The 65,500-nt window shown below is 52.2% G+C and overlaps 2 protein-coding genes across 2 annotated transcripts in view; one reads left to right on the top strand and one right to left on the bottom strand.

Annotated features, from left to right (window-relative positions):
• The first annotated feature begins 18,959 nt into the window (after positions 1-18,959).
• Positions 18,960-39,338, top strand: LOC123626223 (immunoglobulin lambda-1 light chain-like). Its single transcript, XM_045535114.1, has 5 exons — positions 18,960-19,020; positions 19,106-19,389; positions 34,698-34,730; positions 37,483-37,528; positions 38,965-39,338. Exons 1-5 carry the CDS (start codon positions 18,975-18,977, stop codon positions 39,282-39,284), a joined length of 729 nt encoding a protein of 242 aa, XP_045391070.1. The 5' UTR covers positions 18,960-18,974; the 3' UTR covers positions 39,285-39,338.
• Positions 39,339-62,400: 23,062 nt separating this feature from the next.
• ZNF70 (zinc finger protein 70) overlaps positions 62,401-65,500 on the bottom strand; it is a 5,292-nt gene continuing 2,192 nt past the window's right edge. The window contains exon 2 of the mRNA XM_045534185.1: positions 62,401-64,811. Within this exon, the coding sequence (XP_045390141.1) occupies positions 63,387-64,811 (1,425 nt within the window). The 3' untranslated portion in view covers positions 62,401-63,386. The remainder of the gene's footprint in view (positions 64,812-65,500) is intronic.

Genomic DNA, 65,500 nt, shown 5'->3' with positions numbered 1-65,500 from the left:
CGAAGGGTCAGGGGTCCCATGACTCTCCATTTTCCCCATCAAAAGGCTTCACACATTTCCCATCCTCCAACTCCCTGACTGCTTCTCGACAGTCACCTGTCAGCCACTGGCAACGCTCACTGTGAAGCCTTTGTTCCCTGCCCCTCACCCCCAGGTAGGGTGGACCCCACCCCACAACCCAGCAACCCGCGACCCCCCCGCCCCCGTGAGTGTCCTGTTGTTTTCACGGCCCTTCTCTGAAATCGGCTTTCTTGTCGGTTTGCTGACTTGTCTGGTGTTCCCTCCCCTACCAAGTTAAGTTCTTGGAAAGCAGAAACTGAACGTTTTGTCTATCTCTGTAGCCCAGCGAAGAGCAAGGCAGGAAGTCAGCCAGCAGCTGTGGAACACACCTCATGCTCGCCTAGTCCCTCCACTAACATGTCAGTGGTCCCATCTCACGATTCAGTGTCTCGAGAAAAAACTCACCCAATTGCCTGTTGTTCAAGGTGGGAACACGGAAGCAAAATGGAAGGGAAATTGGGTGACAGGCCAGACAGACAACGGCTGGGAGAGCTTGTCTTTTAATGCCCAGCATCAGAACAGCACAGTGTAGATTCTCGACCAGTGCCTGCCGACTCCGTGAGTAATCGAGCCCAGCTCCATCCGGAAACAGTGGGCACCCCTAGGGTGTTCGTCGTGGCATTTTCTTGTTTTGATCATTTTCTTTAGGCCACACCACCCATTCAAGGGAATCCACTGCCGCAGCTCTAAGGCCCCCTGCTGTTCCGCTCCCGGTGGGTTGGCTGTGTGTCCCCGCGAGTCAGGCCAGCGAGCTGGAGGTGGCCAACTCCGTGTTGGCCCGCTGGAGCGCCTGCAGCAGCTCCTGCAACCTGGTGTGCACGCGGGTGAGCCCCCCTCTGTCGAGCTTCTCCCACTTGTATTCATCCAGGTACACGGCGCACTCAGCAGGGATAGCGTACTGCACGCGCTTCAGCTCCTTCAGCCCCGTCAGGTGCCCAAGCATGTTCATAATGCCCGACATGGAGATGACGTTGTCACAGAAGATGAGGGAACAGAGGTGGAAGCAGCAGCACAGGGCAGGCAGGAGGGCTCCGAGCTGGGCTTCCTTCAACCCGCAGCTTCTCAAGTTCAGGTGCTGCAGGGTGCCTGAGACCTCACCCAGCAGAACCTCTAGGGGCCCTGGGACCATGTGGGACAGGTTATTGCTACACAGGACCAACTCCTTCAGGCGGGTGGCATGGATGCTCTGGGACAAGTAGGTGATGTCATTCTCAGTGAGCCTACATCCATTGATCACCAGGGTCTCCAGTGGCTTCTGCAGACCACTGTGGACAGAGAGCCAGTTAGTCCTTGGAAGTTGGGATAAAACACTACATACGTTTGGGAAAGGCCAGAAATCTGCCTGGAAAATGTGCACTGCCCCCACCTCAGTCTACATGTAAAGGCTGAGAGTCAGTCTCCTCTACTGGCCAAGAATAGTTGACCAAGAACTTGGAGTCAAATATCTTCCCATTGCCAACAGGACTGCTCCCATGTTTCAGAGAATGGCGTCAGGCATATCGACCTCTCTCATACGTAAGCACAACCATCGCTCATGCTCCACAACTTGTTGTAGGAATTAATGAAATTCTGAAACAGCCTCTGCAGGTGGTAAGGGCCGGGTTTTGACTGGACCCATGCTTCCACCCACCCAATGGCCAGGCCCCAGGAGAGCAGCTCCCTGTGCCAGGGTGTGCCACAGAGATGAGACACAGAAGAGGGAAAGGGGTTGACCAAGCCAACTGGGCTTAGATGTGGTGGAGGTGACCTACCACGCCTAGTCACCCTTCTCTGGAAGCTCCAGGAAGCTGAGACCCTGCTGATTTTTTCAGAGTTTGACCTCCCATTCTCAGCTCTATGCTTTTTGCGGACTAAGTGCCTGAATGAATGAACGAGTGGATGAGATGCCAACAGGACCTCTCCCATATTTCAGAGCATGGTGTCAGGCACACCAGCCTCTCTCAGTCTCAGCTTCCTCAGGGCTCCCATAGCTCTTTCTCCTATAATAGTCAGCAGCCACTGGCTGGCCCAGGACCCCAGCTTTGGAGTCTGTGTCCATCAGTGACTCCGCGGGAACTCAGGGAAGGGAAGCCCAGGCTTGTCTCAGCCCTGATGTGACATCAGAGGAGCATTAGGGGATCCTGGCCTTTGTGTCTTTAGGAACTTCCCACGCACTCACCTGAGCATCTTATGCAGCTGGCCAGAGAGACAGCCGAAGATGAGGTGGAGCTTTTGGAACCCAGCAGGGAGAAGCAGTCGGCAGGGAAGTCCCAGGGTATGTCACTCATGGTGAGGTTGCCCAGGTTGCGCATCTGCCCTACCTGGGTGAAGAACTGGATCAGGTCGGCCAGAAAGCAGAACCTGCTGCGGTGGTGCAGCCGCACCTCCCGGATGGCCTCCAGCTCCAGCATCCCCAAGATCCCCACGAGGCTGCGGAACGGCACCTGGTTAATGACCAGCGCCCGGCAGCGGAGGTGCGGACAGCCGCGGCTCCTCTCGACCCTCTGCAGTATGCAAGCGGGGAAGCCAGCTGGGTGGAAGAAACCAAACAAACTCCCCAAGAAAAGGTCTGTGTGTATTTCCACGGGTTCTCGTTCCCACGGGGGCTGTTCTCTGGCATTGGGCGTCAGCTGGTCCACCTCTGGCTCTTCCAGCACGTGCGTGATGACAAAGGGGGCGGGCGAGGTCTCGGAGCATTCCTCCCAGTTGGTGTGCTCAAAGTCGTGGGTGAAATCCAGGACCCTGAGCTTCGATCTCCTGTGGGGAACGAGGGGCAGATCAGAGATGGGATGTTCGAGACAGTGCTGGTGTGAGACCAGCAGCTGCAGACCCTGGTGCGGGGCCTCCGTGCCAGCCCCGCCGTCCCCATCTGCCATACCTTCCACGTGGCACTCCTGCATCCTCCTTCCTGTTCTTGCATAGTCTTGGGGTGCCACCCAGGCGTTTAAACCACCCTCATTTTTTTTTAGAGGTGGGGTATTGCCCTTACTCAGGCTGGTTTTGAACTCCCGAGCTCAAGGGATCCTCCTGCCTCGGCCTCCCAGAGTGCTAGGATTACAGGCGTGAGCCACCGCGCCCAGCTAGACCACACTCTTAACCCCCGACCTCAGCAGCATAATCAGCTCTGAACTACTCCGGGTTCTTTCTTCTCTGTGCGACTCTGAGAATGGCCTCAAGGCCTCCCAGTGACTGAGGTTGTGCCACCAGCGGATTCCGGCACATCCTTTGGACTCACATCCCTGAGTCCAGCCCTCCACTCTCAACGCGTCCTGCTCCCAGCAGCCGCCCAGCCCCGAGTTAGCTGGGCCCGCAGTGGTCGGGGGACGCACTGCAGCCCGTCCAGCATGGCTTCCAGCAGGTCTTGAGTTACTGACTGATCCCTCAGAGACCCCAGACGGAGGTAGGGGAAGGGCCAGGCCTGCACCATCGCTGTCACCGTCCTCGCGTGGCCCCCGTCGAAAGCAGCGGTGGACAGCGTGGGGAAGAGGCCCTCGGGGAGCTCTCCCAGGGCTCGCAGGGCCGAGTCCTCGTCGCTCAGCAGGCTTCACGCTGCCAGGTCCGAGAGACTGAGGGGGTCTTGTCTGCTCATCGCCGACCTGGTCCCAGGCAAGCAGGACTCCTGAGTGCATTTCACAGCCTCCCACTGTCGGGCCGGGACAAGCCCGGGCTCCACCACCCTTCACAGCGGCGACTCGGGAGTGAGACCCGAGGTCTCCCACACCCCCTTCCATCCTGTAATTTCTCCTTGGTCTCCAGCCCTTTCTCTGCCTGTGTCCGCCGGCACACTGGGCCTGATGCCAACCAGCCACGATGAGAATTCTCGAGGTTTCATCTCTGTCCCTCTGTGGGCCTCAGAGAGTATAAATTGTTCCAAACTTAATTTATTGACTTATCCTCAAAATCATCATCGTCACCTCCAAACAGCCCATCTCTTACCCTAGTCCCGGGGTAAGAGAGCTCTGGGCTGAGGTTTTCTTTGCCTTCTCTGGCCGCAGGGCTTCTAAAAATAGCTAGCAACAGCTTTCCACGTGCCCTCTCTCCCCGGTTCCCACGAGGTGGGCGTGTCCCTACCCACACTCACCAGGCTTCGTTGTAATTCAGAGATGACAAAATAAGTTTCCAAAAAAATCAACAAGATGTAAAAATCCTCTTGTGGGGCCAGTAAAATGTTGACACAAAGAGTCAGAAAAAGACAGGAGAAAGGAAAATTACAGTGGAATTTCATGTATGAAGTCATGAGTTAAATATTACCAAGGGAACCTAGAGTGATGTCTCGTAAAAGCAGGATCTCAAAGGGCGATCCAGGAATGAAAGGAGCACGGCACATTAGAGGGTTTGTCAGTGAACTTCTGATTACGCCCGTGTAACCGGCTCCACAAGCAAGAAAATGTTTTCTCAATAGTGTTTTTAGTTCCCTCATGTTTCAAATGAGTTCACAGTATGGCTGGGGCTGGCTGCTCTAGGCGACTTTGACAGTGACTTTTATCTCAGCCCTCAGAGCTTAGCAGCTGCAGTCTCAGACTAGGCAGAAAATAGACGGAGAGCTCTCAGTGTGATCTGCTAACCAGAACTTTGTAATTTCTGTTGCACTGATGCATTCTCTTTTCAGTTTTTCCCAGAAAGCGCAGAACCTCCATGAAGCCTGGAGATAACTACCAAGTCTCACGTCACCTGTTTGTCTGGAGAAGGCAAGATAAGTGACACTCCACCTCAGATCGTGCCCAAAGACCCACTGAGCCTGTGCACAAGGCTGAAAGAATGACCCGTATTAACCCCTAGGTCATTATAATACTACAATCCCCACCCTGGGAATGACTTACCCACCATTTTTTGATCACGGGATACATGTGTGTTAGCATGATTTCTCACTGCGCTTGCGTGCCCTGCGCGCTACCCAAACACGCAGTGATGCTCGCTCCCCTCCGGCATTATTCATTGCAGCTCCAGAAAAACCCTGACCCTGCTGGTCGGGGAGGTGGATTTTGAGGCAGACCACACCTCCCGCTCCCAGTTGACGCGTCCACAGTAATAAATCCTTTCTTCTTTCACAGTCCTTTTTTTTTTTTTTTTTTTTTTTTTTTTTTTTTTTTTTTTGAGACAGAGTGTCACTTTGTTGCCCGGGCTAGAGTGAGTGCCGTGGCATCAGCCTAGCTCACAGCAACCTCAGACTCCTGGGCTTAAGCGATCCTACTGCCTCAGCCTCCCTAGTAGCTGGGACTACAGGCATGAGCCACCATGCCCGGCTAATTTTTTTGTATATATATTTTTAGTTGGCCAGATAATTTCTTTCTATTTTTAGTAGAGACGGGGTCTCACTCTTGCTCAGGCTGGTCTCGAACTCCTGACCTCGAGCGATCCACCCGCCTCGGCCTCCCAGAGCTAGGATTACAGGCGTGAGCCACCGCGCCCGGCCTCACAGTCCTTTTTGTCTCAGTCATTGGCTTTCTGTGCAGCAAGCAACATTGGACCCCCCTTGTGGGTTCGTTAACACCAGGACAACTCAACACAAATGCTTTGAGCTGCCACCTAAAAGCCCAAATGAACTAAAGGAAGACCAAGAATGAATCAGGCATCTCCCCTGCCTCAGAAAAAGCAATGTTTTGGAATCTGAAAAAAGGTAGATGAGTGGAACTAGTGTGCACAGCACAGAAGCCACAACCTAAGGCCACAGGGGCTGGTGAAGCCAGTAGGAGACCAATTGCAGAACCCACAAAGGCCTCAGGAGTGAGACGCACAGGTGTGGCCTCGGGCCAGGGACCAGAGACCGGGGCAGCACTGGGGCCTTCCCAGAGTCTCCACAAATGTGTACATTCAGCTCTGCCACCAGCGAGCCACGTCGCAGTCCCACCCTTCCCCAAGTCCCACCCGGGCTCTGTCTGGCCGCTCCCCGGTGGGACAGGTGCCCTGGGGCAGGCTTGGTAAATGATCATCGTAACAGGCAACGTGCTAGATTATGACCCGACTGAACCTTCTGTACTGGTGCATTTTCCACGGACGTGAGGCTGAGAATGGGCAGCTGCTGAGAGAGGTCCAGGCCTGGTGGGCAGGCTGCAGGGCGGCAGAGGGAAGCCCAGGCCCTGTCACAATCCTCCAATTGTTCGGAAGGCAGAGTCCCCCTGAAGCCGCGGGAGCCCGTGCTGCAGAGGTGGCTGGGACGGGTACCGACTCCCCACCTCCGCGCTTCTAAAACGTCCCATTTCTCTGAAGAAACCGCCCCTGGGAAGCCACACGACCTCCACTGAAATAACGCGCAGTGGCTGTGGCTAACTCACAGGACGCAGAAAGCGCCTGGGAGTCTCAAGGCCACCTCCACGTTGTCCCTCCCTCTGTGAGAACACAGAGCTTCTCGTCCCTCTCATTTGGCAAAAACAAATCCAACTACCAAAGCATTCGTGAGTGCTGTGCACTTTGCTGATGTCTTCCTGGGGCACAGAGAGAACTCGTGGTGCTTCCCCATGGGACGGTCTCACCTCCTCGCCTTGGCCTGTCTGGCGGACAGGTGGCAGCTCTCCATCCCCCCACCCGGGCAGTCTCCTTCCGGCCAGATGCCTTTCCCTCGAGAAGCCACTCACGCCTGTGCAGCTCCCAGCTGCAGCCCGTGCTTGGCCTCCCGCCTAGCACCTGCGGGTCCTCCCCGACCCCCGACTCTAGCTGAGGGGGGTGTTGTGAGTGGCACACGGCTGAAGCGTCACACTGATTCTCACGGCCCTCTCGTCTGTTCCAATAGTTTTCCCCACTGGGATTTTCAGCCCAAGGCCTTGGGTCTCTGTTGAGCAAGACACAGTGAGCTGGGGCCTCTGGCTCCTGCAGGTGGCCGGCAATTTCAGCCCCTCCTTCCCTTGTCCGTGAGAACCAGGGTTGTCTATTGCTGCCTACGCTGGGCCTGGGCCGGGCTGCTCCTCTGATGAGACCTTCCCAGTTCTGTTCAGAGGCGGGGCCGTGTCTACTGGAGCCTCAATACCAAAGGCTGGGGTGGAGGGAGGACCCCAAGAGAGTGAATTCAGAGGTCTGATTCCTGGGGTGCAAGTCCTGGAACAGAGCCGGTGCATATGAGGCCGGTTTGCTGGGATGAGCCACCTGAGAGCAGGAGTTGATTCATTTCTTCATCCAGTAAGTACTATGCTCCTCTGATGGCCCGGGGACTGTTCTAGGTGTTGGAGATCTAGACCTGAACAAAGCAGAGTACCTGTCCTCAGGAGAGCTGGGGGTGGCCCAGGTGGACTTTTCCAGGAAGCAGGCTCCAGGAGGGAGCTTAGGTCCAGGACATTGACTACGGAGTTTCCTGGGATCGGTCCTGTGGAAGGAAGAGGGAAGAAGCAGGAGTGGACAGAGGAAGAAACGGAGTTATGGAGGTGCAAGGCTCACTGCGGCCTCCAACTCCTGGGCTCAAGCCATCCTCCTGCCTCAGCCTCCCATGTAGCTGGGACTACAGGCATGCGCCACTATGCCCGGCTAATTTTTCTATTTTTGTAGAGACAGGGTCTTGCTGTTGCTCAGGCTGCTCTTGAACTCCTGGCCTCAAGCAATCCCCCTGCCTTGGCTTCCCAGGGTGCTAGGATTACAGGCGTGAGCCACCATGCCCAGCCCAGAAAGCACTTCTTTGTAAGTGTTCTGGAAGGGGCTCCCATGGGCCTCTATTCCTGGGGAAACTCAGAACAGGAAGGCCAGTGAGACGAACGACAGCCTCGGCCACTGCAACTGCTGCTCGTCGTCTTCCTCCGTCATTCATTGCAGATTTCCCTCTTTCCCTCTTTCCCTTTTTTTTTTTTTTTTTTGAGACGGTCTTGCTCTGCTGCCCAGGCTGGAGTGCAGTGGTGAGATCATAGCTCACTGCAACTTCACACTCCTGGCCTCAAGTGATCCTCCTGCCTCAGCCTCCCAAAGTGCTAAGATTACAGGCCTGAGCCACCGCCCCGGCCCCAGATGCCACTCTTTATCAGCTACCACCTCTGCCATCCTCAGCAGCTCACCGGGTGGCTTGCATCGGGCCTTCATCTGAGCCTCCTGTGGCTTTTTGCTGACACAACTGAGCAAAGGAGAACCAAGAAGCCCAGGAGTGGATCCCTCAGGAGGCAGATATATTCCTCCTTCACCCCTGGTTTTAAAGCAGCCCTAGCTCTTGCTGGTGACTTGGGCCAGTTACTCCTGCCAAGGTGGCACCTTTCCTTGCCACATGGGTGCTGGACACGAAGAGGACAAGGCGTTCAGGTGGCAGTCAGAGCTCATAACTCAATGGGATGCTGCTCTCTAACAATGGATGGGTTTGCCACACCTTACCTCGTGACAGGCAGCTGCAGACATGCAGTCACCTGGTGTCCCACGGTCCTCTGCCACTGCAGGAGCGGTTTTACAAAACACATTCGGTTCACACTGCAGACTGCATGGCCTTGCTGCAGACCCCAAGGGGACCGTGCTGTGACTCTCCCGCTGGAGCCCACCACGAGTCCCACCCGGCGGCGGCACCTCCTCCTTCCTCAGCCCTCCAATCCCCTAAATTCTGCCGAGTCCCATGTCCCCGGCAGCAGGGCTGCTTTCACTGCGGCCTGGACTTGCAGCAGAAAGTGGCAGCCTTTTGTATCACCCGGTGCACAGGCCAGAGGTGGAACATGCTATTTCCAAAACCCGAAGAGTTCTACCAGGCATTAAGCATCCTCCTCCATGGTAGGAGGTGCAAGATGCAATGATTCATCTTTTACCTTGGGTGACAGGCCCCAGCAAGCCCTTCACTGCAAGGTGCTCAAAATTGTCCTCATGCGGCGGGTCCCTGAACTTACATATGGATTATGTCCCACCCTTTGCAGGGCAAGTTTCTTCCCAAGGCTTTCAACGTGTTGGCCTCACTAATCTAACTCAGTCAGCACGACATTAACCAAGTAGTGACTCGATGGGATGTTTTGTGGGATGCCCAGGTGGCAGGTGGTCCAGATCTCTTGGGACCATGACAGAGGTTGGAAGAGTATAACCCCCGGGGCACAACGAAATGTGTATTGTTGTCTGTTCCACGTGAATGCAGACAGCATCTCCTAAGGACAAGGAACACATTTGTCAATGTTTGCATACCATATACCCGAGGCTTCATGAATCGGCTCTAGCAGAGAGGGCACGTGTGGCATACCATCTTCAACTGGGGACACTATGTGGTCGAGTTTACGGAAGCCTCAACCATCCTCTCGATGCATCTGGTTTCCGTAGGGGCAGATTGGTAAATGAAATGGACATGACAGGGATCGGCAACCTTGAGTCCTTGACTTCCTTAAGAGTCAAGGCACAATGTCCGCCATCCTTTTTGGGATGTGATATTGTTTTTTATTTACTATCTTGACCTGGGTGAGAATAGTCACAGACATCTCCACTTGGCCTTCCATGTCCCAGTAGTTCTTCTCCCACAGACAAAAGGCTCAATGTGGTGACTGCAGCAACTTCCACACACATGTCCACGCCAAGTGCACCTCTGTGAACTGGGCAGTGACCCGGCACACCAGTGCGAGCCGGATCTCTGCTCAGCCAGGACCATCTTTACTCCCACGTGCCTCACATGCTCCGACTCTGCCAGGGCGGTAGAATGCATCTCCAGATGCCGATGTCAACTGCAAGCTCATACCCAGCAGTCCTCAAATATCCTGTGCATTCCCGTTGCCCCTGGTTTGCAGCTGCCCAGGCGTGGCAGCCAGTCTCCAAGTGGGCCCGTGATTCTAGCCTCCTGGCATCGACGCCGTGTGGAGTTTCCTTCCACACTGAATCATACCGACCTGTGGTACCCAATAGAATATTGCGAAAATGACAGAGCGTGGCTTCCAAAGCTAGGTCATAAAAGACATTGTGACTTCTGCCTGGTTCTCCTGGATCACTTCCTCTCGAGTCGTGCAGGCACTCACGCAGCCTGTGGAGAGGTCCACGTGTCCGCAACCGAGGCCTCCCGTCAAGATCTTGTCACGCGTGCAGGTGAGCTGCTTGGGAGTGGCTGCTCCAGCCCCAGCGGACGTGTTGACGCGTCCTCAAGAGAGACCCGGAGCCAGAACCATCCCGTGAAGCTGCCACCAATTTCCTGACCCTCCTTGAGGAGGTGGGGAGGTTCCCAGCCCTGTTGTCCACTCGGGAACTTTTCAAGGCTGTTTAAACAAATTCAAAAAAACCTTTTATAGGCAGTGGATTTTTTTTTTTTTTTTTTTTTGGAGACAGAATCTTACTTTATTGCCTGGGCTAGAGTGAGTGCCGTGGCGTCAGCCTAGCTCACAGCAACTTCAAACTCCTGGGCTTAAGCAATCCTTCTGCCTCAGCCTCCCCAGTAGCTGGGACTACAGGCATGTGCCACCATGCCCGGCTAATTTTTTCTATATACACACTTTTTGTTGTCCAGATAATTTCTATTTTTAGTAGAGACAGGGTCTTGCTCAGGCTGGTCTCAAACTCCTGACCTCGAGCGATCCACCTGCCTCGGCCTCCCCAGAGTGCTAGGATTACAGGTGTGAGCCACCGCACCCGGCCGGCAGTGGATTTTAATGACAGTCCCTCAGATAGTCTCCCCTTCCTCCCCTCTCCTGGAGTCTCTTTTCCCTGTGGGATGGAAATTGACCAGCTCTGAGGAATGTTAGTGAGGATTTACACCTTCTTTTGTTTGCTCAGCTTCCTTTAATTGTCAGGTCAACATCTCTGTAGGGGAGATGCCCATGTTACCAACCTCAGGGACAGAGTTCATACCGCCCTAAGTGGCTGCCAGTTAGAAATATATTTGCTGTTAGCCTGTTCGCAAGGCCACCCTTTCAGTCTCCCTCAGTCAGAAGCGAGGCCTGAGTCCTGTCCCTACACCATCTCAGCTCAAAGACCCTGATCAACACTTAACTTTGGATTTTGGCTCCCAAAAGGAGCCCCAGCAGAGAGCTGCAGCATGTTCTCCCTGCATAGTGTTTACAGGGTGAGCAGGTTCTTGAACCTTCTCTTCACCCTAAGGGCATCACGTGACCAACAAAAGCAACTGCTAATGAGCACCTGCCCTGTGCCGGACATTAAGTTGGGGCTTTGCCTGCCTTGTTATTTCCTCCCAGTGATTCTGCCCGGGAATCCAGCATGCTCCCTCATTTTCCCCTCTGGTCCACTCCGTGTGCAGAATCCTCTTCCTGGGACACGCTTCCCAGCTGCACTACTTTCACGGAGGATGTCCTTACACATTTCATTCCTACCAAGACCCTGAAGGTAGACTACAGTGGTAGCTTACACTTCTGAGACTAAAAACATATTTGTAGATAGGACTCTGGTGGGCACAAAACATGACAGCACAGAGAACAGGATTTATCTCATAGCAGATAGTTAGGCTTGTGCATTAAATAAAAATCTGAGTCCCAATGCTTTGAGACCTGAGCTAGCAAATGGCAAACAATAGAAGGCACCAGAAAATAGTGGGCATCAGTGTTTTGTTTTTCCCTTTTTTTGAGGGTCTCACTCTGTCACCCAGGCTGGAGTGCAGTGGCCCAATCATCGCTCACTGCAGCCCCAAATTCCTGGCTAACCTGATCCTCCTGCCTCAGCCTCCTGATTAGTTGGGACTACAGGTGCACACTACTGCACCTGCTTAATTTTTTAAATTTTTTGTAGAGACAAGGTCTCACTGTGTTGCCCAGGCTGGTCTGGAACTCCTGTGGCCTCAAGCAATTCTCCTGCCTCAGCCTCCCAGCCTGTTTTTTCCATTTAATTTTAGGTGGTTCTTGAAAGGACAGCATTGCTAATAAACTATCTAATGGAGAAAAATAAACTAACAGAGGGGAAAAAAAGGAAAAAACTCGCAGCACATATTGTCCCTTTGAAGAGAAAGATCACAGCACAAAACTGCCCCTTTGTTTCATTAACCACCTGTGGCTTCTCTAAAAGTTTGTTTTCATAGCACTTGAGAACAACTCAGTGGCCAGAAGGAGTGTGGACCCCCAGTTCCGGCCAGACCACATTCCAAGGACCCCAATAAGCCAGCCTCACAGAGAAGAGGAAAAAAAGGAAAAACAGATGCAGCCACTTCACAGGTGTTTTCTGTTCTCAGTCTGCAACAATAAACTTTTTTCCCCATTGCCCCCAATAAAAACCGGAAGCCCTTACCGTCACAGCCAGCCCTTCTTCCTTTCTCTCCTACCAGACCCTTCCCACCCTTGGGAAGTAAAATCAACTTTCTTTCTTTAAGACTATTCTAATCTTTGTCAAGAATTCCTTCTCAGGCCGCACTGCCACTTCCCATCCTAACAGTTCTCCCAGGTAATTGGAAGATAATTAGGAAGCCAGGAAATTTGCAGAGCTCTGGGAGGTAGAATCCTTGACCTGGGACACCTGCTCTTACGATGATGACTCACAAGTGTACTGATCCAGCCCGTTTCCCTCCAAGAGAGTGAGTAACCTTTGTTTCCCTGGAGTTCCCATTGATGTCCCCACAGTGGTGCTGTAAGAATCCTGTCCCCTCCACCTGAACCTTGCTGCACATCCCTGGGCCACTGTCTGAAACCAGGTCACTCCCCAAAAAAGCCCTTGGGCTTGCATGAGAGAATGCGCCTCTGGTGGTAAGCGACAGAGACACAGTCCAGAGGGCCTAGGCCAAGGAGCGGATTTCCCACGCGGTTTCTGGGAAAGCTCGCAAAACGGAAGCAGAAACCCAGACCCGGAGAGCCGTGAGGCCTGCGGGGCTGCAGCCGGGTTCCCCACCTCTCCATGGCTGCGACAGCTCAGGGCTGACACTCCTGCACCCACTGTCACGAGAGACACACGTGAGAGAGAGGAGGGCAGCTCCCGATGGCTGGGAGCCGGGGTTAAGTTCTCTGGGCTCCCGCCTTTAAGCTCTGCTGCTGCTCCTGAGTCCTGAACACCACTGGGGTCCCAGTGGCCTGGGCCGCGCCCCTCACAACCGTGAGTGTCCCTCTGTCCCACGCACTTCCAGCTGGATGCCAGGTCCACAGCGCCACCTCCTGAGCAGCTCTCAGTGTGCCCCCTCCGCTGCCCCTGTGGCCCGCGAGACCTGACACTGTCTCCTTTGTGTGTCTTCCCCGTCCTTTGTGACCTCAGCCCTGCCAGAGAGCCAGCTGACTCGCAGAGAAGGCTGATGCCGTTGCTTCACCGCTTAAAATTTTCAGGTTTGCAGTCCTCCAGGGGTGTCAGAGTCACAGGTCCGGCAGGGGACAGGGCTCCGGCCTGGCCCCTGCTCTACAGGCTGACACCTCTCCCTTCCTGCCCTCGGCCCGCAGCCATCGTCACCCAGCCCGTCCTCACTCCGCTCTGGAGAGTGGCTCTCAGGCAAGTCCATCTTCCCCCTGAGCTCTGAGGAGACCACTCATATCTTTACGTGCATTTTTTGATTTACTATATTATTTGGTTCTCGGAGATGCTCCCGCTTAAATATAGCCCCTTGGAGATAAGATAGTGGGTCGATCTTGGCAAAACCATAGCCTGGCACAGTGCTCAGTGCCCAGGAGCCAACCCCAGCAAGCGTCTACCGAGAGTGACTTTGGAAGAGGCTAGAGGGAGCCCCATGTGCGACACTGAACCGTGTGTGATATGGCGGCAGGTCTGACTGCACGGCCACCCTAATGCAGATGTGGTGATAAGCGTGCATTTATTTGGAGGTTGGTCTACAACGCCAACATGATCTGAAAACAGCTGTGATTTCTACCGGTGACAAGGGGTTATTGCCATGACTACCGTGGCTCGTTGCTTATATGCATAATTGAAGGAGCCGCCTAGGTAGAAGTTAGTTGTACACAAAGAAATGATATTAATATATGTTTGAGATGATGGATATGCTAATTATCCTGATCACTATACATTATATGTATTGAAACATCATTATGTACCCTATGAATATGTACAATTATTTGTCAATTAAAATTTTGAAAAGAAGTTAGCTGTAATAACGTAAACTTTATCCCACCCAAGTTCATGGACCCAGAGAGCTGTATTCCCTGCCTGGGTTGGAAGCCCCACCCCGGTGCTCTCCCACCTGTGGCCAGCAGAGAGAGCCATGGGGAAGTCTTGGGGGCACCAAGGGACCTTAGCCAACAGGGTCTCTATCTGGGTGAGACCGACTGCAGCAGTGTGCTGCCGCAGGGTCATCAGGGCCAGGCACCCCTCCCCCACATTGAAGTGGCTCCAGGGAGGCCAGCCTCTCCCCCTCCCAGGGAGTCATTACTCTGGCCAGGGCTCTGGGTGGGCAGGGGCCAGTCAGGAAGCAGCTTGTGTGGGTCTCCACCCCATGATGGGCTGGGCAGGGGCCTGGGAGCCCAGCCTCTGCTGTGGGCCCCGGACGCAGAGCTCCTGGTGCCTCCCTGTGGCCTGGACCTGTCTCCTCCTCCTCACCCTCCTCACTGTCTGCCCAGGGCACAAGCTGATGGGGTCTCAGGAAACAGCCCAGTGGGGCACCCAGGCTTCTCTTCTGGCCTCCTCCTGGGCTCAGCATGGGCTGGAGGCTAGGGGGGACCCTTCCTCATGTCTCCTTTCATCCAGGGTCCTGGGCCCAGTCTGTGCTGACCCCGCCAGCCTTGATGTTGGGGACTCTGGGACAGAGTGTCATCATCTCCTTGATAGCACCAGAGCTTGGCACATACTCAGCATCAGGAACCACATCCAGTCAGTCTACGGTGTGTGACTCTGCAGGAGACCAGCCTGGGCCTGTGACCAGTGGACATGGGCAGCCACCTCCATGTTGAGGGTGGCCCTTGGCTCACTCTTGGGTGCTGGGGAGAGGGGCTGGAAGGCAGGGACACAAGACACTGGAGCAGCCCCTCCTCCCTGGGCCCAGCAAGGAGGGAACGGACCTGGGGCAGCCTGGCCGCACTGTGGGGTCAGGGGCTGTGCCCACCGCGGCCCAGACTCCTTTCTGCTCCCCTGACTGCATAGGTAGGGACAGGCCTTGGTGACCCAGGGCAGTCCCCCAGCCTGCTTCAGCCCCTCTCACACTCCCAGTCAGCCTTACTTGGGACCCCACTCGTCATCTGGATGTGTCTGTGGTTCCGGGTTCCGGTCCCAGTCTGTGCTGACTCAGCCGCTCCCCCGCTGTGTCCCTGGGAATGACGGCCACACTCACCTGCACTCTGAGCCATGACATCAACATTGGTGGCAAAAAGGGACTAGTCCCTGCAGAAGCCAGTGCTTCCTCCTGGGAATGCTGTCATCAACATGACGGAGGGGACAGGGAGGTGCAGAGGGAGGCTGGGTGGCCCTAAGGGAGAGGCTGAGGAGGTGTGCTGGAGAAAGCTCAACGCCTGGCTCTCCAGAAACAAAAGCTGAGTTCTAGTGCTTGTCCATTTCCATGGTGTAAACACTCCCACCGTGGCTGATTTCAAGCTGCGCGTGTGGCGCTGCTGGACATGGAGCTGCAGAGACGGGCACAGGGAGGCTCTCACAGGGTGGGATGAGCTGCCTGGAGCCCTCAAACGCCCAGGGAATCTGAAGCCTCGACGTTCCCGCTAGACTGGGGTCCCACCGGTTTTCCTTGACCAAGACAGCTGGCCAAGGCAGTGTTAAGAGGTACCCCCGTGAATCCCCTGAGCTCCCAAGAAAGTCCCCGTCGCTGTTGCTGTGTGAGAGAAACTCCAGCAATCTGGATCGGTCACCCCAGCCAGGGCAATGACGCCTCTCAGCCTATTGGTGAGCAGCATGAGAAGCTCACATTTCTGGGGGACAATCCGGCTTCCAGATTGTTCCTTTAGTCCCACACTTAACTCTTGTTCAGCTTGATCTTAGGTCAGCGGTTCCATGACCCCGTGAGTTTCTGAACTAGCACTCTGGGCGTCCTGGTGTGGTCTCATGCTGCGCAGTGCCCCCAGAAGCCGGTACCCCAGTGTGCCTGACATAGGCCTTCCCGTGGGTCTCTGGGACATTCCCTTTTTGTTGAAAATGAAGCACTTTGGCCTGTGGCTGGTGGCAAGAGCTTTTAGGAGAGCATCAGAGTAAAAGAACTGTCTGTGAGGACAAAAGACTTAAAATGGTGTGGTTACGTATCTCCATTAATTCCTCAAACATTCGTCCCTCTCTGGTTTTTTCTCTCGTTTTATAACTCCTACTGTCTCGCTCCTGCCCCTTTCCTTCCCCCTGGCGTCCCCAGCTCAGGAAATGATTATACTTGTTCTTCAGCTGCTCATTCGAAGACCTGGGGTCACCCTTGGGTCCTCTCTCTTACTCCATAACCCACACCAAGTCTTATCAATGCTTCACACACACATATACACACAGACATTCTCTCTCTCTCTCTCTCTAAATATATATATATATATACACACATAATTATTTTTAAAAATCTCTCTTCTGGAAGACCCAGCTTTCTTCTTAGAGCTCACCACAGTTTGAGTGATTACTTGGAATTTTTAAGTGGCAAAAATTATAACAATCTATTTGGAAATACCCTTAAAATGTTAAAGCAAGTAATAAAAGAGAATTGTGAAATGTATTTGAAATTTTCAGCTCTAAGACGACCCACAGCGAATGAAGGATATCAAAGTAAATATTTTTTAAAAAAGGTTTCATTTGGTTTAAAATACAAGAATGACAAATAGGATCAAAATTCTTTGAAAAGTAACTACGAATATTACAACTGCATACAAGGCAAATATAAAGATGCTAATCTTATGACAGAAAAAACAACAAAATCTGGGTTTTCTTTTTTTATACCAACAAAAGTGAACTTGGAAAAGACCTGGTTGTGGAAGTATGCAAACTCTCTTTAATTCTTTTCATAGCACAGATGAGCAGTGCCTACTAATAGAATCTGCAGTCAGAGTTAACCCACGATGCCTTGTCTGACACTGAGGAGTCATCTAGAATCGTGTGTTCTGAGCAAACCCCCTCGGCTTCAAGAAGCCCACGTACCTATGGCGGTGGGACCTCGTGTCTCAGATTCAGTCCGGTGGCTTTGAACTTTGCAGTCCTCTTTGCAGCTTCTCCCGTCCCTTCTGAGACAGTGTCTTTTCCTTCTGCAGAGGCAGGTGACGCCTGAGGAGAGACACCCGGTGTGGCGTCAGGGATGGAGGTAAGAATTCCTTCTCTTCCCCAATGCCAGGAAAAGCCTCCACTGTTCCTGGTGAGGGTAAGAGCTCTGGCTGAGTTTTCTCTTTCTTCTCCCTCTCCAAAGGGGCCTTGTCAAGCTCTCTGCAAACGGCTGCTTCACAGCTGGGATTCCTTAAAGCCCTCAGTGGGCCTCGCGGGTGACCTGCCTGTCCCCGGCATCGCTGCATCCATAGAGTCTTTCTGCATCCCCGGCTCACGACGGACTTCCGACGGCCGCGTTCCCCATTGGCAGGTTCCACAAATATTCTATAAATATCTCCCGGCGCTCTGATAACCGGGCGCAGAGACCGTCCCAGCCCTCGCCTGGGCAGGCGGAGCCGTTGGCGGGAGAGGCAGCAGGAGGAGGGGTGGGGCTCGTGGAGTTGGCCCAGCTGAGCAGGTGAGGTCGGGGAGGATGGATGTGGAGGGCAGCTCGAGAGCACATGGGGGCTCATCTGAGCCAAAGGGGGGCTTGCTCCTTTGTGTGTTTGTGAGGTAGAGTCCTGGCGCATGCCCAGCTGCTCAAGGCCACCTGGTCCAGCTGGGGTCACTTCAGCCGTAGTCACAGGCCTGGGCAGATCCAAGGGGAGGAGACAGACTCCGACATTTTTGTGGGGGGATGGGCACGTAGAACAAGAGACCTTTTGGAGCCATGTTGGAGTTACTTCTGGCTATGGTTTGAATGTTTGTGTCTCCCCAAAATTCATATGTTAAAATCCTGACCCCACAGTGATGATATTAGGAGCTGGGGCCTTTGGGAGGTGACCAGGTCCCGGGGACAGAGCCCTCGTGTGTGGGATTAGTGCCCTTGCAGAGCAGGCCCCAGAGTGTGCCTTCTACCACGTGAGGTTGTGTGAGCAGACGCCGTCTGTGGGCCAGGAAGTGCCCCATCTCCAGACACCGAATCCGCCAGACCTCGGCTTGGACTTCCCGGCCCCCAGAACTGTGGGAAATAAGTTTCTGTTGTTTATTAGCTGCCTGGTTTGTGCTATTTTGCTACAGCAGCCAGAATGGGCCCAAACACTTCCGTGTTCGATTCCTAGAGCTGCAGTAACGAAGCACCGCAGACCCGGGGGCTTAAACAACAGGAATTTATTTTCTCACAGTCCTGGAGGCCAGAAGTTCCACGTCAAGGTATGGGCGGGGCGGGTCCCCCCTGAGAGCTTGAGGGAGGCCCTGCTGCGGCCCCTCTCCTCGGCGTTAGGTTCCACCTTCCCTGCACGTCCCTTCGTACCCTCCTCCCTCTGTGCGTGTCTGTCTGTGAGTCCAAATGTCCCCTTTTCATGAGGACAGCAGTTGTGTCGGGTCAGGGCCTACCCTTATGACCTCACTTAACCTTAATGTCCTCCCTAAACGTCCCATCTCCAGATACAGTCATATTGGGGGTTCGTGCTTCACCCCATGGATTTGGGGGGCACGATTCAGTCCATCACAAGGCCAAGGTGAGCCGGAAAGAGGGAGGGGAGCCATGCAGGGTCCCCCTGGGGCGTCTTTCTCTCAAGCCCCGGTCACTCCGCCGTGCTCTGGGGAAAGGGGCCGGCGTGGAGGCAGCGCGGGGGTGGCAGGGCAGACCTGCCCACTTCCTCCCCGCACAGAGCAGGTGTTCTCACCGCCCTCAGGATGTGTCCTCTCTTCCCGCTTCACCGGGCATTTAAATCTGGACAAGAAATTGACCTCAGTGGGGCTCGGTTTCCACAGAGGGGAGTGACCTGGCCCGTGAACTTCCAGCAGGTGCTTCCTCCCTGAGCCACGAAGGCTGCCACTGGCTGTTCGGGTAACGGACACTGCGACCCCAAGGAAGTTGGGGACCGTAGTGGCCAGGAAGGGGGCGTGCCAGGGGCCCACCCCTGGAGCAGGGGGGAGGACGCTGGCCCGGCCCAGAGGGCTCCAGGAGCTGCAGCCGCGGGAGGCAGAGCTCGCGGGGCTGCGCCATGTCCGGGACCCCTGTCCTGCTCCTGCTGCTCGCCCACTGCACAGGTGAGGGAAGCCCGGAGCCCGCAGCTCCCCGCCCCGTCCCCAACCTGGCCCAGCCCCGAGGGCCCACATGCCTCTGTGTCCCCAGGCTGTGGACTTCACCTGCTGCTGCATCAGCCGCCGACCGCGTCCGCCTTCCTCGGAACCACAGTCCGCCTCACCTGCACCCTGAGCAGCGACCACAACATCGGCGTTTACAGCGTCTTCTGGTACCAGCAGCGGCCGGGCCACCCTCCGAGGTTCCTGCTGAGATACTTCTCCCACTCAGACAAGAACTGGGGCCCCAAGGTCCCCCCTCGCTTCTCTGGATTCAAAGACGTAGCCAGGAACAGGGGGTACTTGAGCATCTCTGAGCTGCAGCCTGAGGACGAGGCTACATATTTCTGTGCTGTGGGGGCCCAGAGCATGGAGAAGGAGGGGGACAGGGAGGGGGACAGGGAGAGGGACACGGAGGGGGACAGGGAGAGGGGGGACGAAAAGGAGGCTGCTGCACCCCAGGACCCTCATGCCCTGACCTGAAGACAGAGGGGCGGGGTCCTTGCAGAGGCTGGGGTGGAGGAGGAGGGTGGAGCCACCGGCCACACAGCGTCCCGGTCGGGCAGTGTTGCTGTAAGCCCCGATGGAGGCTGGATTTGGGGATTAAAGCTGCTTGTGTCTTGGGAAGTTGTTTTGATGATTTTGGTCTGACTCGTGTGCCGTGTCATAGGAAGCATCTAAGAACCAACCCGGGGGGAAGGTCCCAGGAGATTGGCCGATCGCGGCCTGCTTGGTTGAGGTGTGTGGAGAGCGCTCACCCGCGCCCATAGTCCCCTGCATCCTGGGAGCCAAGGGGCGGGCAAAAGCCCCTGGGTGGGCATCCTTGCCAAGGACTGGACCCCCTATTGGCATCTGCTCATGCTCAGGAGTTACAGGGTAAACAAGCTCAGAAAAACCCTTACTGGGCCTCTCGGAAGGGAAACAGGACCCAGGTGTTAGGTCCAGAGCAGGTTCTCCGTCTTTGCCCCATTGGCATTTGGGGCCAGACAATTCTTGGTTGCGGGGCCGTCCTGTGCACTGAAGGATGTTGAGCAGCCTCCCTGCCCTCTACCCACCAAACCCCTCCCAACCAGGTGCAACAACCAAAAATGTCTGCAGACATTGCCAAGTGTCCCCCAGGGGTGTCTAAATCACCCCAGTTGAGAACCACCGGTCACGGTGAGAGAAATGTATTCACTCTTCTGTGCAGGACAGGCAGAGGCTGACAAATGTTTTCTATAAATGGCCACATAGTAAATATTTTTGGCTTGGTGGGCCATATGGTCTCTGTCACAACTGCTCAGTTCTGTCCTTGGGGCAAGAAAGCAGCCACAGACAATAGGTGGTCAGGCGGGCCTGGCTGTGCTCCTGTCAAACTTTATTTACCAGGAAGATGCGGCTGGGCTGGATACAGCACTCAGGCCGCCGTTTGCTCCCCCTGCTCTAGGGAAACACTCCAGCTCCTACCTCCAGCTCTTAGCCAAGCCACACTTGGTGGGGTGATCGAGGTCCCCCTCGACTCCTCCTGCCTGATGACCCAAGGGATGCTGATCCTCTGGACCCACGGAGAGACCTAGAGGCTCGAGGGCTGGATGTGGTCTCATGGAGCCACACTGGGCTTGTCAGGTGAAGGAGGGATAGGAGGGTTCCCGCAGCCCGGGCCCCACAGCACGGCCCCCTGAGCTCTTGGGGGTGGTGCAGAATGTGCCCTACAGGGAGGGACCCTGCACACGAGGTGTCCACAGTCTGTGTAGGCATGGCTCACACTCAGAGAGGTGCCAGGGAAACCATCTCCCATGTGACCCCAAACTTGGCTGAGAATGTCCCCAAAGGGTCCCCCCCGGAAAGTCAGACATGTGTCAATATCAGCCCTTACACACGTGGCCTGTGATTGTCTCTTTTGTAAAACGATGATCTCAGCTCATGTCATGCTCTGGGGACCCACGGGGCTTCCATGTCCTCAAACACACTGCGTTCTTCCTGCATCAGGCATTTGCCTCCTGGTCCATGTTTTTTGTTATTATCATTATTTTTAGAGACAGGATCTTGCTATGTTGCCCAGGCTGGAGTGCTGTGGCTATTCACAGGCACAATCATAGCTCACTGCAGCCTCAAACCCCTGGGCTTGAGTGATCCTCCTGCCTCAGCCTCCTAAGGAGCTGGGACTACAGGCCTTGGCCACCACACCTGGCCCAGGCCCACATTTCAAGGCCAGCTAGATGATCCTTAAAGAACTCTGTCTTCTGGACATAGCCCGCCCCTCTCTTGTGTTCATCCTTCATGACTCCAGAATTCCATGTCATGGCAAGAGGCCCAGAAAGCAGGAGTCAGGTTGAACTCGTCCATCATCCTAATGCCCCTGCTCCACTGGCTCAATGGAGGATGAGACCCTGGACTTGGGCCTCAGGCCAGACGGAATGTGAGTCTTGAATCTAGTCGGCTTTGGAGGGGTCACTTGAAATCAAGGCCAACATTTCCAATGTTGTGTGTAAAGGGAAAAATAATAGCACTGATTAATTTATATAAAATGCTTAACCTGGGCTTAATTGTCATGGGCACTCAACAAAATAGTATTGTCATTATTTCCTCACCAGTCACTGGTCTGGCCTTCCCTCTCATCAAATCCTTCCCTCTAGTCTGCGTCATTTCTCACCTTGACCATTATCTGGCCTCCTGCCCTCCTGCTACAGCCTGGACCCTCCACCTTTCGTCTTTGTCACTCCTAGATCCAGCCTTGCCTGCACTCCTCCTCTCTGACCCTTAATTGTCTCCCATACTCCAAGGCACATATGCCAGCCACATCTGTAATTTCGTATTTTCTAGTGGCTACATTAAAAAAAAAAGTAAAAGGAAATGGGTGAAATTATTTTTAATAACATTTTATTTAATACAATATATCCAAAATGTTATCAATTCAACCTGTAATCAATATAAAAATTAGTTACTGAATAGCTTAAACTGTTGTTTGTATTCAGTCTTCAAAATCATGTATGTTGTTTACACCTGTGGCTCCTCTGACTTTGGAGCAGCCATGATCCAAGCGGTCCGCGGCGGCATGTAGCTCGTAGGAACACAGCACAGGCTGAGGGGACAAGTTCAGAGTCCTCACCATGACACAGCCTTCCAAGGCCGGCTCAGGCTCTGTCCCAAGTCCCATTTCTAGAATAACCCCTAACTGCCCATTTCTGCCATGTTAAGCCAACTACAACTCATCAAACACCTGATTCTCTTGGTTGCCCCCAAACGAGTGCCCAAACCCTTTACTGACAGGACATCCTGTCCTGTTGCGGGACCCACCAGCTGGCCGCACCAACTCAGGGTTCTACAGTTGTCTCAGATCTCACTGCTTGGACAAGACTTCCCGGATCTCTTTATGCCGTTGTTCCTCCAGTGTGCAAACAACATGTTTTCCTAACTATATTTAGCACCTACCACACAGCTCTAGATTTATTTAGCAAGGCCCCTCCTCCACTAGTCTGCGAGTTCTCAGCGGGCAGGATCTGCTCTACTCATTTGTGTGCCTGATAAACATTCGGTGATAAGAATTGCATGAAGAAATGAACAAGTGCACGACTGAATGAATTCTTGGGGAAGGGACCGTTTGGGAACTTTCTGAACCTGTAACAGAGGAGAGAGAAGCCGGAGAGGGTGGGGTTCCCAGATTGTCAGGATGCACTTGCTGTTACCACAAAGACCCCCCAGGCACCAACAGGACTCCTGAGAGCAGCACAGAACAGTGCGTGCTGATGGCTGTGGTCTGTGCCTAGAAGTCCTTGACTCAGTTTCCAAGTTGGACCAGAAAGCACAGAACTAAACGGGCTTGGACATGTTGCCCGTAGCCAACATGAACTGAAGACCAGAGACCCAAACATTTTGCCCCAAGGAAAACCCTGAGACCCTTGAGGAAGGACATCTGAGGAAGATTCAGGGGTCTTGGGGGGCGGAGCATGCCAGTCAGACTCAGACTGTAATGCAAGGGGTCCCGTGCACACAGAGGCCAGTACGGCTGTGACATGTTACACAAGCTGAGCAGCGGGTGGCCCCATGTAAGGAGGGAGGGTGGAATCTGCACACCGGGGGCCGTTCCGTTTCTGCTCGCTGTCCAGAGCCGGTTGTCCACTACGGAAAGCGAGCTGCATCAGTCTTCCCTCCTGCTTCACTTGGTAGCTAGAAAACTTCCCCTCACCGATGAGGGAGTCTCCTTAAGGGATGATTCGTATAGTAAATATTTGATATTTTTCCCTTTACTTACCAACTATGGAGATAATGAGTCAGTATGCCAGCATCATCCAACTTTAGTTTATTAGCATTGTTACAGACTCACAGGTATAAACATATTTGAGGTGTTTAGATTCATTACAATTATTATAACGTTTTTCTATCTTTGGTCAGTACAAGTCTATTCAAATTGGTCTCTAACCAGGAATGTTTCAATGTGTCAAAAACAGTAAATTTAGCTTTGTTCTTAATATTCTTTAAGAAATTAAGGAAAGGGCTGGGCACGGTGGCTCATGCCTGTAACCCTAGCACTTCGGGAGGCCGAGGCGGGAGGATCACTTGAGCTCAGTCGTTCGAGACCGCATGGTGTTTTGAGGGCACCACACCCCGTTACTGTCCAGTGCCTTGGCCCATCTCCCCAAGGACCACGAGGTCTCTGGGATGCAGCACCTGGCCCTTAGGGGACGCTCAGTGTTTGTGGGACCCTGGGATCCAAGCAGAGTCGCATCGGACCCTGGAGTCTGACCTCATTTGGAATTCAAGGGGTAATGCAAACTTGGGTGTCTGTTTACAGCTGCTGTCCCCAACTCCTGGGCCACAGACCAGGTCGGTGGCCTGTTAGGGACCAGGCTGCAGAGCTCTGCCCACCTCCCCTCTCCCCGATCCCCCCAGTGGAAAAATTGTCTTCCATGAAAACAGTCCCTGGTGCCAAAAAGGTTGGGGACAGCCCATGACCGTGGCTGGCCAGATGCCAAGAGGGTATCTGGGATGGCCTAACTCCAGGAGGGGCCTATGGCATCCATGGAACTGAATTTGGGGCAAACTGGGGACAGCCTCACAGAGCTGGATGAGCCACTGGACAGCACTGCCCTGGGGACACACCAGGCCCATGTGGACTGGGCTGCAGGGGACCTAAAGCAAAGGACAGTTATGGACATGAATAGCAGATCGGCCAACTGTGAAATGCAAGCGTGGATTTGGTAACAAGCTTCAACTCAGACCCACAACTGGGACAGTGTGTCCCACGACGGCATTTTTCAAAAGATTTCCCACCAAAACTCCCAGCAAGAAATAAATCTTCCATCCTTCCCCGGAGCATATCTAGGGATCTAGATAACTAAAGCAAAATCCCACTCACGATCACGTCCCTCGCCTTTCACGGGACGTTCTCCAGCAGGAGTTGGCTCTGGGCTCCCCCTCTTTTGCAAAATGCTAGTTGCACCCATCTTAATTGATTTCACACCCTCTGTGAGTTGCAACGAAAAGTTTGGAAAGTGGTAGCTGGAGCCCAGTACCATCAGAGGTACATTTATTTCATGACGGTTGGTGATTTTTCGCAGACCATGCCAGCTAGGCCAGCCGTTAATAATAATCACATCAGCCCCGTGTGCAGAACTTTCCAGTTTGAAAACCACCTTCAAAGGACAATTAGTGTATGATCCCACTCCTATGAGGCACCGGGGCAGTCGACTTCATACAGATGGAAAGTAGAATGGTGAGTGCCAGGGGCTAGAGATAGGGGATCGGGAAGTTAATGTTTAATGGGGACAGAGTTTCAGTTTCGCAAGGCGAAAAAGTTCTAGAGAAAGGTGGTAGTGACGGTTGCACAACACTGTGAATGTACTTGTTTTTTTTAATTTAATTATTTTTATTATTTATTTATTTATTTATTTTGAGACAGAGTCTTGCTCTGTTGCCTGGGCTAGAGTGAGTGCCGTGGCGTCAGCCTAGCTCACAGCAACCTCAAACTCCTGGGCTCAAGTGACCCTCCTGCCTCAGCCTCCTGAGTAGCTGGGACTACAGGCATGTACCACCACACCAGCTAATTTTTGTAATTTTAGTTGCCCTGATAATTTTTTTTTTTTGTACTTTTAGTAGAGACGGAGTCTCGCTCTTGCTCAGGTTGGTCTCAAATTCCTGAGCTCAAGCGATCCTCCCACCTTGGCCTCCCAAGTGCCAGGATTACAGACGTGAGCCACCACGCCCGGCCCTTTGAATGTACTTAATGCCCTGAACTATGCATTTAAAAATGGTCAAGATGGTAGATATTATGTTATGTATTTTTTAATCACGATTTTTTAAAAAAACTAAAGCAAAAAAAACCCCACTTTCACATTAATTATCTCCCCACAATGACCTCACCGTGGTCCCTGTGAAGAGCAGAGCTAGCAGCACTTCCAGCCTGGCCCGGGGAGGAGGACAGGAGTATGGAGACTCCTGAGTGACCTGAGGCGTCACTCCCGCAGTGACAGTGAAGAGCCAGGCCACCACCATCCCGCACCAGTGCTGAGTCCCTGCTGGCCCCCTGCTGCCCACCCACAGCACAGCACAGGGGCCTGGGAAGAGGGGAGGGGAGCAGGACCCCCAGGGGAGGGAAAGGGCCCAGGGACCCGGCGGAAACCACGGCCCGTTGGGCCAGACTCAGCGCTAGCCATGGAGACTCCACACACTGCTCTCCAGAGCTACTGGCCCTGCGTGCAGTCTACCAGGGTGAGTTCTAGAGAGCTACAGATACAGCAAGGAGACCGCAGTTCCTAATAATGTATCGTATACTTGGAGATTGCTAAGAGCATAGATCTTATATGTTCTCACTGGAAAAAAATACGTGAGGTGATGGAAATGTTAATCAGCTTGATTTAATCATTTCACAATTCATACATATAACAAAACATGTTGTGTACCGCAAACACATACAATTTTTACTTGTCAATTATACCTTTAGAAAGCTGGGGAAGGGGACTCTGAGGGTGTGTGGGGGTGTGTATACGTGGGGGTGTGGGGGGTGCCTGTATGTGTCCGTGTGATAGGAGGTCCGTGAGAAGCCGAACATGGAGCATTAAACACTGTTTTTATTGTTATAGCAGGATTCCTGGACTTGAACAGAGAGCGGCTAAACCTAAATCTCCCTCCCCTCTCACCAACTCCTCCCCCCAGGGCTGGGTTGGGGAGCCCTGAGCTCAAGCCCTTGGGGACTCCTGTTCTGCTGGGAGCTGGGCAGCTCTCCAGACCCCTCCAGCCCCAGGAAGTTGCTCACAGACCGGGGGCGCCCTTGGGGAATTGGGGATGAGGGCAGGTCAGGCGTGCTCCAACCAGGGCCCCAGGGGTGGAGCTAGGCGGGTGTCAGTTGAGCCCTGGATCCCAACCACAGCGGGGCGGTTGGCAGATGTCCCTCTGGGAGAGACCCCCAGGGGTAACAGCCATGGAGCGTGGAAAGGACCGGGCCAGGGGCAGGTACCAGAGTCAGTCCAGGGCGAAGACAGGCCCACACAGACCGGGCACATTGGGACGGCCACTGCCAGCAAGAGGGACCACAGAGGGCCCCCTCTCCGCGGATCCCACGCTGCAAATCCAGCCACAGGTGCCTTCGACCCTGAGGGCAGATGAGGCCTGGGAAGGGCCAGGTGGGCCGTGAGGCTCCTGGGGGACTGGGTCCTGCCCCCAGGCTGCGCTGGCCCCTGCTGCTGCTGCTGGGCTTGGCCCTGGGCACCCGCGGTTTCCTGTCCTCCACGGAGGCACCTCGGAGCAGGACCCCCGGCCCCGGAGTCCGGGCGGGAAGCAGCCAGTACAGCCCGGGGATCCCGTGGAGCAGGTAAGGGACGAGAGCTGCAGGGGGACGCGGGGTCCTGTGGCTGGAGCCGGGAATGGGCGACTCATGGGGAGACCAGCGGGTGGGGGGAGTGAGAAAGCAAGTTAACCCCAGAGGGGGCCTGGGCAGACACTGGCTTTAAAGTGTTGATATTTTGTCCATCATGGATTTGTTCGAATTCATTTTTATTTTTAATATCATATTAAAATACTATTTATATGATTCCTGAGTTTTCTGACCTCCTCCTTAAATTCTGCACCAAGGCTGGCAGCTCACTCTCCTCCTCCTAGTCCTCTGGGTAGGGCAGAAACAGAGACAGGATGTCCTCGTCCTCGCAGCTGGTGGCTGCTGTCCACGCAGGGCGCCCAGGCCTCCCCCTCCCCTTCCCCTGCCCCATGAGCCCCCTCCGTCCCTGACCCTCGCTGGGCAGGGGCCACTCCCCGGAGCACCAGGCGGTGCACTCCAGCTGATGTTGTGAGGGGCCTTCCCTGGGGTCTGCAGGTCCCCAGACCCTTAGCCAAGGACCCTTAGCCAGAGTGGCCTCCTGGGACTGTCCCCTCGGGAGCCCGAGCCCACCCAGGGTGCAGGTGCCTCCAAGGGAAAGCCTCCTCTCTATGTGTGGTGGGAAGTCCCCAGATAAAGCACTGAGCATCTAGATCCATTTGTGACAATCTGTGACACAACAACCCCTTCATCACTTGTACATTTCACACCCCAAGAACACTACTCATTTTAGGGGCAGAACCTCCCCCTCAGGTCCCACTGTTATCCCCATTTTACAGATGGGGATAGAGGTCAGAGAGGTGAGGCCACCTGCACAAGGTCACACAGTTCATGTGCACAGAACTGCAGCTGTCCCCTGTCCTCCAGCTCTAGGCATGATGGCCTCATTTCTAAGCTGTTCAAACTGACACGGCCACCTCTCAGACCTCAGTTTCCCCTCTGCAAAGTGAGGAGTCCTTATGGGGTGAGGGCCTTGCAGCCTGACCCCCCCCCCCACCCCGAGGACGCTGGGGTGGCCAGTGAGGGCCCCAGCGGGATGAGCTGACTCCGTGCTACGCCAGCAGCCGGCCACGGGGACGGGTCCGCACCTACGGGTGCCCTGCAGGGACTGCGGAGCAAGGGGTCCCGTCATCATCAGGCTCTGAGCCCGGGCTGACGTCTAGACTTGCCCCACTCAAGTCCACAGGGAGAGGGTGTCCGGTGAGGTGACAGCCACATGCAGTGTGATGACTGCAAGACTGGGAAGGCCAAAGCAAGCCCCACAGGGGACGGGATCAGGTAGAAGGACATACCTGGGCAAGGGCCTCTCGGGCACAGAGAGCTCAGGAAGCCCCTGATGGTCCCCAGAGCTGGAGCGTGTGGGCCCTGGGGCCAAGGCGGTCTGAGAGGAGGCAGGACAGGCGACTAGGGCCAGCCCCAGGGGACCATCCCTGGAGAAAGACTTCATCCGGGGAGTCCCGGGGGTCATTTGCAGGGAAGTGACAGGACCAGACTTGGATGGGTGGGCGGGGGTGGGAATCCAGAACTAGACAGACCCCAGGGAGGGTGCTGTGGTGACCCAGAATCTGACAGATAAGGAGACAGAGTCAGGAAGTGGAGGGAACGGGAAAGGAGGGAGCGAGGATCACCCCTGGCTTTTTTGATGGGCAGTTAAGAGAACACCGGGACGCATCAGCAGGTCCTGTGTTTCTAACGAAGCGGTCCAAGAGAAGGTGGCCTGCAGGGCGCAGGGCGCAGGGGGCAGGGCGTGGCTTGGGCCCCCCGAGGCGCCCACTCCGGGGCTCGGTCACCGCGTTTGCTGGGGCCAGGCTGGGCTCGCAGATCTGGGGGCGCCGGCTGGTGTCGGGCGCCCGCAAAGGCGGGGCGTGGGGAGCAGGGCGCGAGGCCGGCGGAGTGCGGGTGGGGGAGCTGGCTTTTATCCGCCATCCGGTCCGGGGGAGTCCTGGGCGGACTGAGTAGGGGACCGTCAGAGCTGGCTTGGTGTTTTGGAAAAATTGACTCTCTTGGGTGCATTTGGGCTGGGGAGTTGGGGAGCCTGCGCCCTGGGGTGGCGAGGACGCGCCGCCAGCGCCACCAGGGGCCAAGGGCCCGGTGACAGGGGCGAGTGGAGGTGAAGAGACGGTGCCCGAGGCTGAGCGGGGAGGAAGGGGCGCTCTCGCGGGCTGACGGTGGGAGACTGAATTTCTGAAACATGTATGAACATTCATAAAAATGTGCATTCCTTTTAATGGAGTAATTCCACTTCTAGAAATTTATCTTGAGGAAATAATCAAAACTTCAGCTAAATGTAAGTGTGTTGGTGGGGGAAAAGTGGAAGCAACCTAAATGCCCACAGGGGAAGGTAAAATAAACTGGGGTGCACCCATGGTACGGAGTATTCAAAGGCTATTCAATGTTTTTGAACACTGTAATAATGTAATAACGATTTTTAAAACAGACTGCAATGTCTTACTATTTTTTATATTTTATTTTAATTTATCAGAATAAAAATCACTCTGTGGAGTAGCAAAAAAAGTAGTATAAAAAATTTTTTTTGAAATTATAGAATTGTGTAACCACCACCAGAATCGAGATACAGAATATTTTCATCATCCCCCACAAAATTTCCCTGTGCCCCTTTATTAGTCAAGCCCTTTCTCTGCCCGACCATGGCAACCACTGGTCTCTTTCTGACTCTACTTATGTGCTTTTTCCAGTATAGCATATAAATAAAATCATAAAGTATGTAACCTTTTTTTAAATTAAACTTTTCATTTTGAAATCATTATAGATTCATTCACATGCAATTGTAAGAAGTATTTAGTAATATAGAGGGATCCCATATATGCTTTGAGATCACTGTAGATTCACTCACACACAGTTATAAGAAGTATTATCGAGATCCCTTATATACTTGGCCCAGTTTCCCCTGATGGTGACATACGGTAGTGCGATATCTCAGCCGGGATATTGACACTGATACAGTCTAGGAACAGAAGATTGCTGACACAAAGATCCCTCAGGTTCCCTTTTTATCACACTCCCTTTCCTCTCTCTCACACCACTCCTTAACCCCTGGCAACTGCTAATTTTGTCTCCATTTCTATAATTTTGTCCTTTCAAGAATGTTCTGTAGATAGAATCATACAGTATGTAACCTTAGGGGACTGGCTTTTTTTCACTCAGCATAATTTTCTGGGTGTGCCTCCAGGTGGTTGGTTGTATCATGATTTTTTCCTTTTTATTGCTGAATAGGATTCCATTTATGAATGTATCACAGATCATTTAGCCATTCACCTGAGCCATTCAGCTGAGTGACATTTGGGTTGTTTCCAGTTTTGGGCAATGTTGGATCAAGCCAGTGTACACATTTGCATTCAAGCTTTTGTGTGAACATAAGTTTTCATTCCACTTGGATAAATACCTGGGAGTAGGAATTGCCTGGTGCGCCAAAGCACATGTTTATAAGAAACTGCCAAATGGTTTTTCCAGAATGTCTCTTCATTCCCACAAGCAATGTGTAAGAGTTCCAGTTGTTCTGCATCCCCACTAGCACTTGGTATTGTCACTTTATTTTAAAACTTGACATAAAATCCATATAACATAAAATTCAATGCTGTAACCATTTTAAAGTGTACCACTCAGTAGCATTTAGTGCATCCACAATGCTGTGCAAACATCACTTGGCTTGAACTTAAGTTTTTAACCCACTTGGATAAATACCTAGGAGTAGGATTTGCTTGATATGCATAAGTGTATATTTATTAGAAACGGCCAAATGGTTTCCACAGTGTCTGTGCCTTTTTGCACTCCCACAATCAATGTCTAGCATATTTTAATCACCCCAAAAGGAAACCCAAAAGCAATCACTCTCTACTCGTTCATCTCCCAGCCCCTGGTAACCACTAATCTGGTTTCTGTTTTTACTTAATATAATAGGGTTTGTAATAGTCATATAATAAGGTTTGCCTATTGTGGATATTTTGTATAAATGGAATCATACAATATATGACCTTCTGGGTCTGGCTTAATTATTTGCGTAATATTTTCAAGGTTTATTCATGTTGTAGCATGTGTGAGTGCTTCATTCTTTTTGGGGCCAAATATTATTCCATTGTATTGACATACGACATCCTGTTTATCATTCATTAGTTGACCAACATTAGAATTATTTCCACCTTTTAGTGACTGAGAAGAGTGCTTTTATGAACATTTGTGTTCATATTGGAATGCCTAACAGTGGTATATGCTTGCTTGGGGTACACGCCTAACAGTGGAATTGCTGGGTCCTGTGATTATTCTGTGTTTAACTTTTTGAGGAACTGCCAAACCGATTCTCATGGTGGCTGCAATCCCACCAGCCACGCATAAAGGTTACAATTTCTCCACATCCTTGCAAACGCTCATTATTTTCCTTGTTTTCAGTTGTAGCCATCCTGAAGGCTGCAAAGTGGCATCTCATTGTTTTGGTCTGCATGCACCTAACGAATAATGATGCTGAACATCTTGTCATGTGCTTACTGGCCATTTTTATATCTTCTTTGGAGAAATAATGGGTTTTTTTTTAATTGGGCTGTCTTTTTCTTATTGAATTATGAGATTTCTTTGTACATTCTGGATACCAGACCCTTATCAAATATATGATTTGCAAATCATTCCTCTCATTTGTGAGTTTGTCTTTTAACTACAACTTACTGTCTCGGACTTCCAGTAGGATGTTGAGTAGAAGTGATGAGAGCAGACATCCTTCGTCCCAGTCACAGGGGGAAAACATTCACTCTTTCACTATTAATGCGATATAAGTTGTAGGTTTTTTTGTAGATGCTTTTTATCAGCTTAAAGAAGTTCCCATCTATTCCTAGTTTTCTAAGAGTTTTTATCATGAATAAATGTTGAATTTTGTCAAATGCTATTTCTGCATCTATTAAGATGAGCAAATGATTTCTCTTCTTTAGTCTGTTAGTATGTTGGATAACATGATTGACTTTTGAATGTTGAACTGACCTTGCATTTCCAGAATGAATGCCACACGATTATGTGAATATATATAAAATAGTCTTTTTATATATTGCTGAGTTTGATTTGCTGATTTTTTTGTAGACAACTTTTTAATCTATGTTAATGAAAGACATTGGTCTGAAGTTTTCCTTGCAATGTTTTTGTTGACTTTTGGTATCAGGGTAATGCTTACTTCATAAAATTATTTGGAAGTGTACTCTTCTGGTTTCTAGAAGAGATTGTGTAGAGTTGGTATTATTTCCTTAAATGTTTTAAAAATTCCTTTAACTTCCTTAAATGTTTTTAAGGAAGAATTTAGAACTCCCAAGTGAAGCTATCTGGACCTGAAGCTGTTTGTTCGAAGGCTTTTAACTCTTGAGTTCAATTCCTAAAATAGATACAGATGAGCTTTAGTAGTTTCTGTTTTTCAAGTGATTAGTTCATTTCATCTAAGTGGTAGATTTTTTAGCATAAAGTTGGTTCTAGTATTCTCTATTAGCATTTTTTTTTTTTTTTGAGACAGAGTGTCGATTTGTTGCCCGGGCTAGAGTGAGTGCCGTGGCGTCAGCCTCGCTCACAGCAACCTCAAACTCCTGGGCTTAAGCAATCCTACTGCCTCAGCCTCCCGAGTAGCTGGAACTACAGACATGCACCACCATGCCCGGTTAATTTTTTTCTATATATATATTTTAGTTGGCCAGATAATTTGTTTCTATTTTTAGTAGAGACGGGGTCTCGCTCTTGCTCAGGCTTATCTCGAACTCCTGACCTCGAGTGATCCACCCGCCTCGGCCTCCCAGAGTGCTGGGATTACAGGCGTCAGCCACCACGCCCAGCCTCTATTAGCATTTTAATGACTGTAGTGATGGTTAGAGGTTTATTAATTTTTTTCTATCTTTTCAAGAACCACATGTTTGGTTTAATTTGTTTTCTCTATTGTTTTGCCTGCTCTCAGTTTAATTGATTTCTGCCCTTTATTGTTTTCTCTCTTTAGGTTTGATTTACTTTTCTGATGTCTTAAAGGTGAAAGCTTAGAAAACTGAATTGAATGAAAAGACAATATTAATACAATTCATCAGAAGTTGTGAAGTGCAGCTAAAACAACGCCTAGAAGGAAATGTATAGATTACTATTATAAGAAAAGAAGAAAAATCTCATTAATTTTGTTTTAAAATATAAATATATATGCTTTTTTTTAAGCCTGGAAGAAAACATACCAAAGCTATTAATAATGGTTATCTCTCCATAGTGGACTTATAAATAATTTCAACTTTAACTTTTTTCTTTATGATTTTTAAATTTCCCATTATTTCCTTAAGACCATGTATTCTTTATTTTGTCTTTAAAACAAGATAAATGATTTACAATTACAAAATACATATGCCTTTTTTTTTTCTTTTCGTTTTATACATTTAGGAGGTAAAGTACAGTTTTGCTACATGGATATATTGCATAGTGGTGATGTCTGGGCTTTTTTTTTTTTTTTTGAGACAGAGTCTAGCTTTGTTGTCTGGGCTAGAGTGAGTGCCGTGGCATCAGCCTAGCTCACAGCAACCTCAAACTCCTGGGCTTAAGTGATCCTCCTGCCTCAGCCTCCCGAGTAGCTGGGACTACGGGCCACGCCCCGCTAATTTTTTGTTTCTATTTTTAGTTGACTGGCTATTTTTTTTTTTCTATTTTTAGTAGAGACGGGGGTCTCGCTCTTGCTCAGGCTGGTCTTGAACTCCTGACCTCAAGTGATCCTCCCGCCTCGGCCTCCCAGAATCCTAGGATTACAGGCGTGAGCCACCGCGCCTGGCCTGGGCTTTTAGTGTACCCATCATGCGAATGGTGTAAATTGAACCCAGTACACCCTCCCACCCTCCACCTTTTGGAGTTTCCAGTGTCTGTTATTCCACTCTGTATGTCCGTGTGTGCTCATTGTGTAGCTCCTGCTTATGTGTGAGAATATGGTATTTGACTTTGTGTTTATTTCAGTCTAACTTTTGCCCCTGTTTAATGGGGTCTTGTGCCATACTTAAGGTCTTCTCTACCCCAATAATATAAAAATGTTCTCCTATATTTCCTTTCAGTACCTGCTAGTATTTGTTCTCTATTTAGATATTCAACACATTATGATTTTATTTTTACATAGGGCCTTAGATACAAATCAAACTTCTTTCTTTTTTAAACAATAACCATTTGTCAGCACTACTTTTTGAGCAGTCTGATCTTTTTTCTCTTACCATATATAAATTTGTGATTTTTCTGTTCTATTTGGTTCCATAAAATTATTTATTTATTACATTGGTATCACACTGGTTTAATTCCTATAATTCTAGACTGTGGATTGACATCTGATAGGGAAAACCCGTCCTCATTCTTTTTGTTTTAAAATGAACTTTAAAATCAGTTGATTAAATTATTTTAAAAATTTGAAACATGATTTAAGTGAATTACATTTATTGGCTGATTTTAGAAGTCACTGGCATCTTTACAATATTTGACTTTTCCATCTGGGAGCAGGGCTTGTCTCTCCTTATGTGTATTCTACTAAATTTTCATAGTTTCATTCATGTGGGTTTTTCATATTTCTTATTAAGGTATTCTTATATGTTTTCCTTATTCTGTTGCTACTGAGAATGTGATTTTCGCCCATTACATATTCTAATTGGTTATTGATGATGAGAAGAAAGTTACCAATTTTAAAATATTGATTTCGTTTCTTTTAGCAGTTTTCCAACCCATTCTCTTTATTTTTAATATTTATATCCCTAGTTTTCTTTCTTATCTCATTGCATTGCTTAGAACCTCCAGAATATTATGAATAATAGAAATGCAAAGGATACCCTGCCTTGTTTTCAGACTTTAATGAGAAGGCAGGTAGTATTTCACTGTTAAGAGTGATTATTATTGCTGTAGAATTCTGGTAAATGTCACTTATCAAGTAAACATCTCATCAACTCATAGTTTATTAAGAGTTGTTTTCATTGTTTGTTTTTGAGAAATAGATTTCATTTTTGTTTTACTTTTAATAGGTATTAATAGGCTGAGATTGTTAATTACTTTTATAATGTGCTTTTTTGTTTTTAGAGAGGGGTCTCGCTCTTGCTCAGGCTGGTCCCAAACTCCTGACCTCAAGCGACCCTCCCGCCTTGGCCTCCCAAAGTTCTAGGATTACAGGCATGAGCCACTGTTCCCAACCTACTTTTAACTAGGTTTTGTATTAGTCATAAAATTAATTTCAAACATGTTCTACAAAACGGATGAACCCTGAAGACGTTAAGCTAAGTTAAATAAGCCAGTCACAAAAGGACAAATGTATGATTCCATCTATATGAGCTACCTGGAATAGGCAAATTCCCACAGACAAAAAGTAGATTAGAATGTACACAGCCAAGGGGTGGGGGAAATGGAGAGTTATTGCTTAATGGGTCTAGAGTTCCTGTTTGGGAAGGAGAAAAATGTCTGGAGATGGTCACACAACAGTGCGAATGTACTTAATGCCACTGAACCGTACACTTCAAAATGGTCAAAGTGGAAAATGTTATGCTATGTATGTTTTATCACAATTTAAAACCAGGAAATTGGGCTCTACATAGCAGGAGAGAGATGGAGAGATAGATTTACGCTTTTTATATGCACTTCTATTTCGCTTAATTGTGTTATATGTTATATTCTTACAATTTTAAAAGAATACAGATTTTTTGAAAGTAAGAAAAAAAATTTTATATTTGCATCACAAATCCAACCACCACTTACTGGACCAGCTTCTAAGATGGAAACACTCTGGTCCGACCCCCTGGAGAGATGCCTGCACCAGGAAGCCCCAACTCAAGGCTGCATCCTTGTACGGACTTGAGTTTGAAACTAACATCAACAAAGGCAAGACCTGGGCCTTCTTGCAGTTTTGGAGCCTCAGAGGGTCATTTTGTTGTTTCTTAATTATTCTGAGCCTTGTTTTAACTTTAAAAGGAATGTTTATTTATTTATTTTAAAAAATGTCACTGCTGTGTTTATGGACTTGTATACATTGCACCATCCTTTCATCCCTGGAATAAATCCTACCTGATCATGCGAATGATCTTTGTAATGTGTTGTTGAATTCAGTTTGCTATAATATTTTGTTGATGATTTTTGCATCTGCGTTCATCAGGGATATTGGCCTGTAGTTTCTTTTTGTGTTGTATCCTTGTCTGGTTTTAGTATCAGGGTAATGCTAGCCTTGCACAATGAGTTTGGAAGTACTCCCTCCTCTTCAATTTTTTGGAATAGTTTGAGTAGAACTGGTATTTGTTCTTCTTTAAATTTTTCATAGAATTCAGCAGTGAATCCATTAGGACCGGAGCTTTTCTTTGATGGGAAGCCTTTTATTACAGCTTTTCTCTTGTTACCTGTTACTGGTCTGTTCAGGTCTTCTGTTCTTCATGGTTCAATCTTGGTAGGTTGTACGTGTCCAGGAATTTACCAATGTCCTATAGGTTTTCCAATTCGTTGGCTTATAGTAGCCTCTAGCAATCATTTGTGTTTCTGTGGCATCAGTTGTAATGTTTCCTAAAAGGAATATTTAGATGCAGCATCTAAGGACCCGGTGTGGGAGGCGAGGTGGCCTGACCGGGAGTGACTCCAGGTTTCCGGCTGGGGATCGGGGAGTATCGTGGTCACTGCAGTGAGAAAGCACTGGTTGGAGGAAGGTGGTCAGGCTCGTCTGGACGTGACTCGTTTGGGATTCCTGCCGGGTGACTGGAGAGTCCACAGTCTGGGAAGATGCCAAGAATGGGGCAGGGCGGGGGGCTGGGGGCAGCAGCTGGCATGGGCCGGCGAGAAGGGGGTGCAGGAGAAGAGGAGAGTGGGTGGCCTCAGACTCCAAGGGGAAGAGCATCCTTAGAAAGAGGGGCTGACCCCGTGTTGCATCCCACAGGAGACATCAGACACAACAGGGACTGGGGAGGGACCCTGGACTTGACTGCGAGCAGGGCCTTGTTGGCCTTGGCCTGAGACTTTTCAGGGAGAGATGGAAGTGAGAGCCCAGGGGACACTGCCACGTCCCCGGCACACGAAACAGGGCCAGGTACAGATAGGACGGTGTGCAGATGGATGAATGAGTGAATGATAGCCGGACAGACAGATGGACAAATGGACGCGCAGATGGTTGGGTAAGTAGATGGGAAGAGTGGCCTGAGAGATCAGAGAAGGCGTCATGAATTAGGTGGGACTGATCGTGTCTCTCTGGATAGAAATGAAGGCAGAGGAGTTTCCAAGCGGTGTCCTCGTCCGGGAAGGAAGCCGGCCGGGGCCTGCTGGACCTCAGGGACGTGTGGGAGAGGAAGACTCAGAGGCCCTGACAGTGAGGCCAGGAGCGGTGGCGCAGGCCTGAGCCAGCTCAGCGCTCCCTCGGCCACACGTCACCGGGGATTTGCTGAGCACCTACCGCGCCCGGCGTTGCCATCTGCACCGACAGCCTCACAGGGGGGACACTCACTGGGGTGACTCCAAGGCCGAGGGCAGCACCTGCCTCCGACAGGGGACAGGCACGGGGACTCCCCCGGGGGACTGATCGGGCACCTCCCCTGGGCCTAGTCACAGCCCCGCCCTGTGCTGTCACGCCCAGCAGGTTCCTGCTCCAGCCCAGCCCCCGGAGGGTGGGCGCCAGGTGCTGGCCCCACGGGTTTTGGTCTGAGCCTCAGTCACTGTGGTATGTCTTCGGCGGCGGGACCCAGCTCACCGTCCTAGGTAAGTGGCTCTCACAACCGTTCCCAACCTGCCTCTCCCTCTGCCGTCTCCGGAAAGCCCGTTTTCTCCCTCTGGGGGCTCCTTCCCCTCTGCCGTCCTCAGCCTTAAGGACATCAGTGGGCCCTGGGGAGGCGGGTTGGTCTCGGGGTAGCCAGCAGGAAGGGCCCCAACAGCAGCAGCCGCCACCGTCAGGTTCCAGCAGTTGCCCGCTGTCGCCGGCCGGCTGGGTTGGCCAGGGAGGGGCGCCGTCCCCGCTCCCGGCCCAGCTGCCCGAGTGGGCGGCAGAGGCCAGTTCTGACGAGGGCCACTGCGGCAGTGTTAGAGACAGTCCCCGAGACCCCAGGGTCTGGGCTGGGAGGCCACCAGGGGCCAGGGACACGGGAACAGGGGGTCACGCTGGGAGAGACAAGTGGAGGACGCAGAGGGCCCCTGGGTCTGGGCTGCAGCTCTCTGGCCTCTGCTGGGCCATGAGGACAGGGGGACGCAGAGAGACGGGTCAGCCTGGGCGAGGTGACCAGAGTCCAGCCCTCCCAGCGTGGGCAGCAGAAAGGAGTGGCTCCCTCGGGGCAGAGGCTCGTCTGTGCCCGGAGCCCTTCACCCCTGGGCCTGGAGTCTCACCTGCCCACGGTCGCTCTCCTGCCTTCCTCAAAGGGCACCTTAGACTCAGGAGGTGACAGAAGGGGGGTGAGTGAGGGTACAGAGAACCCCACGGCTGCCAGCAAAGCCAGGAGTCACCGAGGTGCTGAGGGGTCCTGCGGCAGCCGTGCCCTGGGCTCTGGGGAGCGGCCCCGAGAGCATAGCCAGGGCGGAGGGTCCTGTGGTCAGGCTGGCGGGACGGGGAGATGGCGGAGCCTCAGAAGAGCCCCGGGCTGGCCTGGCGGAGCCCACTCCCCCGGGACAGCTGAGTGGGCCGGGCTGGGCCAGAGCCTGGTGCCCGAGGGGACAGGAGGCTCCAGGCCACACCGGGCACTGGGTTCAGTCTCAGAGCTCCCCCACACAGAGCCGGGGCCGTCCTGCGGCTGGGCAGGGACCCCCTGGATCGCAGAAGAGGCTCCGGGCCCTGGAAGGATCGAGTGGGGGATCCTGGGTCCGGGGCTGAGGGATCTGGAGGTCGGGGCCAGATTCCAAACTCAGACCCAGAGACCGGGAGCAGGGAGCACAGCCTGCCCCAGAACACGGGGAAACTGAGGCTGCGGGGGGAGTGGCTGGTCAGGTCACCTGGGAGCGATGACATGGGCATGGCTTCTAGGAGGGTACAGGGCTGTCTGCTCTCCAGGGGGCTCCAGTAGGAAGAGGTGACAGACAGAGGAAAGGACAGTCCCCGGTGCCCCAGACGGCCACAATGTGAATGGTCACAGAGACTTCAGACGTCGGGTACGGGGGACAAACACCCAGACTCTCCCTCAGCTTCTGACACCCCCTCCCCCACCCCACAGGTGGGCCCAAGGCCGCCCCCTCGGTCAGTCTGTTCCCACCCTCCTCTGAGGAGCTCCAAGCCAACAAGGCCACACTGGTGTGTCTGGTCAGCGACTTCTACCCGGGCGCCGTCACCGTGGCCTGGAAGGCAGACGGCAGCCCCGTCACCCAGGGCGTGGAGACCACCGAGGCCTCGAAACAGAGCAACAACAAGTACGCGGCCAGCAGCTACCTGAGCCTGTCAGCCGCCCAGTGGAAAGCTCGCAGCAAGTACAGCTGCCAGGTCACGCACGAAGGCAGCACCGTGGAGAAGTCAGTGTCCCCTGCAGAGTGTGCCTAGGCCCCGGCCCCCACCCCACCCTCGGGGCTGGAGCTGCAGGAGCCCAGGGAGGGGCCTTTCTCACTTAGACACCCCTTTCCCCGAGTCTCGTCTGTCCCCCTGAGCCTCCAGCCCGGCACCAGCTTGGCAGGAGGGTCTCACACCCTCCCCGATGCTCCTTCTCCTCAATAAACTCCGAATCGCGCATCATCCAGCATCGCTCACCTGCCTTTAGTGTTGCTCGTGTCTCTGGGCTGAAGGGTCGCTGCTCAGGGGCAGAGACGGTTCCCAGTGAGATCGCATGTGCCTGTTGTTCCACCCTGAACGGGGCCTGGGAGGGCTCCCTGTGCCCGTGGGAACCATGACCCAGAACAGGAAGTTGTCCCCGCAGAATAGACCCTGGGATGCTGTCCTCACGCCCTTGGGAAGGGAGAGGGGCCCAGTGGGAGCGATGGGGGGAGGAACTGAGAAGGGAATCAGGAGAAATGAGGGGGGTCCCAGGAGCACAGGTGCAGGTCGGAGGCAGAAACAAGGGGGAAGGAGACCCTTGAGCAAAGGCCATTGTCTGAGCAGGAACAGAGGTTGAAAATCTCAGCTCCATAATGAAGGACCCAGTCAGGAGAGCGTTTACCAGGTGAGGGGTCCATGGATTGTCGTTACTGGGAAGTCAGGGAAATCTTTGGAAAATGAACCACACAGGTGTATTTCTCAGACTTTCACAATGCACATTAGCTAAGTAAAAGCACTGACAAGTCCTGCAGTAGGGAAACACTCTGATATGACGAAACCCAGCATTTCCCAAATCATGTTCACCTCTTTCCTGCTTTAAAGCGCCTGATAATACTCTATGAGATACCGGTGCTGCATGAGGCTGAGGCACATGGGGCGGTCAGTTTAAGTTAGAAGGGTTTAGTTTCAGGGACAGAGTCAGGGACAGGTTTGTGGATGGAGCCTGGGGACGGTCAGCCTACATGAGGAGGGGACAAATGATAAAAGGCACTAACCCGGGCACAGAATGGGCATTCGGTGATAGCCCAAGGGAGGCTGTGTCAGAGTCTAATTCAAGACTTGAGTCAAGACCAGGTCAGACCAGGTCAGGGCAGAGTAGTGTGGGCTGAGAGCTAAGTCAAGGTCAGGCTCCACGGGGACTCAGCACCCCCAGACCCTCCTGCTCCCTCATGCCCCACTGCCTCCCTCACTCACTGGGGCTCAGCCTCCTCCACCCCGCATGCACCTGCTGCCTGCTGTCAGAGACACACTCGCCCCAGGGGCCCCGACAGCTGGTGACGTCACCTCCTGGATGTGGAGGCTCCGGCCATCTCTGTCAGTCCTCAGTGCCCGGGGGCTCCCAGGCCACCCTGTCTCTGCCTCCAGCACATCAGGGCTGCTGGGTGTCCGGCCAGGCCCAGGACAGAGCCTAGAAAGACAGAGAGCTGGGTCACGGTGAGGCAGAGAGAAAGAGGTCCACTTGGAGCTTGATCCCAGCCACTTCTGCCCCAAATCACAGCCTCCAAGCTACAAGGAAGCTTAGGGGTCCTCGTGTCCTGCAGGATCTGTCTGACCCAATTTCATGGACGTGAAAACTGAGATCCAGTGGGAGATGGGACACCCAAGTCTCTTTCAGCTCAGTGGCCCTGCTGGGCGCAATGCCAGGGTCCACCCCATCCCCAGCGGCTGCCCAAGACTAACCTGCTCTTTATACTGTACTTTTTTATTACAGAGAACTTTGAACACAAAAATAAAGAACCAGGAATAATAATGACCCCCATGTTCTCATCACCCAGCCCCCAAAATAAGCGATTCACAGACAATGCTGACCCACTGACAACAGAGCAACTCTCCCTTAACATTCAGAAGCAGATTCTGACAACATACCTTTCCACCTATAAATATTCCAGCTCTGTTCTGGAAAAATCAAGATCTAACTACAATATCATTATCACACCTACCCAGAAATTATCAGTAATTCCTTAATATGAAAAAAACAATCTGGGTCTCATCAAATCCATTAGGAATGCCATCGTGTATTTATTTACTGTGTGTTGGTGCTGTTGCTGTTTCGTGAGTTCTCCCTTTGTTATATGCAAAGGTTTGAATCGGCAGCAGGTGTGTGTGTTTTGGGCCTGGTGTAACCGGGGGAATCTCCCAGATCGCTCCAGGGTTCCCGGCAAGGCAGGAGCCGCAGGAGCCCAGAGCTGCTCCTGGGACACTCCCAGGGTCGGGATGCAGCCGTGGCGTCCCCGAACTGGAACCCAGCACCCCTGTCTGCTTCCGCTCTCCCTGCAAAGTGCTTCTGGCATCCAGAGACCTCACGGGGTTCAGGCTGGACATTCGCAAAACTGCTTCCAAGAAGGTCGGCTACTTCTAGCAATGATGACCCATTACCTGAGTTGGATGTTCAGTAACTTCGTCCCTGGATGGGCAGGAACACAGAGGGTCGATGTTCCAGTTCACGTTCTTCTCGTGGGGGCTGTGCCGTGTCCGGGAGGGCCCTGCAGCTGCAGTTTCTCCATCCAGGAGTGTGTTTCATGCTCTGGGGAATAAATAAGAAATGTAGATCAATCCTTTTATTCGCCACGTTGCAAACTGACATTCTGGTGTCCGGCCATCGTCCAGGGCGAACAGTCGAATTTAGCACCACGGTGAACACTCACACGTGGGCGTATCTGACACGTGGGATCCGCTGTTGTTATATTTCAGTGGTGATGACAATGTGGCTGCAAAACATGGCCATTTGCCCACTGGGACCCTCTTCATGTGGCTCCTGGAGTCTCTGACATGACCTCAGAGGAACTCAATGGCCCCTGATTTCTGGGGGGACAACATGTCCCCTTCCTGCCCCAGGCCTGGGAGCAGCCCTGATCCTGCTTTGCTCTAGTGGGAGGTGACATTGGCCCCTACAGTCAGGAACCTGGCTCACGTGTCCCATTGGAATGAGGCAATCACTGTCCCCACACACCTGACCCACCTGACATGAGACTGGATTGAGGGGACAAACAGGATGCTCCCAAGGCCAGCCTGGAGGATGAGGCTGCCATTGCCCACAGGGACCAGCCAGGCCTCACTGGCCAGGCCCATGACAACCAGGACAACCCAGGGAGTGGGGCTGACATCCCTGGAGTCAGGGCTGGTATCATCTGCAAAGTCCCTGTGGCCACACAACACGGCACATCGGTGGGTTCTGAGGTGGGGACGCAGCCATCCTTGGGGACCCTTATTCAGCCGACACAGCTCTGTTTCCAGCTCCCTGGGGATGCAGGAAACCTCTCCTCCTGCTTCTCCGTGCCCTGCCCAGCCGGGTCGGGCCACTCCTGCGGATCTTCCCAGCCCAGGGTCTCCTGTGGCCCCTTCTCCCCCTGGGGTCCCAGGGAAGGGACTGTGACTCTAGCCACAGCTCGGGGGCATTGTCTTCCCGCAGGCCCCCTGAGGCTAAATGCTCTCCACGCCTCACCTCTCCGCCTGCCCTTGGAGCAAGATCCTACTATGACCCTCAGCTGAGAGCCCTTGAGTGACCTGCTCGGGCCACAGCAAGGACTCAAACCTGGGCCCACCCAGCCCAGATCTCAGCCCTGGACCTCAGGTGACCTTGGGCCATTTCCTTACTGTCCCTAAGACTTGTCCCCTCACCAGGCAAGGAGGATGTCAGCACCGGCCCTGCCTGCCTGACAGACTGCTGGGAAGGACACTGGAAGGACATACGTGCATGAAGATGCTTCACAAGCCCCAGGGCGTGTCTCAGGTATGATCTTAGCATTGGAGGGACCTCGGCGGTCACCACGCTGACTCTCCCCAGATATGGATCACCGTTCGTGGTAAGAGCCTGGGCTTGGAGCCCAGACAGACCCAGGTCCAAGTCCTGGCTCCACCACTTGTCTAAGTGTGAGACTGGCCTCTCTGTGTCCTCTTCCATGGCACGGAGGTGATGATGGTGGCAGCTACTGCTCGGGGCTGTGTACGGATTCAGTGGAATAATTGTGGAGCGCTCTCGGCACAGCACTCGGCAGGGCTGCGGTGATGTATCCAAGGTCTGCCCTATGGGGTGACAAAAAAAGCCCACTCTCTCCTCCCGGTGGTACAATACCTTGGAGGACATGGGATTGAAGAAATGTTCTAGGATGTCTAACTCAAGGACTCACAAAACCCCGAAAAGCATCTGTATAAATGTGTATTATGGAGAGAGGTCCCAGGATTCGTGCAGAAAGAGGCCATGACCCATAAAGGGTTAACCACAGTGACCTGATAATCCAGGACCCTAAATGGAAACCAAGATCCTGTAATAATATCAGACAAAGCACACTGTAAGACAAAAGTTATTGCAAGAGACAAGGAAGGACATTATATACTGATAAAAACTAGAAATCAACAACAAAGGAAATTTGGTGAATTCAGAAGTATATGAAAATTAAACAACACACTCCTAAATAAACAATGAGTCAGGCAGGGCACGGTGGCTCACGGCTGTAATCCTAGCACTCTGGGAGGCTGAGGCAGGCGGATTGTTTGAGCTCAGGAGTTCGAGACCAGCCTGAGCAAGAGCGAGACCCCGTCTCTACTAAAAATAGAAAGAAATTATATGGACAGCTAAGAATATATATAGAAAAAATTAGCCGGGCATGGTGGCACATGCCTGTAGTCCCAGCCACTCGGGAGGCTGAGGCAGAAGGATCGCTTGAGTCCAGGCGTTTGAGGTTGCTGTGAGCTAGGATGATGCCACGCCACTCACTCTAGCCCGGGCAACAGAGTGAGACTCTGTCTCAAAAAAAAAACAAAAACAATGAGTCAAAGCAGAAATTAAAAGTGATATTAGGAAATCCTTTGAGATGAACAGAGATGTAAATCCAACATACCAAAACTTATAGGATGCCACAAAACAAGTGCTCAGAGGAAAATTTGTAACTGTAAATGCGTATATTTAAACCAGAAAGGAAGGCTAATGCATTTAATGTAAATACCTATATTTCAAAAAAAGAAAAAAAAAAAAACCCAAATGTGCAGCCTAACTTTAGACCTTAAAGAACTAGTGAAAGGCCGGGCGCGGTGGCTCACGCCTGTAATCCTAGCCCTCTGGGAGGCCGAGGCGGGTAGATCGCTCGAGGTCAGGAGTTCGAGACCAGCCTGAGCGAGACCCTGTCTCTACTAAAAATAGAAAGAAATTATCTGGCCAACTAAAAATATATATAGAAAAAAATTAGCTGGGCATGGTGGCGCATGCCTGTAGTCCCAGCTACTCGGGAGACTGAGGCAGTAGGATCGCTTAAGCCCAGGAGTTTGAGGTTGCTGTGAGCTAGGCTAATGCCACGGCACTCACTCTAGCCTGGACAACAAAGTGAGACTCTGTGTCAAAAAAAAAAAAAAACTAGTGAAAGAAGTGCTAAGCTGAAAGTTAGCAGAAGGAAGAAAGTAACAAAGATTAGAGATAAATAGAGACTAGAAAAATAATACAATCAACAAAACCAAAAATTGATTCTTGGAAATTATCAACAAAATTGACAGACCTTTAGCTAGGCTGAGCAAGAACAAAAGAAAGAAGACTCAAATTATTAAAATCAGATGAAAGTGTGTATATCACTACAGATCTTACAGAAACAAAAAGTATTATAAGAAAATAGTATGAACAATTGTACCAAAACAAATTAGATTACTTAGATGACAAATTCCTAGAAACATACAAACTACCAAAACTGACTCAAGAGGAAATTTAGAAATCTGAATAGATTTATAACAAGTAAAGAGATTGGATCAGTAAACAAAAACCTTCTAAAACTGGATATTCCAACAAAGGAAAGCCCAGGACCAGATGGCTTCACTGGAGAATTCTATCAAACATTTAAAGAAAATTAACACCAATTCTTTCCAAACTCTTCCAGAAAATACAAAAGGAGGGAACACTTGCCAAGTCATTCTATGAGGCTGGCATTACCATGGTAATAAAGCCAGATAAAGCCATCACAAAAGGCCCAGTGCCGTGGCTCACGCCTTTAATCCTAGCACTCTGGGAGGCCGAGGTGGGAGGATCGCTTGAGGTCAGGAGTTTGAGACCAGCCTGAGCAAGAGCAAGACCCCGTCTCTACTAAAAATACAAACAAATGATCTGGACAGCTAAAAATATATATAGAAAAAAAAATTAGCCGAGCATGGTGGCATATGCCTGTAGTCCCAGCTACTCGGGAGGCTGAGGCAGAAGGATTGCTTGAACCCAGGAGTTTGAGGTTGCTGTGAGCTAGGCTGACGCCACAGCACTCTAGTCTGGGCAATAGAGCGAGACTCTGTCTCAAAAAAAAAAAAAAAAAAAAAAGGCCAGGTGCGGTGGCTCACGCCTATAATCCTAGCACTCTGGGAGGCCGAGGCGGGTGGATTGCTCAAGGTCAGGAGTTCGAGACCAGCCTGAGCGAGACCCCATCTCTAGTAAAAATAGAAATAAAAATTATCTGGACAACTAAAAATATATATAGAAAAAATTAGCTGGACATGGTGGCGCATGCCTGTAGTCCCAGCTACCCGGGAGGCTGAGGCAGTAGGATCGCTTAAGCCCAGGAGTTTGAGGTTGCTGTGAGCTAGGCTCATGCCATGGCACTCACTCTAGCCCAGGCAACAAAGTGAGACTCTGTCTCAAAAAAAAAAAAAAAAAAAAAGAAGCCATCACAAGAAAACTATAGACCAATATTCTTTATGAATATAAATGCCAAAATTCTTAACAAAATGCTAGCAAGCCAAACCCAGAAGCGTTTAAAAGGATTATATATCATGACCAAGTGGGATTTATCCCAGGAATACAACGGTAGTTCAATATATGAAAATCAAGTAATAATAAACACATAATCGTCTCAGTTGATGTAGAAAATGTATTTGATAAAATCCAACACCATTTCATGATAAAAAACATCCAAAAAAGTGAGAATAGAAGGAAATTTCCTCAACATTATAAAGGACATTTTTAAAAAATCCATAGCTAACATTAAAATGGTGAAAGACTAAAACTTTTCCCCCTAAGATCTGGAACAAGACAAGAATGCCTGCTTTCACCATTTCTATCCAACATAGTGTTGGAAGTTCTAGCCAGTTTACAGTTTATAGTTACCGAGTAAAAGAAATAAAAGTCACCCAAATTGGAAAGAAAGAAACAAAATTACCTCTGTTCACAGACAACATGATCTTATATGTAGAAAACCCTAAAGATTACATACACACACAACTATTAGAACTAATAAATGAATTCAGCAAAGTTACAGAATATAAAATCAACATGCAAAAACCAGTTGCATTTCTAAATTCTAACAATGAACAATAAAGTTTTTTTAATTTCATTTACAATAGCATCAAAAAGAATAAAATACCTAGGAATAAATATAACCAAAGAGGTGAAAGATTTGTACTCTGAAAACTATAAAATATTGTGAAAAGAATTAAAGAAGAACTGAATAAGTGGAAAGACATCCCATGTTCATGGACTAGAAGATTAATATTGTTAAGATGTCACTTCACACCCATTAGGAGAACTATTATAAAAAAAATAACAGAAAACAAGTGCTGGTGTAGATAGATATTATACATACATACACACGTACATAGATGAATGATAAATAGAGATTTGATACTTGGTCACTTAACACACACAGACACACACACGCAGGTGTGGCTAAACTTGGGTGCACGTGGCATTTGGGAACATTGGGCTCCAACAACACTCGGGCAGCCCCTTCCCGGGTCCCACAGGATAATTAGGCTGCTGGAGTCGTTCACTGTTTGGAGCAGGACGCAGCCAGGGCCCCTCACCTCCATCTCTGTGCGTGGGCCCCACGACTGACTTCAGGTTGACCCTCCCGTCCAGGGTCAAAGATCACACCTGTCTTAGGCTCCGGCAGTGAGCCGCAGACTGACTCCGGACAGGCGAGCGTGCACTGCCCCCGCAGAGCCCAGGCGGCCCCCTGCACCCTAAGGAAGGGCCCGCGAGAGTGTGGACAGAGGCACCCCCGGGCACGGCTCTCCCACCGGGCCCACGGCCCCAGCTCTGCTCTGAGGCTCCTCCCAGCCCCTCAGAGCTTGGCCTGAGCCAGGCCCCAAGCCCCCTCCTCAGGGAGGCCTCGGGGGCTCCCCCATCCTGCACCGAGGCTGCTCCGTGTCTCTCCCGGGCAGCACGAGCCCCCCGGGGGAGGAAAGGGCTCAGGGCTGTGAGCTCGGCCTCTGGCTGCTCTGGGGTCTGGAGGGCTGAGGGGGGGCAAGTCAAGGGGCCAGGGCTGGGGTCTGTGGGGTCTGTGGGGTCTGTATGTGTGGGGCCGGGGGAGCTTGAGAGGCCTTGATGGTGGCCACTGTCCCCACCCTTAGGGCCCAGGAAGGCGACTTGGTCCCCTGCCCCAGATAATACCTGGCCCCTCAGTTTCCGAGGCTGGAGACCCCAGTCTGGCCTTCCTGGGGTGGCTGCCCTTGATGTGCAAGGTTGGGGGGACCTCCAGCCCCAGCACCCCCAGCGTCAGGGCCTGGGCTACCCGGCCCGCCTGGCCCAAGTGTCAGAGCCTGGGTTGTTGGCCTCTTGGGGTCCCTGAAGGAGCCAGAGGGGCCTGGGGCCACCCCAGAGTCGCTGGGGAAACCTGGAAGGGGCTTAGAAAGGGGTCCCCCACTCAGTGACCAAGAGAAAGCCAGGCCCGGAGGAGCAGGGCCTGCCCTGGGTCACACTGTGCGCCTGCCCGCTGGTCTCAAGGCCCAGTGCCCCGCATGGTGCTGTCCCGTGCTGCGACCCTGGTGGGGTCTCCTCTTGGCCCGGCTCCGCCCGTGACCTGCACCCGAGACTGCGAGACTGTGTCGGCCCCTCCGAGCTGAGGAGCGCGGTCTGCGGGGACGCCCCGCACAGCCCCAGCCCCGCCACCTTCCCTCCTCGATGCTGAACCTCCCGGCCCGGGTCACTGACTGTGAGGGACACGCAGGGTCCGAGCGGGACAGCTGTCCCCTCTTGCTGCCCCTCCTGCCGCCCCTCCCTCCAGCCTGGGGAGCAGAGTGACCTCGCTGCGCTGCGCTCACCCTGCCCGGGGGCCTCGGGATCTCGCCTGGGGAGAAGAGCTCGCGCTGTCAGGAGCTGACCCGAGCAGGGCGGCCAGCGGTCGCGAGTCCAGGCGTGCAATCAGGGCTGTCGCCTAAACAGGGACGTCACTGTCCTCGCCGGACCGTGCTCCATGGGCACCACATGGAGGCCTCCTGATACATTCCTGGGGACATTCCCCAGTCTCCATGTACATGTGCCCCCTCCGACACTGACACACAGAATCACACACTCACACACGCACCCACACACACCCACACACTCACACTCACACTCACACACACTCACACACACCCACACAGTCACACTCACACACACCCACACACACACTCACACACTCACACACACCCACACACTCACACTCACACACACACTCACACACACCCACACACACACTCACACTCACACCCACACACTCACACACACTCACACTCACACACACCCACACACTCACACTCACACACTCACACTCACACACACTCACACACACCCACACAGTCACACTCACACACTCACACACACCCACACACACACTCACACACTCACACACACCCACACACTCACACTCACACACACTCACACACACCCACTCACACCCACACACACACACACTCACACTCACACACACCCACACACTCACACTCACACACTCACACTCACACACACACTCACACATACCCACCCACACACACACACTCACACACACACACTCACACTCACACACTCACACACACCTACACACCCACACACTCACACACTCACACTCACACCCACACACTCACACACACTCACACTCACACACACCCACACACTCACACTCACACACTCACACTCACACACACACACTCACACATACCCACACACACACACACACTCACACACACTCACACACACACACTCACACTCACACACTCACACACACCTACACACTCACACACACACACCTACACACACACACTCACACACACACTCACACACTCACACACTCACACTCACACACACACCCACACACTCACACACACGCACCCACCCACACACACACCCACACACTCACACACACTGACACTCACACACACACACTCTCACACTCACACACACACTCACACACACACACTCACTCACACTCACACACACATTCACACTCACACACACACACACGTTCTCACACACATTCATCCACACACCCTCACACATTCACACTCACATGTACACAATCACATTCCCACACACATTCACACTCACTCATCCGTGCACACCCATACACTAAGACTCACAGCAATCATCCTCACACATTCACACTCCCACACTCGCACTCACACGTTCTCACACACTCATCCACACCCACACACCCACACACGCTCGCATCACACACTCACACACTCATCCACATACACACATTCACACCCACACACCCACACACGCTCACCCGCATCACACACTCACACACTCATCCACCCCCCCCCATGCGCACACGGGAGCCAGAGCCGACAGTGCCCTCTTGTGGTCACTGTTGTCCCTTCTCCACAGGGCCTCTGTCACATCAGCGACAACCCCGAGTGCCCATGGAAACCGGGAGGTCGGGGGTGACTCTCTCCTTCCGCAGGAGGAGGTGGAGCCCCCTCCCCTCCCCGCCGCCTGGGCCTCGGATTCCGGCTGATTCCAGCTCCCGCGGCCCTGCCGGAGCCCAGAAGCGGGGCCCTCTCCCTGGGAGGGGCTGGGGCAGAAGAGCCGGGTCCTGCACCCCACGTCCCCCCACAGGGTGCACGGCCCCAGCAGGGAGGAAGGCCGGGGGCGGGGAGGGAGTTCCGGAGCGGAGCGTCCCGGCGCTGGTCTCCCGGTGCCAGGCGGGGCGGGGTGTAGGCGGGGAGGGGACCCAGCTTTACAGAAACACAGAGAGGCCAAGGACATTGACACAAACGCCCGCGCAGAAGTCACAGATGCTCCCTGCTGTCACCATCCGAGGTGCTTCCCTGGCGGAGGGACACGCGGCCGATCAGGGTAGATCCGCGTCCCTCCCGCTCCTTCCCCAGGAGAACCCAGCTCGTCCCACAGCAGCCACTGATTAGCTCCGACGGGGCCCAGGGCCCTGCTTTAGGCCTTGGGGACACGGCAGTGGCCTCCAGGACCAAGCCCTGGAGCAAAGTGCCGGTGGGTGACACAGGCCCGGGACAAACACCACATGATGCTACGATATGTGGTGTGACGCGTTCTTTACAAAACGAAAGGGGCCAAGGGGGACAGGGGGACAACTGCTGGTCCAGCCGGACGGTGGACAAGGGCCTCTCCTGCGTGACTGCGGGGACCAGCGTGGAGGCTCCTGGGGAGGAGCAGCAAGTGCCAAGGCCCGGGGGTGGGACGCGCTGACAAGCTGCAGGAAGGGCAAGGAGGCGGGTGGCCCATCCAGGGAAGGGAGGAGGGTAGGGTCTGGGGGGCCTTGCCCACCGCCCGGGCCCTTTGCGTTTTATTCCCAGTTTTCAAATGCACGCGAAGGACATCACTTGGGACAACCCACGCTCCTTCGAACCTTCTGCATACACGTCTCCGGGACCGGGAGGTCCAACCGCGTTAAACACGGAGAGCTCCGCGGTCCCTGTGAGCCCACAGCGGTCCCGCCCGCCGCGGGGGACAGACACCGGGGCTGCCCCGATTCACCCACGCACGGCCCAGCGAAGCCCCGCGCCCCGGCACGCACCCGCCCGGGAACCGCGGCGACCGGCGTCTGTGCTCAGGTTTGCTATGGGGACCAAGGCACGGCCAGCGAGGGCACCGCGCGTACCCGCGTCCCCTGCCGTGGCTATGGACGCTCACATCTTCCAGCCCTGGTGGGCACAGTCCCAGGCATGAAATGAGAACCCAGGTAACGCCCCAAGGCCAGGCGCCACCCGCGGGTGTCACTCGGAGGTCGCTAAACCCCGCCGCCCTGACCCCACTCGACCCCTGCCTCAATTTCCCCGTGGTGTCACTCGGAGCCCCTCCGCCATCCCAGTCCCCGCTCCCGGTCCCTGCGCCTAGCGAGGGGGCAGCGACCCCTGGTGGCCAAGGAGGGTGCGGCGGGTGCCGGAGCCGGGGCCAGATTGCTGTGAGGGAGCGGGGACCGGGTGGGGTGACCGGACCCCGGAAAGCACAGGGAGCCACGCCGCCTCCCCGGGGTTCCTGCCCTCGGAGCCCTGTCCCCGTGCGCCGGGGCAGGAGCTGGGCCTGGGGTGTGCCCATGGCGGGCGTTGGGGGGTGGGTGGGAAGGCTCCTGGTGGCCCCCTCAGCTGGCCTCTGTGGGCACATGGCCTTCTCCTCTGGTGTCCTCATCTGGCTCTACGGGGAAACCACTTGTCATTGGATTTAGGGCCCACCCAGTAACTGGAGGTAAGGTCACAGTCCCAGGTTCTGGGGATTAGGGCAGAGACACATGTTTGGGGGCCTCTGTTCAATCCACTCCATTGGCAAATCCCTTATCCCAATTCCTCAGGCCCCTGTGTCCCAGCTGGCTTCAAACCGGTGAGGAAGGGAAGGGTGCTAGCAGCTGGCTCCTAAAACCCCGGCATGCTCTAAACCGTCGTTCTTCCTCACACAGGGCTCTGGGAGCGGAAGAAACGCTGCTTCTCCTGGGCTCTGCTGCCATCAAGTACTGTGTGGCGCGAGTAAGTCCCTTGCCCTCTCTGGCCTCGCTTCCTCATCTGTGACAGGAGGACTCAGGAAGGATCGTTCCTTCGTGTCCTTCCAGCATTGGCCATTTGTGACTTATCACGAGTGACCTCAGAGGCAGAGTTCCCCGGCCTCCACACCAGGCACTCAGGGAAGGACAGCCACCTCTTGTGGACATCCACTCTTGTGGATGATTATCCTTCATAGAAGCAGGAAATCCGTGTCTCAGCTCCAAACATGTGTCCTCAAGGAGAGGGGCGAGGAGAGACCGTCCTCTTAGTTTCCTGCAGCTCACACCCCAGGCCCTTCACCTGGACTCAGGAGGTGATACCAGGAAAGACAAAGCTTTGGAAGTGAGAGGTTTCAAGTGGGGAAAGAATTGTGATGTCCTCTGAAAGTAAAGGTAATTCCAGCAGTAGAGAGAAGAAGGTGACATCAGAAATTCAGCCCAACATGGCTTCAACAAGCCACAGAGAAGCTACACGGGGCTGGGGCTAAAAAAGAGGTACTGGGCACGGGTGATCTGGGCCAGGAGGCCAGACGGGGGTGTGCGGCCAGGCCCCTCCTTGGGACACCGCACTGCCTTGACCACACCCTGTTACTTACTCTGGGTGGCTGTGCCCAGGGCCAGCATCGTGGAGGTTACTGTGCTATGTTCAGGTATCTTCACCAAGGAATCAGAATCACAGATGTAAATCAACCACACCTGGAAACGAAAGACCCCCACCCCAACCCAGGCCAAGTGAATAAGAATCTCCAAGTGCACCCCCACGTGCGCCTGGCTGTCTTGATATGGGTGCACAACTGCGGGTGAGAACCGCTGGATTAGACACGTGAGACCTGAAGCTAAGGAGGGGGTCTCACCTGGAAGGTGGATCCCAAGTGTCGGTCCCCTGGGGAAGACTTCAGAATCCCAGAACGGCCGTGGGACAGAGAGGCAGAATTCTGGAAGTCCTGATCATGACCTTGAAGATGCCCAGATGGCCCAGGGTAGGGTGAATGCTCCTCTTCTCCTTTCAAGAGGATCCTGGATTTTCTTTGCCTTTTACATTTTTATTAAAAGTTTAGAAGAATCAGCTTGTCAAATTTTACCAAACAAATTGGAATTTTGGATGTTGTATTGTGTTCACATTGAATTTACAAACCAGTTTGGGAAGCTTTGACATCTTTCCTGCACCGAATCTTTTAATCCATGAACATTTATCTCTCTTCGATTACTTAGATTACTTCCATAATTGATACTTTTAATTTTTTTTTTTTTTTTTAAGAAACAAAGTCTTGCTATGTTGCCCAGGCTGGATTCGAACTCCTGAGCTCAAGCACTCCTCCCAAGTAGCTGGGACTACAGGCACGTGCCACCACACCCAGCTAATCTTATTGTAAATAATACCCTTCTTTTTTTTTTTTTTTTTTTTGAGACAGAGTCTCGCTCTGTTGCCCGGGCTAGAGTGAGTGCCGTGGCGTCAGCCTAGCTCACAGCAACCTCAGACTCCTGGGCTCAAGCAATCCTCCTGCCTCAGCCTCCTGGGTAGCTGGGACTACAGGCATGCACCACCATGCCCGGCTAATTTCTTCTATATATATTTTAGTTGGCCAGATAATTTCTTTCTAATTTTAGTAGAGATGGGGTCTCGCTCTTGCTCAGGCTGGTCTTGAACTCCTGAGCTCAAATGATCCACCCATCTTGGCCTCCCAGAGTGCTAGGATTACAGGCGTGAGCCACCGCGCCTGGCCAATAATATCCTTCTTAAACAATATTTTTGTTCATTTTCTGAAACATAGAAATATGCATTGACACTGTATACAGTAAATGTGCTAAATTTTCTTATTGATTCTATTAGTTTATTGCTCTATTCTTTGGGATTTGCCACGCACATAAATATATCATCCATGAGTAGGGACAGTTTTGTTGCTGTCTTCCCAATTCTCAAATCTTTCATTTCTCTCCCTTGCCATACTCCCCCACTCCAGCTGGTACCCCAATACCACGTGCAGTAGCAGAGGAAGTAGTGGACATCCTTGTCCTGTTACCGGTCACAAAGGGATGTTTTTAAACATTTCACACTTAGACATGATGTCGGCTGTAGGTATCGCTAAAGAGACCCTCATCAGATTAAGACAGTTTTCTTCCGTTCCTTTTTTGCTAATTTTTCTTTTAATTAATCATTCCTTGGATTTTATTCAGTGCTTTTTCTACATGTTTAGATGTGCTTGTATGATCTCTTAATGCTGCACATAACGTAGAGTTTCTGATGTGACGCCAGCCAGACTTATCTGGTGTGTACTGTCATGCAATGCTGCTGGATTCAGTATGACAGGGTATTGTTCAGAACACGTGCATTGATTTTCCTGAGTGGGGTTCAGCCGTAATACTCTTTCTTTGTTGTCATCAGGCTTTGCAATCAAGGCTATGTTAGATTCATAAAATGAGTTCTGGAGGACTCTCTCTTTGTTTATTCCCTGGAAGAGTTTGTGTAAGAATGAAATGGTTTCTTCCTCGAATGTTTAGTCAAACTTTCTAGTGAAACTACATGAGCTGGGAATTATCTTTGTTGGAAGGTTTTTGACTGATGATTTGATGCCTTTAATGGCTTTAGAAAATGTGAGATCTATTTTTTATCGAGTTAAATATATGTGCTCAAATAGATTTTTCTAAAATGTGCTCATTTTACCTCAAGTTACTGGCATAATGATGTTTATAATAGCTTCCCTCCCCCACTCCCCCCCCAAAAGGACTCTGATCTGTACATCACTTCATCCATCTCTGGGTGCTGTTCATCCCTCTCCCAGCTGATTTGCACACACACGTGCACACACACGCATGCCTTTGATATTCAGTAATTTAGTTACCAAAATAGAAGGTTACCCACTATTAACACATCTTGTATGAGATCACAGGGAAATCAGGGGGAGAAAGTGTTGCTATAAATGCAAATACATTCAGATCAAGACAAAAAAGAAATATACCTGTAACTACCACAGTCCTCTTTCCTGACTGTGTACGTGGTCGCAGCGGGTGTTTTTTGCTCCCACCAAACATTCCGTATTCCCTTTGCCCTCTGCAGGCACCTCGACTGGTCAGGGTCGTTTGTCTGGTGGGGTGACCAACCCTTCATTCTGGAGGGTCTGGGCCATTCACGTGCCTGAGTGAGGTGGCTGTAGTTGGCAGGAACTGTCATCACAGGACATGAAAGGGCCCGAGGCTGTCAGTATTCCAGACACACTCTCTCCGCCCCCTCCATGTGGAGGGCAGCACCCCGGTGCCCTGATCACCCCATGTCTGTTGTTCTCTGGCACGAGGAGCCCAGAGTGGCCAGGGGTCAGCCTCTTGTCGTGCCCCGGGCGAAAGCATTCCTGTATTGGGAACTCCACTGCTAAACCAGCAGAGCCCACAGTTGCACGGATGGGAAGCAACGTTTCCTGGCGGATTCCCAGGCTCACGAATCCCGGCCGGGGTGAAGCGGCACCACGTGCTGGTTTTCTGGCTGTGTTTTTCCACTTGATTTCTAGTATCACTGCATTGTTTGCCGAGAACATAATCTGTACTTCGGCCCTTTGATATTTGCTGATACTGTCTTTACAGCCTAGCACATGTGCACACATGTTCCACGTGTGCTTGAAAAGAATACGTGTTCTGCACCTGGAGTTCGCTCTGCTTCGTGGATGGCCATAAGGCTGTTTGTCAACTGTCTTCTTCAAACCTCCTCTCTGTCATGGTCCATTTATTCCATTAATTATAGAGATGTGTAAAAATCTGGCATCACCCATGCATGGATAGGAGTCTCTCTGAGCTTGGCTTCCTGGGGCCCCACAGCTGGAACGGGGCTCCCCGGGCAGGTCTGGGCTTCAGGCCTGCAGAATGGCTGGCACACAGGGCAGAAGGGGACAGTGAGCCTGAGGCAGGGGTGTGGGGTACTGCTCCCCCACAGCTCAGCCTGGCTCCTGATGCTCCCTGGTGGCCTCCCACCCCATGTCACACACCCCTCAGGGACTGCAGGGGGCTTCAGAGGAGGAGGGCAGTGCTCTCCCTCCCCTTTGTCCTGCTAAATCACTCAGGTCCCTTCCTATCCCTCCCTTTACTCCCCTTACTCCACCTACTGCAAGGAAACGGGCTCCTGCCAGCTTTCGCACTGAGAACGGGAACTGACAAACTCTCCTGTTGGGATCTCGAAATGGACTCTGAGCTCTTCCCACTTCACTCTTCTATGGACTGCGCTTCTCTCAAAATTCCTGCTGACCCAGCACCCATGAGACGGGAAGAAACCAAGGGCAAGACGGGCCTTGGCCACTGTGAGGGTCTGCCTGGGGCCCGGGCTGTCCTGGTCGGGAACTAGGCTGGGAAGGACAAGGGCTCAGGGGAACCGTGGCTGGGATGCTTGTGAAATCATTGTTTTCAGGAACTGTGTAAATAAGCCAGGTGTTGATGACACTAAATTGTACAGTGAGTGAGACACAAGAAGATAGTCACAGTGGGACCCTCTCTGTTTTCTCCTTCTCACTAACCAAAGTGCAGCCCTGGCCGCAAACTTGGCCTTCTTCCCTGGTCCAGCAGCACCTGGCACCCAGAATACAGCACAGGGCTGGGAGGGGTGCGGAGGTGGAGCAGGAGGCCCTCTCGGAGTAGCTAATCCCCCCACCTTCAGCCCATGCTCCTGCTGTGGCTGGGAGAGGGTGTTTCCCAAGGGACCGCCTTCCCGGCCCCCCACCTCCCCAGCAACGCATGCGCATGCGCAATGAGCACAGCGGCTAACGTCGGAGGGCCCAGGCAGGGGGCGGGGTGGTCAGGCCGCGCAGGGACGCGAGCTGGCCTCGACACTTAGGTTTACGTGGGACTCAGTGGGGATGTTTGAGGAAAGGCCTGACCCCGTCAGCCTTGCAGGGCGGAAAGTCCCTCTGGCTGCTGAGAAAGGACAAAAGGGCAGTGACATCAGGCAGGAGGCTGTGTACTGCGCCAGCAGAGGGATGACAGCAGCCTCAACTAAGGTGGGAGCAATCAGATGAAAGGAGGTGGTGCCAGGTGATACAGGAGCAGCAACAGGGATCCACGCATGACAGGGCAGAGGAGGGGTGTCCAATTCCTGGCTTGCCATCAGCAGACCGGAGGAAAGAACAGGAAAGAGGAAGTGGGCGGGGGAGCATCACCGGTATGCAGACGAGGCGGCAGAAAGCCACTTGTCCCACACAGCCCCCTGGGGGTATGGTGGGCAGTGAGACCCGCAGGTCCCCAGCTCCGGGGCCCAATTCCCACATGGCAGGAAAGGAGGATGGGCAGAGAGGAGGGCCGCGTTGGGCGCCTCGGGTGGGCTGCTGACAGGAGGGAGAGAGGCTTTGAGCCCTAGGATAAGACTCCCATTTATAAGACCCGAATAAAGTCCCACCGGCCTCCCGGAGGGGAACGGCACCCCTTGGCCAGCCCCCACTATGAGCCCAGAACGGTTCTTTGCTTTTGAGGATGCCCATGGTTGTGGGAGAAGACCAGGCCAGAAGCACACAAGGCGCACCCCTCTTTTCCGGGAGATGAGACGGCATCAGGATTAAGTAGGGGACACATCACTGCTTGGCTACCTGTGGCCCTCTGTCTCACTGCTGGAGTTCCAGGAGCTGGAAGACCTAAGTGAGGTGCGGCAGGGAGAAGCAGACGGGCTCCCGGCCGTCTTTAGGGGAAGCAGAGCTAGGCTGGCTGAGGGCAGTGCCAAAGGGAAGCTTGGATTGAAAGCTGACCAGACCTTGCTGGGTTTGGGGAGATACCCAAGTGCCTGTCGCAGGTGGGCCACCACCAGAGGGCGCTCTGGACCCCGAGGATGGTGACCCACCAGGCAGAGACAGCCATGCAAGGCCATGGGAGAGCAGTGACACCCACATCAGGTCTCCAGCACCCGCCCCTCACCAGCATGCTGACGACCAGGCAAGCGTTTGGCCTCGAGGTGCGGGAGGGATGGCCCACACACGGCATCGAAGGTCAAGATCTTCCACCACCCTGTGCCCCAGTTCCACACTCATCAGGCAAACTTCTGACTTGGTTTCCTGAGTTATACTGAAAATTGGGTAGTTTTCCCATAAGAAAAGGGTTTCTCTTTCCCCACCCCAGTAAATCGATGCATCAGCGTTCTGACAAATATATCCACCTGTGTGATGTTGGTCAACGTCCATCATCCCAAGAGCCAAGCAACTCTGAGTGGGCCAAGGCCACTTGGTTCCCACCTTGGCCCGTGGTGATTGAACCCACCTGCCTCCTCTGAGAAGTCCTGGGAGCAACTGGCTGTGCTCCGGCATAACATTCAGAACTGCTCTTCCCGAGGCCACTGGGTAGATCTCACAGTAAATGACTGCACACCCTGGGCACACTCTTGGCCTCAATTTCTGCGTCTGCAATAGGAGTGGCCACGGTGACCATCTTCTCAAGCCTTTGTAGCTGTGACAGTGCTTCCCTTCTCTTCCTGGGGGAGATGCTGGCAGGGCTTGCTGGGGAAGGGGGCTCAGTATGTAGGGGACTGGCCAGGGACAGGCAGGGAGACAGGGGGACGGGGGATAAGATCAGGGCTCTCTCCTCTTCAAATGACTGTACAAGTTCACTCAGGGAGAACGGGACGGACCCGTGATGTTTAGGTCTTTCCTACATCTGACAATGTTTTCTAAAAAGTAAAGAAAACATGATGTTCTAGGTTATGTTGAGAGAAGTTTAGGAGTAAGAACAGAAAATTAAAGAAATGTTTCAAAATTCTAGTAGTGTAATAATCAACTGCACCTAATAGTTTGCTAAGCGTGTTTGCATTCCTTACACCTCTGAGCCCCCACGGCTGTGAGATAGCGTCATTCCTCCATGTCATAGCTGAGGACACTGATGCCAGGGGCCATCACTTGAAGAGTGGGCTCAGGCCAGAGTCCAGCACTGAACCCAAATGTGGTGGGAGGAGCAATGGGGAGGAGCAGGTGGCCCATGGCAGACCTCCAGTCTACCCGGAAATGACACTCCACATGGTTAATAAGTCACAGAGATGGTGGCAGGAGGTAAGCATGGCCCTCTTGGGTTAAATGAGTTAAAATATATTAAAATATTAAGATGAAAATATATTATGCCTTGCTCAACAATAACATTAATGATAGGAGAGCTTCTTACATAACAAGAAAAAGAATTACAGAAAGAGTCAGAAAACAAAATCCAACAATTTGCTGTTTATAAGTTACAGATATATAGCAAAATATATACACAAATTTAAAAAATTTTTTGCTGAGCTAAACTCTATCATGCAAATGCAAATTCAATAAAAGTAAGGGGCTTCAATCATGATATTTGGAAAAGAGAAGTTTAAGCTGGAAGAATTAAGAGGCAAAGAGGGTACTAAAAGGCACGGTTTTTCAATATATCACTGTTAAATATATATGCCCCAAACAACATGATACTTATTTATAGATAATTTATGCCCTATTTCTCAAAAAGGATTTGTGAAAACTGCATGACTAACACAGCAACAATATATATAAAACAGAAATAGAAATTATAAGTGAAATAGAAATATATAAACAAAAAACCCACAAAACCAGACTATGATTACATCAGGTAAATGAGTTTTCTTAACTGTGTTGGGATCATTTTGAAGATAAACCCTTTCAAAATATGATGAATGCAACAGACCCCCTCCCAGAACAATTCATTCATGCACAGATCCACACTGCTTGGTTCGAGCCCTAGGGGTCCAAACCCCTAAAACCCCTGCATACTCGGACTCACAGACCATAGACCCTGGGCTAAGAACTGTCAAGTAAACAAAAGGCAGACAAAGTATAGGTTTGAATAAAATCAAGAAAACTTGAGTTAAATAGAACTGGTGGAATAAAAACACATTTTTTGAGAGTACACAAATACTTTATAAAAATTGATAATATATTCAGGCCCAGAGAAATTCTATGGACACTTGGAAATGTTGACTACACAGTACAATAAGAAATAAGCAGCAATGACCTAAGCACTCATCACTGAGAAACATTTAAAACAATAACACTTGGGCCAAAAGGAAATTCCTAATACTATAACAAAAAATACCACATGTCAAAACTTACGGAGTGTAGACAAAGCTGTCACTTGAGGAAAAAAACACAGACCAAAGTATCTACATTTACTAGAAATATTAAAAATATGATTAACTATATCTAAATAATCTTAGAATTATAAAGTCTTAAGCCAAAAAAAAAACAAAAACAGAGAATACATATACTTTGGCAAAACAATAGATTAGTAAACAAAATCAAGAGTTGGAGTTTTATAACACTCAACAGCATCTAAGTAAACCACTGCCATCAGAAGGGAAGAAATGTAAGACAACAAAAACAAACAATGCAATTAAAAGATGACTGATTAGGCCGGGCTAGGTGGCTCACGCCTGTAATCCTAGTACTCTGGGAGGCCGAGGCGGGAGGATTGCTCGAGCCCAGGAGTTGGAGGTTGCTGTGAGCTAGGCTGACGCCACGGCACTCTAGCCCGGGCAACAGACTGAGACTCTGTCTCAAAAAAAAAAAAAGATAACTGATTAAAATATTACCAGGGATGATCTCTCATAACTCTACACTGTTTGAGAACCTAAACAAAATGAGAGAATTTTTAAAAATATGTAATAACTTTGGGAGGCAGAGGTGGGAGGATCGCTTGAGGCCAGGAGTTCAAGACCAGCCTGGGCAACACAGTAACACCCTGTCTCTACAAAAAAAAAATTCAAAAATTAGCCAGTCATGGTGGTGTACACATGTAGTCCCAGCCACTTAGGAGGCTGAGGTAGGAGGATCACTTGAGCCCAGGGCTTCGAGGCTGCAGTGAGTTATGATCATGCCACTGCACTCCAGCCTGGGCAACAGAGCGAGACCCTGTCTCAAAACAAAGTACATAATAAAAAAGTGAAAGAATTTGAACAGAAGGAACTAGGCTTTGCCCATACTTCCAAAAAAGGAAAAGTACCTGGTCTTACCATGTTTATGTGAGAATCTGTTAACCCTGGGGGAGGAGGGTCTTAATCTCTGTGTTACACACAAAGAAGAGGAGAGGGAGGGAGGAAGAGGAGAAAGTGCACGCTCTGAAACGTGAGAACAGCATAAAGGGGACTATGAGAGGCTGGGAGTGAATGCGGAGGACATCCAGCAGGGGTGGCCTCAACTCCTTGTGGCTTAATCACAGGGGGTCACCCAGGTTGGCTGAAATGAAGGTTTATGTGCAGAAAAACTCCTGACGTTTGGTTTTTAAGGAGAGCGGTGACCTGTGCAAAGTGATGCTTTAAAAGTCAGTCTGGCTGGGATGTGCAGGAGGGATGGGCAGCGAGACCAAAGGCAGGTAACAGACATTTGCCTGGTGATGATGGCGGGGACGTGGGGGGAGGGGTGAAGAGGAGGTAGATCTTTTGGGGGCCCCTACCTGGTGCCACCTGCCGTCCCAGCTGCATCTTGGCATTCTCTTCACTCCGGACAAATGCCAGGCCAGCTGCAAACAATGCTGAGGGCACCAACCAGTGGGTTCCCTGGTCATGTGCTGGGGTCCAGGGGACCCTGGACTGCTGGTTAAGTGTTTCACACACACAGGTGGCAAAGACAGGCGCTGGACACAGGAGTGGCCAGAATTCCCACCGTGATCTCTCTGGCCCAGCATTTTGAGATCTCTGGCCTACCAAGCCCCACTAAGTGACAACTACCGCTTTCCCACGTTTATTCATCAAAACTATACATGACCGCCACGTTGAGCTTCTCCTGATCAGCTGTAATAACTAGCGCTACCATGATGCGTTCATGTGATTCCAGCCATAACTTTTGGAAATTCGAAATACTTCAGACTGTCTCTTCCTCCACTAGCTCTGAGGAGCCCGGGGTGGCAGGGGGGCCAGCACTGAAGAGATCGCCGTGGCCTGGGACAAACACTTACCAATCAGCCAGGACAGCTGACCACCACCGCCTTAGGCCACTTCTGAGGCTCCGGGGACAGGGGGACTGAGAGGGAATGGCCTTCAAGCTCTGCTTAGCCAAAGCCAGCAGGGTGGGCATCGGAAGCTGTTGGGCGCTTCACGAAAGCACAGCACGAGGCGCACAGCCCAGAGGCACGCTATGAAGTTATAATCGCCTGGGGGGCTCTAAAACACACCGCTGTGGGGCCCCACCTCTGGGGGAGCTGACTGAATTGGCCAGGGAAGGGGGCGCAGGCAACGGTCCGGCTGACACAGCCCCCAGGTGAGCTCCAGCTGGCAGGAAGGGAGGACAGAGAGGGTGTGGGGAGTGCAGAGTGACACTGCTGAGGCAGGAGGCTCGGGTGGCATCTGGGAGAAAGAGTCCGGGTGTGGGACACGGCCTCAGCTGGTGTGTACAAGCCCATGCTGGACGGTGCAACGGTGATTATGGGTTTCCACCCTTAGCTGCCACCTGTGACTCTTTCTCACGTGACCTCGTTCTGAATGGGAGCCTCACCCCAACCTCAGAGGTATATGGCCAGGTCCTAACACCCCCACCTCACAGGCAGGGAAATGGAGCCTGGGGAGGTCACGGGACTTGCTCAAGGTCACGCAGGTAGGAGGGGGTGGAACTGGGACTTGAACCCAGAGCTTGTGATTGGACCATGGGCTCCTCCACCAAACCACCCTGACGTGGGTGGTGAGGCTGTGTCACTGCCAGACCAGGCCAGAAACAGGCCCTGCTGATGTCCAAGGCACACTGTGGTCTTGGGGGCACTGAGGCTCGGGGACGGGTTATCCCTGGAAGGCAGTAATGCCCAGTGCCCAGGCTGAGTCAGACGTCCTCTGGCCAAAGGACCACATCTCTAGCCTCCTGTGACAGAGTCATCTGACAGAGACTGTCCTCACGCTAAGGAGCGGGCTCAGAGACCACACCCAGGGGCTCACCCCCCTCCCCCAAGCCCAAGGGCCATCCTTGCAGACTCTCCTTGCTCTGTTGACCTGTTGGGTTGTCTCCACCCATGCCCAGCCCAGGCAGAAATTTCCATTTTGCCGCTGATGTGTCTGTTTTGGAATTCATTTTTCTTCTGCCGCTGTGGACTGTGAATGTGGTTTCTGTCTTCTAAAAGTGCCAGACAGCAGCCTGATTTCGAGAGTTAACCTGACATCGTCCTGGGTTTAACTCAGCTTTCTCCGTCTTGGCATTTGTTCTTCCTCTGCATTCTGGGAAAAGCGAAGAGGGCAGAATGAAGTCTCGTGAGCTCGGGAATCAAGTGGGAGAATGAGGACTGAAAGGCAGCTCTCTGTCCTGGCGGGCTGCCCCGTCGCCCTGCCCTCCCTCCTGTGCGGGAAAGCTTTTGGGCTGGGTGCCACCCGGGGGGCCTTCCTGCTAGTGGGACCTTCAGGAGCACTTGGGTCAGAGGGGCTCCACTGGGCACGGTTATCAGGGAGGTAGCTGGGGTCTTAGCAAACCAGCGACATGGGCACGGGATCCGGCCGGCAAAGGCTTCCAAGCTGTGATGCAGGCTCCTTGTTCTACAGCTTCTCCCCAGCGTGGATTTTCTGATGCCGGATCAGGTGCGAGCTGCCCCTGAAGGACTTGCCACACAGGTTGCACACGTAGGGCTTCTCCCTGGTGTGGGTCTTGTAGTGCTCGATGAGGGCCGACCTGTGCCGGAAGGCTTTGCCGCACTCGCAGGCGTAGGGCTTCTTGCCGGTGTGGATCCTTTGGTGCTGGATCAGCGCGGAGCTGTGGCAGAAGGCCTTGCCGCACTGACAGCACTCGTAGGGCTTCTCGCCCGTGTGGATGCGCTGGTGCTCGATGAGCGAGGAGCTCTGGCTGAAGGCCTTGCCGCACTTGTGGCACTTGTAGGGCTTCTCGCCCGTGTGGGTCTTCCGGTGCTCGATGAGGTTGGAGCTCTGGCTGAAGGCCTTCCCGCACTCGTCACATTTGTAAGGCTTCTTCCCGGTGTGGATCCGCTGGTGCCGGATGAGGTGCGACCTGTGGCAGAAGGCTTTCCCACAGAGATCGCACTCGTGAGGCTTCTTGAGGGTGTGGATTTTCCGGTGCTGGCTCAGGCCTGAGCTCTGGTTGAAGGATTTCCCGCATTCCTTACACTGATACGGTCTCTCTCCCGTATGAATCCTCTCGTGTTTCCTGAGGCTGGAGCTCCGGCTGAAATCTTTCCCGCACTCCCTGCACTCGTGGGGCCTCTTCCCCGTGTGGATCTTCTGGTGCTGCGTGAGCGCCGAGCTCTGGCGGAAGGCCTTCCCGCACTCCCGGCACTCGTAGGGCTTCTCCCCGGTGTGGATGATCTGATGTCTGAGGAGGTGTGAGCTCTGGCTGAAGGCCTTCCCGCACTCGCAGCACTCGTAGGGCTTCTCCCCGGTGTGGATGACCAGGTGCCGGAGGAGGTGCGAGCTCTGGCTGAAGGCCTTCCCGCACTCGCGGCATGCGTAGGGCTTGGCTGGCGGTGGCGTTCGGCGAGGCGCGGTAGGTCCCGAGTCTCCCCCATCTGCCGCTTCCACACGATCGCGAGGACTGGACTCCCCTCCCCCGTGGATTATCTGACACACACTGAGGTCGGATTTCTGGAGGAAGGTTTGGCCAAACAGCTCATCGTCCTGGGCTCTGGTTCCTGGGAGGACGCTCTGATGCTCAACAGGGCTTGAGCACAGACTGAAATTCCCCTCATAATCATCACGGTCCTCGTCTTGCCCCCCAAGAGGGATCTCTTTGTAGATAACAGTCATCTGCTCCAAACCTCTCTCCTGAAGAAAAGGGTCCGCCAGGTCCGCCCCAGGGAAAAGCTCTTGCTGCAGCTCTAACCTGTCCTCAAACACAAAGGTCTCGCCAAACTTGGTTGCTGGAGGAACCTCCATTGTGAATCTTGTATTGCTCCAATGACTGTATTTCTTCAGAAATGTTCCTCTTTGGACTGTATTTACTGTTCTAACAATCTGAAAAGAAAACAAGAAATGTTGTTAAGTCGGCAAATCAAGCAGCTCTTACTTATGTGCCGCCTTCCTGCGCTAGAATCTATGGTGGGAACAACCGAGTAAGGGTGAGACACAGTCTTGCCCTCGAGATGATCCCAAATGAGTTAGAGACCAGTTTCATTCACCAGAAACAACTGCAAGGCAGGCAGACAGACAGACAGACACAATTAGTGTCACATCATGGTGTCTGGACTCTAAGCGCTGAAGACATTCAGGAAAGTGAGCTCACACAGGCAGTGGGAATCCCAGTGCTTTTGGAGGATCACTTGAGGACAGGAGTTTGAGACCAGACTGGGCAACATAGCCAGTACCCATCTCTCCAAAAAATAAAAACATTAGCCGGGCTCAGTGGTGCACACCTGTAATCTTAGCCACTCAGGAGGCAGAATCAGGAGGATCACCTGAGCCCAGGAGTTTGAGGCTGCAGTGAGCTGTGATGACACCACTGCACTCCAGCCTGGGAAGTAGAGCCCTTATGGGAAAGGGGCAAGGCTTGGGCTACCGGATGACCTCACATAGTGGGCAGTATTTTGGGGAAAGAGAGAGCACTTCCCTCCTACACTAGGTCAAGCACACTCCATCCAGCTGGGTGCCCAAGCCAGAGCGCTCCCCACCTGTCCAGTCCTGTCCACTTCCTGAGGCTTCACGGA

The sequence above is a fragment of the Lemur catta genome, chromosome 21 (genome assembly GCF_020740605.2).
Source record: "Lemur catta isolate mLemCat1 chromosome 21, mLemCat1.pri, whole genome shotgun sequence".
Lineage (NCBI taxonomy): Eukaryota > Metazoa > Chordata > Mammalia > Primates > Lemuridae > Lemur > Lemur catta.
This window is presented reverse-complemented; position numbering and strand designations above follow the sequence as displayed.

Coding starts and splice junctions, on each gene's coding strand:
- LOC123626223 (XM_045535114.1), top strand. CDS start 18,975: ATGTCCGGGACCCCTGTCCTGCTCCTGCTGCTCGCCCACTGCACAG. Junction 19,021..19,105: donor GCTGCTCGCCCACTGCACAG/GTGAGGGAAGCC, acceptor CTGTGTCCCCAG/GCTGTGGACTTCACCTGCTG. Junction 19,390..34,697: donor AGCTGCAGCCTGAGGACGAG/GCTACATATTTC, acceptor TTCACTGTTAAG/AGTGATTATTATTGCTGTAG.